Raw genomic sequence first — 72,089 nt, 5'->3', positions numbered from 1 at the left:
ACACACAACGTTAATATATGAAAATGATGCAAATATGCGAATATACAATATATGTTCTTTTGTGTTTATGAATTAGTCACAACTTTATAACTAGGCTCTGAAGAAGCATTTTTAATCTTAAATGCATTAGCCATATAGGGTTGAATTTTTTGTGTGCATCAGTACCTGCCTAAATGGTCAAGCTATATTTTTTTTAGCTTTGAGAAATAGAAATAAAATAAGCATTTAAGAAAATAAAGGATCTCAACATAACTACACTTGAATGAAAATGTATTGATTTACTCAACAAAATTGCTGTCCCAAAAGTGGGGAAAGGGTGTCCGGCCCACACCGAAGACTCCATAGTCTTGGTCTTTTCTTCTAGTTCACTTTTGTAGTGCCTTACACGGTGGCACTTGACAGTGGGCTGCACCCTACTAATGAACTTTTAATTGAAAATACAGACATATTGAACTATTACATATCGATACCAACAATAGCAGTGCACTCTCGCCCTCTTGTTGTGCCAATATTTTCACTTCCGTGCATATTGAGAGGAGCATGCGATTATGTCATATGAGGAAATTGGTAAATTATCAGAAACACGAGCAACAACATTAGGCTTTTCAGCAGAGGAGGCAACTGCAATCCTAGGTCTAATCAAAGAAACTAGTAGCTCCACAAAAGACATAGATCCAAACAAGAAGATCAAACAGTTGGAATACATCATCAGAAAAACAATTAACCGCAAACTTCACGCGGTAACTCTAAGTCGCTATTATAAGGCAGAAAGAATACCAAGTGGTCTATAAAAGTGACACAATCCACTGAAGGATTACATTTGCACCAGGCATAATTAACAGAGTGGATTCACAGATGTTATAACAAATGGGAATTATGATTTGCAATACCAAATGCACTGATGAGACTTTCTTGTTTATGTGTTTCTTATCTGTTGACTGTATGTATGTAACTGTGGGCGCCCTGTATATTTTGAATTGACTAAATGTGTCACACACAACGTTAATATATGAAAATGATGCAAATATGCGAATATACAATATTTGTTCTTTTGTGTTTATGAATTAGTCACAACTTCATAACCAGGCTCTGAAGAAGCATTTTTAATCCGTAATGCATTAGCCATATAGGGTTGAATTTTTTGTTTGCCTCAGTACCTGCCTAAATGTTCAAGCTATATTTTTTAGCTTTGAGAAATAGAAATAAAATAAGCATTTAAGAAAATAAAGGATCTTAACAAAACTACACTTGAATGAAAATGTATTGATTTACTCAACAAAATTGCTGTCCCAAAAGTGGGTTATGGGTGTGCGGCCCACACCGAAGACTCCATAGTTTTGGTCTTTTTTTCTAGTTCACTTTGTAGTGCCTTACACGGTGGCACTTGACAGTGGGCGGCACCCTACTAATGAACTTTTAATTGAAAATACAGACATATTGAACTATTACATATCGATACCAACAATAGCAGTGCACTCTCGACCTCTTTTTGTGCCAATATTTTCACTTACGTGCATATTGAGAGGAGCACGCGATTATGTCATACGAGGAAATTGAGAAATTAACAGAAACAAGAGAAACAACATTAGGCTTTTCAGCTGAGGAGGCAACTGCAATCCTAGGTCTAATCAAAGAAACTAGTAGCTCCACAAAAGACATAGATCCAAACAAGAAGATCAAACAGTTGGAATACATTGTCAGAAAAACAATTAACCGCAAACTTCATGCGGTAACTCTAAGTCGCTATTATAAGGCACAAAGAATACCACGTGGTCTATAAAAGTGACACAATCCACTGAAGGATTACATTTGCACCAGGCATAATTAACGGAGTGGATTCACAGATGTTATAACAAATGGGAATTACGATTTGCCATAACAAATGCACTGATGAGACTTTCTTGTTTATGTTTTTCTTATCTGTTGACTGTATGTATGTAACTGTGGGCGCCCTGTATATTTTGAATTGACTAAATGTGTCACACACAACGTTAATATATGAAAATGATGCAAATATGCGAATATACAATATATGTTCTTTTGTGTTTATGAATTAGTCACAACTTTATAACTAGGCTCTGAGGAAGCATTTTTAATCTGAAATGCATTAGCCATATAGGGTTGAATTTTTTGTTTGCATCAGTACCTGCCTAAATGGTCAAGCTATATTTTTTTTAGCTTTGAGAAATAGAAATAAAATAAGCATTTAAGAAAATAAAGGATCTTAACATAACTACACTTGAATGAAAATGTATTGATTTACTCAACAAAATTGCTGTCCCAAAAGTGGGGAAAGGGTGTCCGGCCCACACCGAAGACTCCATAGTCTTGGTCTTTTCTTCTAGTTCACTTTTGTAGTGCCTTACACGGTGGCACTTGACAGTGGGCTGCACCCTACTAATGAACTTTTAATTGAAAATACAGACATATTGAACTATTACATATCGATACCAACAATAGCAGTGCACTCTCGTCCTCTTGTTGTGCCAATATTTTCACTTCCGTGCATATTGAGAGGAGCACGCGATTATGTCATACGAGGAAATTGGTAAATTATCAGAAACACGAGCAACAACATTAGGCTTTTCAGCTGAGGAGGCAACTGCAATCCTAGGTCTAATCAAAGAAACTAGTAGCTCCACAAAAGACATAGATCCAAACAAGAAGATCAAACAGTTGGAATACATCATCAGAAAAACAATTAACCGCAAACTTCACGCGGTAACTCTAAGTCGCTATTATAAGGCACAAAGAATACCACGTGGTCTATAAAAGTGACACAATCCACTGAAGGATTACATTTGCACCAGGCATAATTAACAGAGTGGATTCACAGATGTTATAACAAATGGGAATTACGATTTGCCATAACAAATGCACTGATGAGACTTTCTTGTTTATGTTTTTCTTATCTGTTGACTGTATGTATGTAACTGTGGGCGCCCTGTATATTTTGAATTGACTAAATGTGTCACACACAACGTTAATATATGAAAATGATGCAAATATGCGAATATACAATATTTGTTCTTTTGTGTTTATGAATTAGTCACAACTTTATAACCAGGCTCTGAAGAAGCATTTTTAATCCGAAATGCATTAGCCATATAGGGTTGAATTTTTTGTTTGCCTCAGTACCTGCCTAAATGGTCAAGCTATATTTTTTTAGCTTTGAGAAATAGAAATAAAATAAGCATTTAAGAAAAGAAAGGATCTTAACATAACTACACTTGAATGAAAATGTATTGATTTACTCAACAAAATTGCTGTCCCAAAAGTGGGGAAAGGGTGTCCGGCCCACACCGAAGACTCCATAGCTTTGGTCTTTTCTTCTAGTTCACTTTTGTAGTGCCTTACACGGTGGCACTTGACAGTGGGCTGCACCTTACTAATTAACTTTTAATTGAAAATACAGACATATTGAACTATTACATATCGATACCAACAATAGCAGTACACTCTCGACCTCTTTTTGTGCCAATATTTTCACTTCCGTGCATATTGAGAGGAGCACGCGATTATGTCATACGAGGAAATTGAGAAATTAACAGAAACACGAGAAACAACATTAGGCTTTTCAGCTGAGGGGGCAACTGCAATCCTAGGTCTAATCAAAGAAACTAGTAGCTCCACAAAAGACATAGATCCAAACAAGAAGATCAAACAGTTGGAATACATCGTCAGCAAAACAATTAACCGCAAACTTCACGCGTAACTCTAAGTCGCTATTATAAGGCACAAAGAATACCACGTGGTCTATAAAAGTGACACAATCCACTGAAGGATTACATTTGCACCAGGCATAATTAACAGAGTGGATTCACAGATGTTATAACAAATGGGAATTACGATTCGCCATAACAAATGCACTGATGAGACTTTCTTGTTTATGTTTTTCTTATCTGTTGACTGTATGTATGTAACTGTGGGCGCCCTGTATATTTTGAATTGACTAAATGTGTCACACACAACGTTAATATATGAAAATGATGCAAATATGCGAATATACAATATTTGTTCTTTTGTGTTTATGAATTAGTCACAACTTTATAACTAGGCTCTGAAGAAGCATTTTTAATTTGAAATGCATTAGCCATATAGGGTTGAATTTATTGTTTGCCTCAGTACCTGCCTAAATGGTCAAGTTATATTTTTTTAGCTTTGAGAAATTGAAATAAAATAAGCATTTAAGAAAATAAAGGATCTTAACATAACTACACTTGAATGAAAATGTATTGATTTACTCAACAAAATTGCTGTCCCAAAAGTGGGGAAAGGGTGTCCGGCCCACACCGAAGACTCCATAGTCTTGGTCTTTTCTTCTAGTTCACTTTTGTAGTGCCTTACACGGTGGCACTTGACAGTGGGCTGCACCCTACTAATGAACTTTTAATTGAAAATACAGACATGTTGAACTATTACATATCGATACCAACAATAGCAGTGCACTCTCGTCCTCTTGTTGTGCCAATATTTTCACTTCCGTGCATATTGAGAGGAGCACGCGATTATGTCATACGAGGAAATTGGTAAATTATCAGAAACACGAGCAACAACATTAGGCTTTTCAGCTGAGGAGGCAACTGCAATCCTAGGTCTAATCAAAGAAACTAGTAGCTCCACAAAAGACATAGATCCAAACAAGAAGATCAAACAGTTGGAATACATCATCAGAAAAACAATTAACCGCAAACGTCACGCGGTAACTCTAAGTCGCTATTATAAGGCACAAAGAATACCACGTGGTCTATAAAAGTGACACAATCCACTGAAGGATTACATTTGCACCAGGCATAATTAACAGAGTGGATTCACAGATGTTATAACAAATGGGAATTACGATTTGCCATAACAAATGCACTGATGAGACTTTCTTGTTTATGTTTTTCTTATCTGTTGACTGTATGTATGTAACTGTGGGCGCCCTGTATATTTTGAATTGACTAAATGTGTCACACACAACGTTAATATATGAAAATGATGCAAATATGCGAATATACAATATTTGTTCTTTTGTGTTTATGAATTAGTCACAACTTTATAACCAGGCTCTGAAGAAGCATTTTTAATCCGAAATGCATTAGCCATATAGGGTTGAATTTTTTGTTTGCCTCAGTACCTGCCTAAATGGTCAAGCTATATTTTTTTAGCTTTGAGAAATAGAAATAAAATAAGCATTTAAGAAAAGAAAGGATCTTAACATAACTACACTTGAATGAAAATGTATTGATTTACTCAACAAAATTGCTGTCCCAAAAGTGGGGAAAGGGTGTCCGGCCCACACCGAAGACTCCATAGCTTTGGTCTTTTCTTCTAGTTCACTTTTGTAGTGCCTTACACGGTGGCACTTGACAGTGGGCTGCACCTTACTAATTAACTTTTAATTGAAAATACAGACATATTGAACTATTACATATCGATACCAACAATAGCAGTACACTCTCGACCTCTTTTTGTGCCAATATTTTCACTTCCGTGCATATTGAGAGGAGCACGCGATTATGTCATACGAGGAAATTGAGAAATTAACAGAAACACGAGAAACAACATTAGGCTTTTCAGCTGAGGGGGCAACTGCAATCCTAGGTCTAATCAAAGAAACTAGTAGCTCCACAAAAGACATAGATCCAAACAAGAAGATCAAACAGTTGGAATACATCGTCAGCAAAACAATTAACCGCAAACTTCACGCTGTAACTCTAAGTCGCTATTATAAGGCACAAAGAATACCACGTGGTCTATAAAAGTGACACAATCCACTGAAGGATTACATTTGCACCAGGCATAATTAACAGAGTGGATTCACAGATGTTATAACAAATGGGAATTACGATTCGCCATAACAAATGCACTGATGAGACTTTCTTGTTTATGTTTTTCTTATCTGTTGACTGTATGTATGTAACTGTGGGCGCCCTGTATATTTTGAATTGACTAAATGTGTCACACACAACGTTAATATATGAAAATGATGCAAATATGCGAATATACAATATTTGTTCTTTTGTGTTTATGAATTAGTCACAACTTTATAACTAGGCTCTGAAGAAGCATTTTTAATTTGAAATGCATTAGCCATATAGGGTTGAATTTATTGTTTGCCTCAGTACCTGCCTAAATGGTCAAGTTATATTTTTTTAGCTTTGAGAAATTGAAATAAAATAAGCATTTAAGAAAATAAAGGATCTTAACATAACTACACTTGAATGAAAATGTATTGATTTACTCAACAAAATTGCTGTCCCAAAATTGGGGAAAGGGTGTCCGGCCCACACCGAAGACTCCATAGTCTTGGTCTTTTCTTCTAGTTCACTTTTGTAGTGCCTTACACGGTGGCACTTGACAGTGGGCTGCACCCTACTAATTAACTTTTAATTGAAAATACAGACAGATTGAACTATAACATATCGATACCAACAATAGCAGTGCACTCTCGCCCTCTTGTTGTGCCAATATTTTCACTTCAGTGTATATTGAGAGGAGCACGCGATTATGTCATACGAGGAAATTGAGAAATTAACAGAAACACAAGCAACAACATTAGGCTTTTCAGTTGAGGAGGCAACTGCAATCCTAGGTCTAATCAAAGAAACTAGTAGCTCCACAAAAGACATAGGTCCAAACAAGAAGATCAAACCGTTGGAATACATCATCAGAAAAACAATTAACCGCAAACTTCATGCGGTAACACTAAGTCACTATTATAAGGCACAAAGAATACCACGTGGTCTATAAAAGTGACACAATCCACTGAAGGATTACAATTACACCAGGCATAATTAACGGAGCGGATTCACAGATGTTATGACAAATGGGAATTACGATTTGCCATACCAAATGCACTGATGAGACTTTCTTGTTTATGTTTTTCTTATCTGTTGACTGCATGTATGTAACTGTGGGCGCCCTGTATTTTTGAATTGACTAAATGTGTCACACACAACGTTAATATATGAAAATGATGCAAATATGCGAATATACAATATTTGTTCTTTTGTGTTTATGAATTAGTCACAACTTTATAACCAGGCTCTGAAGAAGCATTTTTAATCCGAAATGCATTAGCCATATAGGGTTGAATTTTTTGTTTGCCTCAGTACCTGCCTAAATGTTCAAGCTATATTTTTTTAACTTTGAGAAATTGAAATAAAATAAGCATTTAAGAAAATAAAGGATCTTAACATAACTACACTTGAATGAAAATGCATTGATTTACTCAACAAAATTGCTGTCCCAAAAGTGGGTAAAGGGTGTGCGGCCCACACCGAAGACTCCATAGTTTTGGTCTTTTTTTCTAGTTCACTTTGTAGTGCCTTACACGGTGGCACTTGACAGTGGGCTGCACCCTACTAATGAACTTTTAATTGAAAATACAGACATATTGAACTACTACATATCGATACCAACAATAGCAGTGCACTCTCGACCTCTTTTTGTGCCAATATTTTCACTTCCGTGCATATTGAGAGGAGCACGCGATTATGTCATACGAGGAAATTGAGAAATTAACAGAAACACGAGAAACAACATTAGGCTTTTCATCTGAGGAGGCAACTGCAATCCTAGGTCTAATCAAAGAAACTAGTAGCTCCACAAAAGACATAGATCCAAACAAGAAGATCAAACAGTTGGAATACATTGTCAGAAAAACAATTAACCGCAAACTTCATGCGGTAAATCTAAGTCGCTATTATAAGGCACAAAGAATACCACGTGGTCTATAAAAGTGACACAATCCACTGAAGGATTACATTTGCACCAGGCATAATTAACGGAGTGGATTCACAGATGTTATAACAAATGGGAATTACGATTTGCCATAACAAATGCACTGATGAGACTTTCTTGTTTATGTTTTTCTTATCTGTTGACTGTATGTATGTAACTGTGGGCGCCCTGCATATTTTTTAATTGACTAAATATGTCACACACAATGTTAATATATGAAAATGATGCAAATATGCGAATATACAATATATGTTCTTTTGTGTTTATGAATTAGTCACAACTTTATAACCAGGCTCTGAAGAAGCATTTTTAATCCGAAATGCAGTAGCCATATAGGGTTGAATTTTTTTGTTTGCCTCAGTACCTGCCTAAATGGTCAATCTATATTTTTTTAGCTTTGAGAAATTCAAATAAAATAAGCATTTAAGAAAATAAAGGATCTTAACATAACTACACTTGAATGAAAATATATTGATTTACTCAACAAAATTGCTGAACCCAAAAGTGGCCCACACCGAAGACTCCATAGTCTTGGTCTTTTCTTCAGGAGGCAGCACAGGTCACCGCGGAGGGGCCTGTGCATGTTGCTGTCCTTGACCCTGTGACTGCACCACCATGCACCAGCAGGGATGCCCCGTCCCAGGCCCGTCCGCAGGTAGGGGAGAGTGCCATGTCATCTGCCTCTCCACTAGCTGGGGACGAAGGGTCCCATGAACATATGGGCTCCATCCTGATTGTTGTCGCTTTGCGCACGCGTGTCATTCGTGATGACGTGCGTTCTTCCTGAGCGGAAAATGCACGCCATCACGAACAGCAGCGTCGTGACATGGCACTGTTGGGAGGGGCCCTGGTCGGTGTGACCTCTCATCCTCTGTGGAGACTATGCGCCAGTCCTTCTCCCTGCCGTCTTCTGGTCCAGATTACAGCAGGGCCCCCTGTGGACCTGGCCTGACCAACACAGCCAGCTTGGTGGAGATCCCATCCCTGCCACAGTCGGGAGTCGGCGGTCCAGCAGTGGTGGACACCACAACTCGAGACCAGCTGATGGAGGATGTGCAGGCATCATCGGACAGGGCACATGGACAACAGAAGCAGCAGCAGCAGCAGCATCAGGAGCAGGCTCTAGGTGGGAGCAATGATGGCTCTGGGCCATCGACATTAGGGGGGCAGGCATCGGCTAGAAGGCAGGAGGACCCTGCAATGGGTGGTTCTTCCATGTGGCTGCGGTTGGGCCAGCGTATAGGTGCGGAGCGGCGGCGGGCGGAAGTGGCACGGCTCACCATGGTCAGGGCGGAGTTCTCCATGCGTCGGGCGTTGAGGCGGGTCGAGTGCCTCGAGGAGACTCGTAGCGAGTTGGAACAGGCCATGAGTGCCTCCCTGCGAGACCTCGGGGCCAGGACCGAGGCCCGCCACCAGCAAATAGACATGGAGTTCGATGATGCCCTGGCCGAAAAACATCACTGAGTGAGCCGCAGGACTTGCCCGTTGCCATTGTAAATAGTTGATAGTGTTAGGTTTCCTTTTTTTTTTTTTTGGGGCTTTTGGACTATGCCCCACACTTTTGTATATCGTTTTTTTGTTAGGTAGGTTATTAGATAGGTTTCATTTGTTTAGTTGGGCTCATGGACCCTTGAAAATTGGATTGTACATAGTTGGACGTTGGATTTATTTGGACATTTTGATTTCATTTCACCATGGATCAATGGATTTACCTTTTTGTGTTTCATTTGGATTTGGTTTGGTGGACAGAGAGTTTTGACCATTTTTCTTTTGGATTACTTGGGGTTTTTTGAGGATTTTTTATTTTTATTTGGACATGCATTTCATTTCATGTTTGCCATTATTCTATGCTTTAAGTACTTTCAATTGGTTTTCATGTTAATAAATTTTGATCTTTTACTTCAATATGTGGGATTCACTCATTGGGTCATGCATGTTGACATGTGGGTTTACTCAATGGCAACCTGTGTGTGTGTGTGTGTGTGTGTGTGTGTGTGTGTGTGTGTGTGTGTGTGTGTGTGTGTGTGTGACGGACATGTGTTGATGTACATAGTTGACTTTTGGTTTGTGTCATGAGATGGGCATGTAAATGCTGGATGGGTGAGTGGGTGGGGGACATGAGTGGGGGCCTGCTGGCAGGTGCCCCTCACTGCTGGGGGTTGGGGATGCTGGGGGACATGAGTCGGATATGAGTGGGGGCCTGCTGGCAGGTGACCCTCACTGCTGGGGGGTGGGGGTGCTGGGGACATGAGTGGGACATGAGTGGGGGCCTGCTGGCAGGTGACCCTCACTGCTGGGGGTGGGGTGCTGGGGGACCTGAGTGGGGGCCTGCTGGCAGGTGACCCTCACTGCTGGGGTGTGGGGGTGCTGGGGGACATGAGTGGGACATGAGTGGGGGCCTGCTGGCAGGTGAACCTCACTGCTGGGGGTGGAGGTACTGGGGGACATGAGTGGGGGCCTGCTGGCAGGTGCCCCTCACTGCTGGGGGGTGGGGGTGCATGGGGACATGAGTGGGGGCCTGCTGGCAGGTGACCCTCACTGCTGGGGGTGGGGGTGCTGGGGGACATGAGTGGGGCCTGCTGGCAGGTGACCCTCACTGCTGGGGGGTGGGGGTGCTTGGGGACATGAGTGGGGGCCTGCTGGAAGGTGCCCCTCACTGCTGGGGGGTGGGGGTGCTGGGGGACATGAGTGGGGCATGAGTGGGGGCCTGCTGGCAGGTGACCCTCACTGCTGGGGGGTGGGGGTGCTGGGGGACCTGAGTGGGGGCCTGCTGGCAGGTGACCCTCACTGTTGGGGGGTGCGGGTGCTGGGGGACATGGTTGGGACTTGAGTGGGGGCCTGCTGGCAGGTGACCCTCACTGCTGGGGCGTGGGGGTGCTGGGGGACATGAGTGGGACTTGAGAGGGGGCCTGCTGGCAGGTGACCCTCATTGCTGGGGTGTGGGGGTGCTGGGGGACATGAGTGGGACTTGAGTGGGGGCCTGCTGGCAGGTGAACCTCACTGCTGGGGTTAGGGGTGCTGGGGGACATGAGTGGGAGCCTGCTGGCAGGTGACCCTCACTGCTGGGGGGTGGGGGTGCTGGGGGACATGAGAGGGACTTGCTGGCAGGTGACCCTCACTGCTGGGGGGTGGGGGTGCTTGGGGACATGAGTGGGACATGAGTGGGGGCCTGCTGGCAGGTGATCCTCACTGCTGGGGGATGGGGGTGCTGGGGGACATGAGTGGGGGCCTGCTGGCAGATGACCCTCACTGCTGGGGGGTGGGCATGCTGGGGGACATGAGTGGGGGCCTGCTGGCAGGTGCCCCTCACTGCTGGGGGGTGGGGGTGCTGGGGGACATGAGTGAGGGCCTGCTGGCAGGTGACCATCACTGCTGGGGGGTGGGGGTGCTGGGGGACATGAGTGGGGGCCTGCTGGCAGGTGACCCTCACTGCTGGGGGGTGGGGGTTCTGGGGGACATGAGTGGGGGCCTGCTGGCAGGTGACTATCACTGCTGGAGGTGGGGTGCTGGGGGACATGAGTGGGGGCCTGCTGGCAGGTGACCCTCACTGCTGGGGTGTGGGGGTGGGGGTGCTGGGGGACATGAGTGGGGGCCTGCTGGCAGGTGACTCTCACTGCTGGGGGTTGGGGGTGCTGGGGGACATGAGTGGGGGCCTGCTGGCAGGTGACTCTCACTGTTGTGGGGTGGGGTGCTGGGGGACATGAGTGGGACATGAGTGGGGGCCTGCTGGCAGGTGACCCTCACTGCTGGGGTGTGGAGGTGGGGGTTCTGGGGGACATGAGTGGGGGCCTGCTGGCAGGTGACCCTCACTGCTGGGGGTGGGGGTGCTGGGGCATATGAGTGGAGGCCTGCTGGCAGGTGACCCTCACTGCTGGGGGGTGGGGGTGCTGGGGGACATGAGTGGGGGCCTGCTGGCAGGTGACCATCACTGCTTGTGGGTGGGGTGCTGGGGGACATGAGTGTGACATGATTTGGGGGCCTGCTGGCATGTGCCCTTCACTGCTGGGGGGCGGTGGTGCTGGGGGACATGAGTTGGTGATCACTAGTGCAAGGTGACATGTGGCCTGGCTGGGGGCATGCCCATGGTGGATGGACTACCTGCGGGACATGACCAGGGGTGCTGGGTAGTCCCCTCTAGTGTGGTTTGCCTGCAGGGTCCGTGGAGGGGGTAGAGGGCACCCCTGTGAGAACCCACACTGCCAATTGTTGTGTGGGACTCCCCGCTACCCCCCTGATAACATGTACCCCGCTCTCACAGCGAAAGCACAGGGTCAATCGCGTGTGTAACTTCCCCCGTACAACGTTATACACGTACGCCACTCGCAAAGGGCCAATCGCGTGTGCAACTTCCCGCGCACCCCAGTAATCCACGTAGCCTGCACGCACAGGGCCATTCGCGTGTGAAACTTCCAGCGCAACCCAGTAATCGACGTACCCCGCTCACACAGGCCCAATCGCGTGTGAAACTTCCCACGCACCCCAGTAATCCACGTAGCCCGCACGCACAGGGCCTGCCGCATGTGAAACTTCCCGCGCACCTCCCAAAACCATGTACCCCGCACGCACAGGGCCAATCACGTGTGAAACTTCCCGCACACCCCAGTAATCCACGTACCCCGCTCGCACAGGCCCAATCGCATGTGAAACTTCCCGCGCACCCCAGTAATCCATGTACCCCGCACGCACAGGGCCAATCGCATGTGAAACTTCCCGCGCACCCCAGTAATCCGCATAGCCCGCCCACACAGGGCCAAACGCGTGTGAAACTTCCCACACACCCCAGTAATCCATGTATCCCGCTCGCACAGGCCCAATCGCATGTGAAACTTCCCGCGCACCCCAGTAATCCATGTACCCCACACGCACAGGGCCAATCGCATGTGAAACTTCCCGCGCAACCCCCAAATCCATGTACCCCGCACACACATGGCCAATCGTTTGTGAAACTTCCCGCGCACCCCAGTAATCCATGTACCCCGCACGCACAGGGCCAATCGCATGTGAAACTTCCCGCGCACCCCAGTAATCCACGTACCCCGCACGCACAGGGCCAATCACGTGTGAAACTTCCCGCACACCCCAGTAATCCACGTACCCGCTCGCACAGGCCCAATCGCATGTGAAACTTCCCGCGCACCCCAGTAATCCATGTACCCCGCACGCACAGGGCCAATCGCATGTGAAACTTCCCGCGCAACCCCCAAATCCATGTACCCCGCACACACATGGCCAATCACTTGTGAAACTTCCCGCGCACCCCAGTAATCCACGTACCCCGCACGCACAGGGCCAATCGCATGTGAAACTTCCCACGCACCCCAATAATCCATGTACCCCGCACGCACAGGGCCAATCGCGTGTGAAACTTCCTGCGCACCCCAGTAATCCACGTACCCCTCACGCACAGTGCCAATCACGTGTGAAACTTCCCACGCACCCCAGTAATCCACATAGCCCACAAGCACAGGGCCAACCCTGTTTGAAACTTATGGCGCACCCCAGTAATCCACGTATCCCGCTCGCACAGGCCCAATCGCATGTGAAACTTCCCGCGCACCCCAGTAATCCATGTACCCCACACGCACAGGGCCAATCGCATGTGAAACTTCCCGCGCAACCCCCAAATCCATGTACCCCGCACACACATGGCCAATCGTTTGTGAAACTTCCCGTGCACCCCAGTAATCCATGTACCCTGCACGCACAGGGCCAATCGCATGTGAAACTTCCCGCGCACCCCAGTAATCCACCTACCCCGCACGCACAAGGCCAATCACATGTGAAACTTCCCGCACACCCCAGTAATCCACGTACCCGCTCGCACAGGCCCAATCGCATGTGAAACTTCCCGCGCACCCCAGTAATCCATGTACCCCGCACTCACAGGCCAATCGAATGTGAAACTTCCCACGCAACCCCCAAATCCATGTACCCCGCACACACATGGCCAATCACTTGTGAAACTTCCCGCGCACCCCAGTAATCTACGTACCCCGCACGCACAGGGCCAATCGCATGTGAAACTTCCCACGCACCCCAATAATCCATGTACCCCGCACGCACAGGGCCAATCGCGTGTGAAACTTCCTGCGCACCCCAGTAATCCACGTACCCCTCACGCACAGGGCCAATCACGTGTGAAACTTCCCACGCACCCCAGTAATCCACATAGCCCACAAGCACAGGGCCAACCTTGTTTGAAACTTCTGGCGCACCCCAGTAATCCACGTACCCCGCTCGCACAGGCCAAATCGCGTGTGAGACTACCCGCGCAGCAGTGTACGTGTATTCAGAGGGGTGCGTGGGGAGTTTTACAGGCATTTTCGTGGTTGTGAGCCTGTGCGCCATGTATGGGATTTGTGCGCTGTACATGGCGCACAGGGAGGGGTTGGGGGCGTAACTGGCGCTGATGCAGGGTCGCTGCGCCACTCTGCGCCACGGCTGGTTTTGGATGTTAAAATCCATGAATACGCTGTGTGGTGGAAATGGATTTTAGCACACGCGGCTGGCGCAGAAAGTTGCACTCGCACACTGTGCGCCAGCCGCGTGCGCCACTTGTGCGCTGAATTCTATGAATTACCCCCTTTGTCTTTTGAAGGTACACCATTTACTAAGACAATTAAAGATTGCTCTATTTGGACGTTGCACTCCCAGAGTGTGCACATTTTCTTTTAGATCTAATGGTAAATACACTACTTTGCCACAAATGCCTTTCACCAATTCAGAGGGAGGTAATGTTGCTGTTTTCGGTTGAAGGCGTATTATTGCTTGAAATGGGTGCACTGTTTGAATTATGATGCTCTCATATAAATTGAGTTGTTGCAGGGTATTTGGTAGTGGGAATAATTCCAAATTGTTTGTGATAGCACATGAAGGAGTTTGATTGTGGTCAATTTTTGTAGCGCAGTAACTCCAAAGTATTAAGGGTTCAGTTATTTTGTATGTGTTTTCTGCTATAAGGTAGAGAGCTAATTCAAACCATTTGGAATCTTCATTGTCGTCTATTTTGTATGTTACATCTATAGTTTTTGTGTTACTTTTATAAAAAGTTCTGCAGCAACACACACACACATGGTTTGGTACTTCAGCAGATTTACTTTTGAATTTTAGTATTTCTTTTTTGTATGTGTGTAGTAGAAGGTTGCCATGTGCAGAATTGTTGCTAGTCTGTTGTAAAGCTATTGAATTTTGTAAGTGGCTTTCACTTCCAAAATATTTTCTCTGTATATGGTTGATTTATTCAAGTAGTTCTTTGGCTGTACCATGTAGAACATTGTTATTTAAATTGGGTAGTGCTAAAGCAGGATTTTTAGTATAGTACAGTTTATAGACTTAGATTTCTTATAGTTGAATGATGTGTTGATATCATATTGATATGAAGGAAGGTGCTTTTGCCAATGAATGTCCTTGCAGTCCTGTGTATTAGCGCACTGGACAGGTAGCCATATTTTGAAGCAGTTTTATTTTGATTTTGTCTTTGACTTTCACTTATTGATTGAGGAACTGGTGTAAAGATTTAAAAGATTTTTTGGCAATGTTACACATTGACGTGCATGGCCATTTGTATACTGGACGTTCTGGTTCAGTCGAATGGAGAATTGATACTGAGTTTTCTGGGGATTTTTTTGTAAGCAGTATTTCTTGTTGCATTATGGTATTATTACGTTTTTCATAACCTTGTCCACTGCTATGTATGGCAATTGTGTTTGTTTGATTTTGTTTGTATGCTTCTTCATTAAAATATCGTTCTGTGCTTGTGGTGTGACAACATTCACCTCCACAGTTATTTAAGAAGGTATTTTTGTTGACATTCCGTTTCTTGAGAAGTCTTTTTTGTAATTTAGTACTTATTTCTGTTAGTGGTTTCATTCTGTTTAACACTAAAATAAATACATTTCTTTTGAGAAGGATTGCACTGTCTAACAAAGCTTCTAAGATTAATTTTCTACGGTAGTTTTTAAGGGTTGTGCATGATTTGTCTCCTGTTTTTATTAAATTCTGAAGGACTCTGTGGCGGAACATTTTTGCTAATATACTTTTTTTGGTATGGTTACTTCCTACTATAACAAGATATATGAGAGCAGTTTTAGCAGTAGTGGTAGCTGCATTCTTGTTAATCATTTTCTATTTTCTTTTACATTGTGATAGAGGAGGCAAAGTTTCTGTACTAAAAGACTGTTTTGTTTTTCTAAATGACTGTTAGCTGTTTTGTTTGAATTTTTTGTACAAACTCTGCTAGAGATGGATGCTTATTTTGGACATTTTTATTTTCATTTCCTCTGTTTCTGTGTTGCCTTCTACGGATTTGCTTTCTGGTAGGCATTCTGTGGGGTCTGTTGAAACAAAAAAACAAAGGTATGGGTTGGACTGTTGTGCAATGTATGTGTGCTGTATTCATGAGTGTGTGAGTATGATGGTAAAGCTGTATCTGGTGGTGTGTGATTGTGCATTGGCCATCTACAATTAGTTGAGAAGGCTATTCTTCTATTTGTGTGTTACTATACTGCGGTTCAGAAGACAGTAGAAAGTGAGCTAGTGGTGAGGATAAGCACCAGTAGTAAATCAAATGGTATAAAATTAAAACAATTCTTTGTTTTGTAATACTAACATTCTAGGGGCTGAGTAATGTTATTTGTGCTCCGAAAAACAGGGATTTGTGTGCCATTCTGAGTGCTAATCCCTGTTTAATAAATGGTGATTTGTGGGCAGAATGGTGCACAAATCTTTGTTTTTTTGGTGCACAAATTACATGAATCACCCGCACAGTGTGTTTGAGTAACAGTAAGAATATTTGTATTTGTATTTGTATTTATTTAGATTATAAAGTGCTTTACACCAAAGTGCTGCACATTTTAACAACAACAGGATACATATAAGAATTAACATTATAACAGTAACAGAAGAAGCATTTACAATTGAGAATCAGTCCAACAAAACAGTAAGTAGAGCAATTAAACTGTAGGGGAGAAGGAGAGTAGTGCAGTAGAAGTGAGAGAGAGAAGGAGGGGTGGGGAAGAGGAGCAGGAGGGAAACGGATGGGCTGAAGGGTGAGCATAAGGGTGAGGGGGGAGGGGAGGGAGATGATTAAGGAGGTAAGACAAGGGAGGAGGGGGCAAGAAGGGGGGAGGAGTTTCATGGTGGGGCATGGAGAAGGAGAGATTTGAGGAAAGTGCGAAATGAGGAAAAGGTAGAAATAGAGCAGAGTGAGAGAGGTAAAGAGTTCCAGTCCAGGGGGGCTAGGAGATGGAAGGAGCGGAAATGGGATGTGGCACAAGGGGAAAGAGGAACAGTGAGAAGAAAGTGGCCAGCAGAGCCCTCCAAAGTGGTGCCATTCTGTCTGGGTACCAAAGGGGGTGTGGGAGGGGGTTTAGGCACCCTGGACTGAGTTGCCTTGCCAACTCAAGTCGCACTCTGGTGTGATTGCCCCAAGTGGTGAGCCACCCCGCTCACCACTTAGCGTGTTTTGATTGACAGCTCGGTTGAATGAATGGGGGTTTTCTGCATAAAAGTAGGGCTTTTGGGATTGGATCTTCAGAAGTTGCCACAGGACCTAAGAATCCGACGAGGGTAAAGCTGAGCTGACCTGCAACGACGACAGCCCTGCTGAACCGACTCACCACTTCCCAATGACAGAGGAGATCTCCCTGCTGGAGAATCTTCTTCCCCTGACTGGTGGGAACAACCAGTCCCCTTTGCTTTTTCTTCACTTCCAGGGTGTAGTGTTCGAATTGCCAGTGCTGAGCACCCCTGCAAATGGATAGCCACTAGCACATACCGCGACCAAAAGGTGGTGCCTTGTGACGGAGCACTCCGCGGCTGGTCTCTTCCCTGGTGGTGCAACGATCTTCAACTTTCCTTCGACAACAAGATCATCTCTTCTCTTGGCAAAGCCCCGACTTGCATCCACCACCAGGAACAACTGCCCCCGCCGGAGCTGTCTCTCCACATACAAGGTACCGTGTCCGCTTGGCTTCCATTGTGACGGTTAGTGTGAGGTATCTTAATCCTTACCTCTCCATTGGGTCGCCTCCAAGCCTTCTTAACTTTCTGTTCTGAACTGGTCCAATCTTTCTGTGACAATTTGTGACAAAGACTCGAAGTGCATTTCCACTGTGATACTTTTTGGGACATAGCGCCTTGCCTCTCTCCTAGTGGGCCTGGCTTCTGAACTTTGTGATCTACAGTGGACCCTGCCTCACTTGCCTTGCATTGGTTCGTAAAAGTGTTGGTACCGAGTTGGTTTCATACCCTGCTTTTTCTCTCCTGTCCTAATGAATATTAGAGTGCCATCTAGGTTAAAGCATTCACCTCTGTCTGCAAATAAGTGGTGCCGGTGACCCTAGACTTGTCGGAATATTGTTAGGGGCTATATATACTTATAGTAATTGCGATTGAATTTGTTTGCCGTATTAGTGCCAGTGTGTTTTTCTTAGATGTGTTTTTACAATAAATAATTATATATCTTTACACCGAAGCTCTGTTCTGTGTTTGCTTGTTCTACCGTGTAAATTGCCCTATGTTGTATACTCCACATACTGCCTAACTTTTCTTGAGAGAAGTCTGACTGCTCAGCCACAGCTACCAAGTGAATCTGTGTGGTACAGACTGCTACCAAGTGGGTTTACTGCCAAACACCTGTAGTCCTAAATCTTTTGCAGTGGTCCCAGAGGGAACTGCACAGGTTTCCGCCTAACACTGGTGTACAGCAGTGGGATTTGTATCGAGTATACAGTTTAGAGTGCTTTTCAACACTTTAGAATAACTAACCACAAAGCTTAGCACTAAAAAGCAACTTTCAAAAACATGTCTACTATGGAAGTTTACAGCCAAGAGTCCTTGTCAGGTGAAAATACTGGGAGTTTGAGAGCTTTCTGTAGACAAGAGAATCTTTCTGTAAGAGGCAAGAAAGTAGAACTGATAGCGAGATTTCTAGAAAACCAAAGTCTAGGTACTGGTTCAGAGGAACCAACTTCTCCAGCAAATGTAGAAAACAGTGATGGTATTGATCTGAATCAAAGTCTTGATAATGAGTCAGATGGGGAAAGTGAACCTAATGAAGTTAGCCACTCTGAGCCTCTTTCTGCCTTACCTACTGTACCTACGGGGCCCATACCAGGTCCCACATGTAACCTTGCTTATTTTGAACTTGAAAAAATGAAGCTCAAGTTAGAGTACAACGATTTTTAGCCCAATCTGAAAGAAACCAAGAGCTAGAGTTCAGACGGATGAATGCCCAGGCTGAGCAAAAGCAAGCTGAGTTAAGGCTCAGAGAAATAGAACTTAATCATGAGTTAGAGATGAAAAAGTTGTCTGTAGAAAATGCTTCTCTCTCCTCTGGTTCCTCTAGAAGTTCCAGTCCCAAAAACCCCGGATGCCTAAGGAATTAGTGGGTATGTATGAACCGGGATTGGATGTGTTGGATTGGTTAAAACTGTTTGAATATAATCATGGGCTCCAGGACATCACCAGGAATGAGTTACTTCCCTGGTTGTTCTCTAGGCTTCCCCCTGTTGCGACTGATGTGGTAATGGAGTTGGGGGAGGTGGATAAGAAGGATTACGAAAGTGTGAAACTAGCTTTGATAGCTAGGTTCGGGGAGACACCTTCCCAATATCTTAAGAGGTTTAGAACCCTCAAAAAGCATGATGGTACCCCTTGGTCTACCTGGGTGAGTGAAGGGTTGAAAAACTTAGAGGGATGGATTAAGGGTTACAAGGTGAACACTTATGAGGGTATGAAGAATCTTTTTATGTTGGAGTCTATTTATGATGCCTGTTCTCCTGAGCTCAGACAGCACTTGGCTGATTCGAAGGAATTGGATTCCAGGAAGCTAGCTAAGGCTGCTGGCTTGTGGGTTGCCAACAGGGCTACTCATAAGGATTCTGGGGCAGCTCATAAAAAGGATGAGGGAAAACAGCCTAAAAAAGACTCAAAAGAGAATTCTAATAACTCAAATTCCAAAGAGGGCCCCAACCAAAACCATAAGGGTAAGCCACAAGGAAAACCGCAGCAGAATAGTGTACCTTCTGGTGCCAGACCGGAGGGAGGCCAGAACAAGCCACCATTCATGAAAGCATTCGGTAAATGCTTTGTTTGTGGCTCGACTGACCACGTGAAAGGAGATCCCAGATGTAATGGTAAACCTTCAGGGGTTCAGCTTGTCTCCTTAGCCTTCGCTCCAGAGGCGGAAGTCCAAATGGCAAGTGGAAACTTTCTACTGCTGGCTGATGAACCCATTGGAGTCTCAGCCAGTGTTTCTTTAGTGTCTCTGGGTTTGTGGGAACAAAAGAATTTAGATATCTATAATTCTATCCCAGATAATACTAAAGAGTATTATAAGGACAGTGTCCAAGTGAATGGACAGAATACTCCTGCCATTAGGGACACTGGGGCCAGCATAACTGTGGTGGATAAATCTTTTTTTCAGGCTGAGGATGTTGCTAAGGCACCCAAACGCCTCACCAAGTTAGCTGGAGGGCCTGTGCAGATGCTTCCCCAATTACCAGTTCTCATCCAGTGTAACAACATGACTGTGAATATACCTGTCAGCATACAGAGTGAGGTACCAGGACGCGTTCTGTTGGGTAACGATTTGAAAACTCTCGGAGTTGTGTCGCATACCCCCAGACCTCCTAGTAAACGGTTACAGGAGCTAACCAGACCTGCAAGGGAGAGAACCATGAGAGGTACTCTCCAGGAGATGATGAAGAAAGATATCACTCCTGCTCCACTGGAATTGTCAGCTGCTGTCTCAAAGAAATCAGAAGCGAAAGGGAAACCTAAGACTTCTATACAAACCAGCAGCCAGCACTTCAGTGCAGCCAACAAGGACTTCCCCTCGGTTGTCCAAAGTTACACCCGTAACTCCCCCTCCAGCTGAGGCTGAGAGGGAGGTAAAACCCTGTGTGGTAGAATTAGACTCTGAAGAAGAGCTAATGGAAGGCAAGGAACTGATTGGATATCTGGATCCTGTTGACCATCCTGAGCTGCAGTCGTTACTGGCAGAAGGTGGACCCAACCGGGCAGACTTCAGTAAGGGACAGAGAGAATGTCCAACTCTGGAAGGTCTTCGCCACCAGGCAGAAGCTCAGGCTGAAGGGCAAGAGCCTGGGAAATATAGGTTGCACTGGGAAGATGGCCTCTTCTACAGTGAACCAACCGAGTCTGCACCTGGAGACTACATACGACTTGTAGTACCCCAAGAGAACAGACAACAGTTCTTGCAGTTAGCCCATGAGTTTCCTTTGGCTGGTCACTTGAGTTTCAAGAAGACTAAGGAAAGGCTCTCTCTCTACTTTTATTGGCCAAAGATGGGGGCCGAAGTACAAAAACAATGCAGGAGCTGCCAAACCTGCCAGACCTCTGGTAAGGTTGGCTACAAGAATGTGGCACCTTTAGTGCCTCTCCCAGTTGTCGGAGTCCCATTTGAGAGAGTAGGGATTGACATTGTTGGTCCCCTTGATCCTCCAACCTCCTCAGGCAACAGGTTTATACTTGTTGTAGTAGATCATGCTACTAGGTATCCTGAGGCAATTCCTATGAGGACTGTTACAGCTCCAGCTGTGGCTAAGGCCCTCCTTGGTATTTTTACCAGGGTCGAGTTTCCTAAGGAAGTAATCTCTGACAGGGGGTCAAACTTTATGTCCCACTACATGAAAGCCATGTGGAAAACCTGTGGAGTTACTTACAAGTTCTCGACAGCTTACCACCCACAAACCAATGGGTTGGTAGAACGGTTCAACCAAACCATGAAGAGCATGATAGGTGCTTTAGAAGAACCCCTTAAATGAAAGTGGGACCTTCTTTGCTTATAGAGAAGTTCCTCAGGAGGGAGTAGGTTATTCTCCCTTTGAGCTTCTCTATGGTCATCCCGTCAGAGGTCCATCGGCCCTGATTAAGGAGGGGTTGGAGAGTGCTCCTTCCCCCAAGCCAGTCAGAGTGAATGACTACGTGATAGGTCTCCGGAGGAGAATGTCGCACATGATGACAGAAGCAAGCGATAACTTGAAAGCTGGACAAGCATTGGTCAAGCACTGGCATGATCAAAAGGCTAACATGGTTGAGTTCACTCAAGACCAGCTAGTTCTCGTTATGATCCCAACAAGGCAGAGGGCCTTGCAAGACAAATGGATGGGACCCTTCAGAGTTGTGGGTAAACTCGGAGAGGTCAACTATCTGGTGGACTTGGGCAATCCCAAGGAGGTTCCGACAGTCTTCCACACCAACCGACTCAAAGCGTATGTCTCGAGACCTGATGTAGGAGCGTTGCTTCTAGCATCATCAGAGGAAGAAGAAGAGAGTGAAGCTCTTCCGGATCTCCTCAGAGGCTTACCTTTAGACGAAAAAATTGAAGGAGTAAATCTCTCTTCAAATCTGACACCTGAGCAACAAGAAGAGTGCAAATCTATGTTAAATCAGTTTGCCTCTCTGTTCTCACTTTCACCCGGCTTGACCCTTTGGGGCCAGCATGACATACTCACTGGTGACTGTCTGCCAGTCAAAATCAGATGATATCGAATGTCAGAAAACGTACAAACCCACATCAAAGGTGAGGTCAGCAAGATGCTTGATCTCGGGGTAATAGAGCCCTCTAGTAGTCCATGGTCTAGCCCAGTTGTGTTAGCACCAAAGGCCGGATCTAAAGAACTTAGATTCTTTGTGGATTAAAGAGCTCCTAATGCAGTCACCATGACTGATGCCCACCCTTTGCCAAGAACAGATGAGTTGGTGGATAAGCTTGGTTCCGCCAAGTTCCTCAGCACATTTGACTTGACATCAGGCTATTGGCAAATAGCCCTGACAGACCATGCCAAGGAGAAAACTGCATTTTCTACCCCCGTTGGCTTATACCAGTTTAAGGTAATGCCTTTCGGATTGAAAAATGCACCTGCTACATTTCAACGGATGGTAAACCAGGTTCTGAATGGGATGGAGGACTTCTGCATGGCATACTTGGATGAGATAGCAGTGTTAGGCAATTCCTGGGAAGAACATGTAACCCACCTAAGAGATGTTTTGCAGGCTCTTTGACGAGCCAATCTGACCATAAAGGCGAGTAAATGCCAAATTGGTCAGAGTAAGGTAGTCTATCTTGGACATGAGGTAGGATGTGGAGAAATAAGGCCTTTGCTCAGTAAGATTGAAGCTGTGCAAAATTGGACAACACCTACTACTCAGACCTAGGCGAGAGCCTTCTTAAGCCTCAGTGTATATTACAGGAATTTCATTGAGAACTATGGGACCATAGCTTCTCCTCTGAATGTCATCTCCTCTCCCAAATTTCCTAAAAAGGTTAGATGGAACGAGGAGTGCAATCAGGCTTTTGAAAAACTGAAAAAGGCTCTTTGCCAAGCCCCAGTAAGGCAAGTGAGGCAGGGTCTACTGTAGATCACAAAGCTCAGAGGCCAGGCCCACTCGGAGAGAGGCAAGGCGCTATGTCCCAAAAAGTATCACAGTGGAAATGCACTTCGAGTCTTTGTCGCAAATTGTCACAGAAAGATTGGACCAGTTCAGAACAGAAAGTTAAGAAGGCTTGGAGGCGACCCAATGGAGAGGTAAGGATTAAGACACCTCACGCTAACCGTCACAAGGGAAGCCAGGCGGACACGGTACCTTGTATGTGGAGAGACAGCTCCGGCGGGGGCAGTTGTTCCTGGTGGTGGATGCAAGTCGGGGCTTTGCCAAGAGAAGAGATGATCTCGTCGTCGAAGGAAAGTTGAAGATCGTTGCACCACCAGGGAAGAGACCAGCCGCGGAGTGCTCCGTCACAAGGCACCACCTTTTGGTCGCGGTATGGGCTAGTGGCTATCCGGTTGCCGGGGTGCTCAGCACGGGCAATTCAACCACTACGCCCTGCTGAACCGACTCACCACTTCCCAACAACAGAGGAGATCTCCCTGCTGGAGAGTCTTCTTCCCCTGACTGGTGGGAACAACCAGTCCCCTTTGCTTTTTCTTTGCTTCTAGGGCGTAGTGGTCGAATTGCCCGTGCTGAGCACCCCGGCAACCGGATAGCCACTAGCCCATACCGCGACCAAAAGGTGGTGCCTTGTGACAGAGCACTCCGCGGCTGGTCTTTTCCCTGGTGGTGCAACGATCTTCAACTTTCCTTCGACGACGAGATCATCTCTTCTCTTGGCAAAGCCCCGACTTGCATCCACCACCAGGAACAACACCCCCCGCCGGAGCTGTCTCTCCACATACAAGGTACCGTGCCCACCTGGCTTCCCTTGTGATGGTTAGCGTGAGGTGTCTTAATCCTTACCTCTCCATTGGGTCGCCTCCAAGCCTTCTTAACTTTCTGTTCTGAACTGGTCCAATCTTTCTATGACAATTTGCGACAAAGACTCGAAGTGCATTTCCACTGTGATACTTTTTGGGACATAGCGCCTTGCCTCTCTCCGAGTGGGCCTGGCCTCTGAACTTTGTGATCTACAGTAGACCCTGCCTCACTTGCCTTGCATTGTTTCGTAAAAGTGTTGGTACCGAGTTGGTTTCATACCCTGCCTTTTCTCTCCCGTCCTATCGAATATGAGAGTGCCATCTAGGTTAAAGCATTCACCTCTGTCTGCAAATAAGTGGTGCCGGTGAACCTAGACTTGTCGAAATATTGTTAGGGGATTGATATACTTATAGTAATTGCGATTGAAGTTGTTTGCCGTATTAGTGCCAGTGTGTTTTTCTTAGATGTGTTTTTACAATAAATAATTATATATCTTTACACCGAAGCTCTGTTCCGTGTTTGCTTGTTCTACCGTGTAAATTGCCCTATGTTGTATACTCCACATACTGCCTAACTTTTCTTGAGAGAAGTCTGACTGCTCAGCTTCAGCTACCAAGTGAATCTGTGTGGTACAGACTGCTACCAAGTGGGTTTACTGCCAAACACCTGTAGTCCTAAATCTTTTGCAGTGGTCCCAGAGGGAACTGTACAGGTTTCTGCCTAACAGGAGTGTAGAAAGAGAGGAGAGATAAGGGGGAGCAAGATCGTGGAGAGATTTAAAGACTAGGCAGAGAAACTAAGGTAATATTGTACTTACTCTTTTTTTGCGGAATGAGCAGGTTTCTTTGGAGTTGGTGATTGTAGTTCAGATGTTGCTGTTTTCCAGGAGAGTGGTCTTCACTGCAATTGTAAAAGAAAGAAGTTAGTAATTGTGTGTGTTTATAGCACTGATTTTAATTGAGATGTTCATTTTTATGTCTTTGTAGTAGTATTCTTGTTTGATTTCTGAACATTATGTATGCATCAGTTTCATTTAACGATGTGCAGCCTTTATATTTTATTTACATTATGTTAGTTCAACATGCTTTGCAAATGAGTAGAATATTAAGTGTATGAAATTCATTTGTTTTTTTAAAGCTGTGTTATAGAATGTTAGGAGAAAGAAGAAATAATTATATATTTATTTTGCAATTTTGATAAGGCAGAAACTGTATAGAAAAGCATGCAATATATGCATTTTTGAAGGTGTGGGGTGTGGGTAATAAAGCAGAAGGATGTGATTTACAGGTAGTGGTGTTATTGCAGCTGGGAGGTTTTCAATTATAGTGTCTATGTGTGTGAGTGTGTGAAGATGCATGACCTTTTTTACTGGCTGTGTGTAATTCTATGATACACTACTAAGTGTTTTTACACAATTATATTGTTATTTCTTCCATGTGTGTGTAAAAAACAAAATTAGATAGCAGACAGGTTTGGAAGTGACAGTTGTTATAGCAGATGGAAAAAATAACAGTAAGTTCATTTTATAGGCTATACAGGTTAAGTGGCAGTTACTCTGTTTATATGCATTTATAAGAGTTGTACATGTACTGTGCAAAAAAATATGCATACCTGTAGTGTGTATTCATGCGTGTGGATATGCATGCAGCTGTAAGTAGACATTGTGGAGAGTTGAAGAGTAGTTTTTGTAGTAGGTGATATGAAACTTGCACTCAGAGTGATCCACAGTACATTTGAAGTGCTGAACTCTGATGATGGAGTTAGATGTAGAGGTCTTGGATGTGATTGGTGGATGGTTGTATAACTGCTTAGATGTATCCATTGAGGGAATGGCACAGAGAGTGAAGTGGAAATGGTAGAAGGGCTGTCCAAGTTACGATATGTCCGCGGACATGGCAGTTGTCGGCGGACACCGCGTATTACATACAGGGATTTTAGGGTGGAGAGGCATGCAAATGAGAAGGAGCAGAGCAGGGAATTGGTCAGTAAAGTTTATTTGGTGTGTTGTATAAGGAGAGAGTTTGTCAGAAAGTCTTTTTCCTGAGAGAAGAACAGTTAGCTATGGCTGTGTGTTTCAGAAAACAGATTATCTGGATTTTGGGAGACTCATGGATACATTGGTTGGATGTGCATGCAGAACGCTGTGGAGTAGCTGCAGATCTTGGATTCCCTCATATAGAAGTGCACTGGCATGGAGTGCGTGGAATGAAGTGGTTGGACTTGGTACCTCTCTGTGCTAGTTTGGAGACAGAACTTCATCCAGACATAATTATAATTAATTGCGGAGGGAACAGTTTAGGACATGTGTCAGGAATTTCTTTGCAATTTGCGATGAAAGAAGGACTTGAGAAGGTCATGGACATGTTTCCGAATTCCCAAGTAATTTTTTCTCGTATTGCGCAGAGACAAATGTGGCTGCGTTCTTCTTTATTTGGTCCACAAATTGAGAAAGCGAGGGGGAATGTTAATAAGGCTGTTTGTGCCTTTCTAAGAGATGCTGGCATTTCCTCTTTCCACAGTGAAAATATTATGTTTCGTAGCACATACATTTTTCACAGAGATGGAGTCCATCTTACTTATGCTGGTAATCAGACATAATCAGATTTTTCTGAGAAATGTACAAAATGCATTGCAACCTTTTGGGGAATGACAGCCATCCATTTTGCAGTAGGTGTTGACTATTTCAAGTTTTTCAAACACAAAAAAACACCACCAAAAGGCTCTTTTCAGAGCCAACACTTCCTCCCAGAGAAAAGTGCAATGGTTTTGATAGGGAGGCACCCCAAAATGTAAGATGTCCACGAACTGTCCACAGATTTCTAAAAATGCACAGGGCCCTGCTCCATTTATTTGTCACTTCTATTTTTATACTGTGAAAGGAGGCTCTGAAAAGAGCCTTTTATTGTATTTTTGTTGTTTTATATTTTTTTATGTTTTTTTACACACGACACACTAGGAGAGGAGGGGAAAGGAGGGTAAGGGGGGACACCAGCCATGGGGATAAGAAAGGGCAGGTGGAGAGAGGAAGATGTAGGGTGGGCCTTACTTAGGTAGGTAGCAGGTCTTCTCGTGCTCCTTGACCACAGTCTCAAAAGCACTTCGAAGTCTCTCTCCCCCTGCAGAGTAATGCGTTGCAGTACATACACAAAACTGTTACCATCGAAAGGAAAGTGTCATCAGCATCGTGAAAGGCCTGTGAGGCAGCTGGAGGGATGCACTCTCCCACAGGAGTGTCTCTTGTAGGTGAGAGGAGCGGAAACAGAGGATGTTGAAGAGGAACTCAACCTACTATGTTGAACACAAGTTACAACCTTGCGAATGGCCCCAGCGTGGAACGACCTTAGGTGTCGCTTCATAGATGTTGTACCAAAGCTGCATGAACCAGGCCTCCCATGACTCAGCACCATTTTGCACTGGTTGCAGGTGACCTTGTTCGCACGTGCTTTGGTTACATCACCATGAATGGTAAATAACCGCTGGACCCAAGACTCACGGCGAGTGCTGGTAGTAGGGACTTCCACTACCTCATACTCTTCATCCTCTTCATCCTCCTCTACATCCTCACGCCTGTTCCCCTCCTCAGGCCCTTGGGGAGGTGGTGGTGATGGAGGGGGTGGGGGTGGTGCTGATCCAGATGTAGCACCAGGTGGAAGAACAGCAGCCATGGATGCCATCAGGTTTCAGCAAAGGCAGCAAAATCTGGAAGATTGCAAGGCAAAGTAGATAATGCTCTGTGAGATAGCCAGAAGCACAATGAAGGTACGCTCTGGCGTGTGGCCTTTTATAGGGGTGCTGGTGCGCGCTTTGCGGACACCTGCGCTGTCTGCAGACAGATCAAACACCCCAAAAAGGCTGAAAAGGTCCCAAAAAATATGTAGAAAGTCAGGGTCATTGTCAGGGACATGTGCTATGGTGACTTTATACTATAAAATACTTCGAATTGCCTGAAAAGGTACTTTAAAAATGTTTAGGGACTCAGACAGTGTCCGCAATTCAGGACACACACTCAGCATGGGTGTGGTCACATGACTACGTCATGAACACATCCACGAAGGGAACGGGTGTCCGCAGGACACCAAATGTACAGGAACAGTTGTGCGCATGTGCGTGGGTGTTCTACAGACAGTGTTCGGGTCCTGAAACTAATTAAAAGTGCAACACAAGTGAGACAAACAGTTACGGATAGGCGCAATGTTCGTAGGACTTATGGGTGTGGTGAGCATGTGCGTAGATGTTCTACAGGCAATATGGACAGGAATAGTGTCCCTAGGACACCTTCATTTTGGTTAATTGCGGACAACCCGGACACCGCGCGTGTTCTAAGAACAGTTCCATTTTGCTTGCGTACAGTACGTACAGGCATAGTGTCCTTAGGATACCTCAATTTTGGTTATTGCGGACATTGAGGACACCAAGTGTGTTCTTAGAACAGTTTCAACTTGCCTGTGGACATTAAGGACAGGCATAGTGTCCTTAGGCGCCTCCATTTTGGTTAATTGCGGACAACCCGGACACTGCGCGTGTTCTTAGAACAGTTCCATCTTGGTTGTGGACAGTACGGACGGGTGTAGTGTCCTTAGGGCACCCTCATTTTGGTTAATTATGAACATTCTGGACACCTGCACTGTCCGCGGACATCTTAACTGCCTTTTTAAAAAAAAATAAGACATAAAGGACTGAATTAAAACACATCTACTATTTTTTTAATTATATACAGATATACAATTTATGAAAGAGAGGGAGAAGCAGAAACTGACACAAACACAGGGGAATTGGGGGTTTGAATAGGATGGATGAGAGGAAATTAAGGGATGGAAGTCTCATCGTAACGTTTTTCTTGGTGGGGAAGGTTTGGGGATAGTTAACTGGGACATGTAGAGGGGGAACAGGTACATGTGGGACAATGATATTTAATTTTTTCTTTTATGCGGTCCTCCACAAAATGTTTCAAAAGATTGAAATTTTCCATTAGCATGTCCATTTTTTCTTCAATGCGGTGCAGAGTATGTTCTAAGGTGTCTTCAGGTGTATCATTCTCAATGTGTGTATCGTCTGTGAAGAAAAATAAAAATATTAAGTACACATAACGTTATGATTATTAATTTGGCTACATAGAGATGTGTCTACCATTAATATCATTATCTTCAGTCATTTCCTCATGTGGAAAATGTTCCTCAAGCCAATCCCAAAGGACTTGCCATTTCTGTGTAAAATGTATTTTTATATATATATTACTTTTAGTGTACCTAATACAGAACGTTTAGAAATATATAAGAAAAATGAAGTTTGCTTAGTAGCTTCTGGTAAGTTGTGTTCTTACTGTTGTGTTGGTCTGTTGTTGCTCCTAGCATTATGTTGGAGGCATACAGAACGTTTAGAAATATATAAGAAAAATGAAGTTTGCTTAGTAGCTTCTGGTAAGTTTTGTTCTTACTGTTGTGTTGGTCTGTTGTTGCTCCTAGCATTATGTTGGAGGCATATCTTTTTTGTTGTGGTATATTCCATTTTAGTACATGTGGTATTTAAATGGATGGTTGATGTGTTACATATATAGGTTCCACTTCTTATTTATTATTACTTATAATGTGTTTATATGCTGCTTTTTGAACTTGTGCTGTGTTTATATCACTTGATAGAACAATTTAAGATACCCCCTGAGTTTTTGGGTAGTGTTGTTGTCCGCGTCTGGTCTGCAGACATATGCACAGTCTGGGGACATCAAAATCACTAGCTGGGGGTTCAGTATGTTCTATGTTACATATATATAAAGTCAGGGAAGTTATGGTTAAGTTGCGCTACTATAAACCTATGAAATTCAGTAAAAATACTTTGTTAAAGGGATGTTATGGTTAAGTTGCGCTACTAAAGACCTATGAAATTCAGTAAAAAAACTTTGTTAAAGGGATGTTATGGTTCCAAGTAAACCCGAAAAAACCCTGAAATTTACCAGTTATGGTAAGCTAAGCAACCGTAACTCGCGCCACCACCGTGCATTGTTAAGACTAACACCCAGGACATCAAATATGACATCACAAATGTCATTGATGACATCACTGATGACATCACATGTCTGACTTGCACTTTTTTCCTTTAATGATAAATCTTGACCAGTAAAAGTTAAGAACAAAAAAATCAAAAGTACTATATTTATAGACTTATACTTCAAATATGTTCTTACAAGTATTCACTTAGGGTCCACTCACAGCATATGAAACATATACATAGGAAAAATGCACAATTAAAAGATTGGAATGCTTTATGTCTATGAAGACAATCAGTAAGGTTATCAACACTTTCTTTTGTTCTGCTGTTTTTTTATTACTTCTCTGGATGTGCTCATATTTGTATTTGCATTACTGTATTTAGGGTGCAGTCACATCATGTGATATTTGTGCATAGGGAAGTAGTAGGTTTGAAGCAGAGTAATCCTTTCTGTGCATAAAGATAATCAGTTAGGTTGTGAACACTTTCTGCTTCTACTGCTGCTTTTTTGCATACTTCACTTTCTCTATATATACTCATATTTGTATGTGTTGTGTCTTTGTGTTTTGTATGTAATAATGAAATTATGTAGTAAGTAGTTTTATTAACTATATATTACATGTTGCATAGTACACAAAATTCTAATAAGAAAGCATTTATCATTTCACTATTAAACATGGGAAGATTATGAATATTGCACCTCCATCATGTATGCTGCACACAATGCTTATGTTTATACATGAGTAGCTTACTATACTGTAAAGAACTTCATAATGGAATGCAATTTATATCAATGCATTGCTTAATGCACTACATAGCTCATGATATTTATTCCAATGATCCTTGACACTTTTTTCAACATTATAATAAGAATCCCTTGTACAGACTTTTCATGAAATGTAAATGCACATCTGATGTCATCAGTGATGTCATCAATGACATTTGTGATGTCATCTTTGATGTCCTCTGTGTTAGTCTTAGCAATGCACGATGGTGGTGCGAGTTATGATTGCTTAGCTTACCATAACTGGTGAATTTCAGGGGGTTTCGGTTTTACTTGGAACCATAACATCCCTTTAACAAAGTTTTTTTTTACTGAATTTCATAGGTTTTTAGTAGCGCAACTTAACCATAACGTCCCTTTAACAAAGTTGTTTTACTTAATTTTATTCATGAGTACAGTTTATAAAACATTAGTCTCTCAAAGAAAAATTTCAAAATATATTTGAAGGGATCTGAGTAGAAAAGATCTAATTGGGAGAGTGTCTGGCCTGTTCAGATGTCATGCGTATAACATCCATTAACAGCCTGCTGGTCGTTTTGATGAACATCTTAAAAATGTTCAAATGACCACTTAAAATGCCACACTAGCATGGTAGCATGCTATATGCATCATTTTCATGCGTTTCGGTGTGGCATAGTCATTTCAAATAAACCAAATGTCTGCATGAAAAGTATGTATCAAATAGGAAGAGCGAAGGGACATCATTTAACAAAAATGTCAGGGGTTGCGGAAGTGACGTCACATGACCCTTGACTGCTGATGACATCACAAGAAGTGATATCATTTGACCCTTCCCCAACGCAACATCACAGTAAGTGATGGCACACAACCTTTCACCCCGTGACAAACCACAAAACGGCATCACATAGCTTTGTTCCTCAGTTAACTAAGAAAAATACAGTTAGGATACCACTTTCATATAATATACATTTCATACAAGAATGGATCACCATATGTAGCGTTAATATCAGTGTGTATAGGCCCATATTACCAACTTACTGTGAATGTAAGTATACGTCCAAGGCCAAATGATGCCATGCAATGGAAATAAAATACATGTGGCTGTAGAATGAAATGAAAGAAGGTGTGTCAACAAATTCAACCCTTACAAACTGAGACAGAACCAAGCAAATTGACAGCCATCCATTCTCTTGGGTTTGTAATAAAAAACAAAACGTAGATTTCAGCAGGTTGTATATATTTTGCTATTCTGCCAACATCACATTACATTCTGGTAGTTGTCGTTTTCAGGTCTAACATCAAAAGCTCGGAACTACAAGTGTTCAAAAGGGAAGGCTGATTACACACCGGAACAGGACATGTGGCCGCTTTTCAGCCATGCAGGCTGCCATATTGGGAATGGTGACTAGGAAACTAGATGCCCACATTGGCTGCCTGTGCCACATGGCAGGCACATCTTGTGCATAGGCTGGTGTGTTCTGCCAACTGGAAGAGCCCCTCTGCGACATCAGACTTGCCTTGGGGGGGGGGGGGTGGAGGGAACATGCATCTTCTTTGCTAGATTACAGCAAGGTCCTTGTGGGGGATGATGGACGAGGTGCAGGCTTTCCATTTTGAAGGATTGCCTTCTTCCCTGCCTGGAAAGTGCTGATTCTCTTATCACCTTTGATTGGACAGCAAAACCTTAGCCAGGAACGCCATTTAACGTACTGCACTTCAATTCTCTAATGCCGGCTGCTGCATCTTGCTATTATACAACACATGTTTTAACAGGAATTACCTGGATACCTCCTTGCTGGCAGTTTCATTAATGTCCAGGCAACTACTCTACTAATGGCAACAACTTAGTGTTGAAACAAGGGGTTCAATGACATGTGCTCTAGCAACTAACGTGTTGACTGTGGAAGCAACCAGTCCCAAAACACTACAAACGAGTGTCCCTGCCTCTGCCAGCAGGTGGTTCAGGAACAGCGCCCACATAACTTTGTTTCCTCCTGACATTGGGGGTCATTCCGAGGTGGGCAGTAAGGGGTTACGGACACCGGTAAGGATGCCGGTGCCGGTAACCCCTTACCGCCCTATTCCGAGGTTCCCTAGCGGGACCCACTGAAAACGTCTGGTCAGACCAGATGTCCTTAGCAGGTCCCGTTAGGGGACCAGGGAGCAAATAACAGGGCCGCTATTTGCGGGCCCGTTATTAGCGCCTTCCCCATTCCCATTGAGCTCTATCGGGGCTCAGATGGGAATGGGGAATGGTTTTCGAAATGTGGTCTTACTGGGTCCGCATAGGTTGGAATGTCCCAGTAAGTCCACATTCCCTCTACCAGGACCCGAACCCGGGTTTGGAGGCAGCCATGATGCTAATAGCACCATGGCTGCCTCCAAACTCGGAATGACCCCCATTGTCATGAGCACTGCCTGGGTCTGCTTCAGCTGCTGGACATCAGCGTTGGCCTTCCCCGAGCCCAATTCAATGCCAGGGTGGAAACAAGTGGCGGAGCAAACTCACCCTCCTCCCTAACCTGTGTACCATAACCCGTCCCCTCCAGTCTGTCCTTCCCAAGCTGGTGCCCCCCAGCCCCTCCCCTCACCCTGCCACCTGTTCCTTTCAGCCTCATCAGTCGTTCTGATATTTATACATCTTGAATTTGTGAGGCAATTCGCTCCCTCGCACCAGACGCATACATCACAGAAGGTTCGCAGATTTTGAAAAGGTGTACCCAGGTGCTTAAATTGCCCTCGATCCAGGGCCGTGCACGATCTGCCGCTGTTTACTGTAACATGGCCGGTTGTGAGGCAGAGGGCAAGGGCCTGCAGTCTCTCCACAGTGGATATTGTGTCTGGATGAAGACCGCTCAGAGGGGAGGGGGTTCCTGAATACATGGGCAGGTTGAATAGGATATAGTGCTATGCAACAGTGGCATTTACTACACATCACATCATTCATTTACATTGGAGTGAAATCATTTTATTAAGAAAAATCTTTACTTACTTGAGGCTGCCATCAGGAGCCTGTAGCTGGGAGCATGCTGCTTTTGGGGGCGCTGGGCGCAGATGCTGCTTCTGCGCGATTCATCTGTCCTGGGAGAATCTGTGGAGGTGGATTTTGCCTGGCGGTCTGCACTGACAGTGGGGTACAGGGACGAGCAACCATGAGCTCGAACAATCCAGCACCCTCTTTGTTAGCCGTATATGGAAATAAGGCACCATAACCATATACCCAATGACACGTCAGTCGTGAAGTTCGATTTCCAAATAAGTCTGGTTTTATTCAAAGTATTTCAGTCGGCCGACTGGGTCTCAAAGTCTCATGACGTGTGTTCCCAGACACCGTGAGATGCGAGAGAGAGCGGGCAGCGCTCAAGCAGTCATATAAATACATAATACATCATTATCTGCACATGCGGTACGTCCTGCCCTTATACATGTCATTCAGGCCAGGGTTCGGTAATTGAAAGTTCATGACACATCTACATTTAGTCTAAACATTAGTTATTCTAGAAAAGGAGGCAGAGACACTTTTCTGTTATGAGGAAAATGGAGCACTGGCACAGAAAGGACATCTTGTTATTAGCAGAGAAACATTCCATACAACGTTATCTGTTTGCCACGGCTCATGAGCTAAGAGTCAGACAGCACTGTGGCAGAAATACCATTCTTCGTGAAGGAGCACCGTTAGTTGCATATAATTCATGTTTAACTGCCTCTTACAACAGTGCTTGCAAGACAAACCAGCACCTGGACAACTGATTAGGAGCGGCTTCTGCATAGCCTCAAGGCCTCAGTGAGAGGGAAAACAATGCATTTCTACATGGCTCTACATTCCTGCCTAAATTAGTATTTCAGAGGTCAAGCTGTGGCCTTGCACCGTGTGTGACTCTAAAGCATATAATATACTTTGCACAGCATTTTACTGAAAAGAAAAAACAAAATTGCTCACCGGGTGGGAACCTTTTTTTTCGCAAGCAAAAAGGAACAGAATGTGGACTGTGATTAATAGTATAGGAGGGAGGCAAGGCATCCTTGTTTCCAACCCTAGCCATTTTGAAAGTAATCAGGGACTGGTAAGGCCTAGATAGTCTATCTATTGGACTAGTCGATGCAGTGTTCATTTTGCTTTGGTTTGTGAACACAGAACAACCTAGCGGGGTTAATACCAATCTTTAGAATGTATTTATATTTGTTCCATCAAAGTTTCCCGTTACACTATAGTCCCTTTTTCCAAAAAAGAAAGCTCTTAATGATGCATAACAGGCAGTATTAAGCGGTAAGGGATGTATAGAACAACCCATTCCTCTTTCCCCGTGCTGGGGTAAATGAGAGCCAACCCAGCAATTGGATCTATTGAAAATAGCATGGGTCATATTCATAATCGCAATAAAGTGTTATTGTCATATCCTTTTCGGTGTAAGAAAGCACATGAGCATCGGGTAAACGTAGTGGGAGCATTTACAGTTGTCAATAGAGTCTTCAAGGGATGCATAGTTTCCAAGCACCAAAACATCGGGGTCAATGTAACTACTACAAAAACAGGTATGGTAATCAGGAGCAGGTTATTCTTTGTAGACCAAGTCGTTCTTAATTGAGGCGTAATGACAATGGGCCTCATTACAAGAGTGACGGAATGGGTTAACGGGTGCCGCAAAAGGATGAAGACCCGTTAACACCATTCCGCCACATTACGAGGTCCCCTCCCGGGACCCGCTCTGCACGCCTGGTTTCAGCACACGTGCAGAGCGGGTCCCACGAGGGGAAGAGGGAGCTAACAATGGGCCGGTCATAATGAGCCCGTTGTTAGCTCCCTCCCCCATTCCCATCCAACCTTATGGGGGCTGAAATGGGAATCGGGAAGGTCCGGACCCAGGTTCCTGGAGGGAGGAATTACTGGGCCCTCCGAACTCGGAATGGCCTGGTAATTCACCATTCTGGGAACCCGGACCCGGTTTTGGCGGCAACCATGCCGCCAATAGCGGCATGGCTACTGCCAAAATCGTAATGAGGCCCAATGTCTATATGTCTATCAATGGCAGCATCAGTTGTTATGCCCCGCACCTGGAAGGTATGGCATTGATGGGTTTCTGCAAATCGCAGGTTGTGATTGCCCTTTGGAAGCATCAGGCGCAGTCCAGCCTTCCACCAAGATGGCTGCCGCTCCACAGCGTTGCTATAACAACACGTAGAAGCCTACGTCCTGTGCATTGTATTGCTCCATGGTACCCGCGGGCGTTCTGGTTCCCTAACCGCTCACCATTCTTCTGGTATCGAGTCTTCGCCTACCTTTCCCACGGCAGCCTCGGTCGCCGCTCCTGTCATTCTCTGCCTCGCTCTGCTTTAGAGATCTGCCGCCCCTTTTTTTCGGCGCTTCTCTTTCTGCTGCTCTCTCCTTCTCTTCTGTTACCGGCTTTTTGGATCTTTCGCTCCTCTGCTTTCCAATCTCTCTCACGGCTCGCATCCTGGTTCACCGTGTCCTTCCTCCTCAGCCTGTGCTCCTGCACGTTCTGAAGCCATCCTGGCATTCCAACTCCAGCAACCTTCTTACTCACTTATTGTTACTTTCATCTACCTCATTTCCACTTACCTTTCTCATACTTACGGTTGAATCCATCTGGGCCCTTCAACATCATTGAGGCTTGCTGTGGAACACCTCTGCCTGCCTTTTGGAACATCTGGGGTTTTTGGTGCCGAAGAAGCTTTTCCCCTGAATCTGAGGTGGGCTTTCTGGGGGTTCCTTTTGGTTAGGAACTTGTTTCCTGCAAAGGTGGCCTCCACCGGAGCCCGTCCTTATCTGCACGATAAGAGGGTAAAGGTCAAGAAGAAGACCAAGAAGTTGACTTCCCGAAGGAGAGGGACCTCAGAGACAAGGAAGACTTCTTTGGAAGAGACAGGTGAGTAGGGGTCACTGGAGAGATCCTTAGACATTGCCAGCCACGACATCAGTACAGGTGGCAACAGGAGTGAATACAGACATAATTGAAAGAAAAAAAAAATTCTCAGTGTCCGTCGGAAAAAGTTCTCCACAGCAATACACGTTTGCAGAAAAGTTCAAACGAGTTCGGTTGAGCCTGCTTATGATGGCAGCAAGCTGGTGTTTACCTCGACAGCTCCAAAAATACAGGAGCAAGTATCAATCTTATGGTGTCGGTACCATTTGCCCCCACTGGTCCACGCAAGGTTGCAAAGGCCTTAACTTTCAATGATAGCACTGGGAAACTGCATGTCAGAGCTCTCATCCGATACAGCTCATACGCTCCCTTTCCATAGGCCTCCGTTCCTAGCTCTATCCATGAGCTAGAAACAAAGGCGAAACAAAAGCCGCTGATTACTTCCGATTTTGTTAACGCAGATTGTACCTTACAGCTCCAGGTACGGTATGATCACTGAATAATTCACTGTTGGTGTTTGCAGCAGATGCAAAGACAGAGCCAGTTGGTGATCTAATTTGTGAATATGAGGCAGCAATCGAACAATGTTGAGTTAATACTGATGTTTCAGTTTTCGTTGTAATCTCCCTAGGCCCTTTCTTGGGCTTGGGAAGGACTTCTGGCTGAAATTCGGCGATGTCTTTGTGATCGATCACGTCTGTCTTACTTTCGACGTCAGGATTATCAATCTCTTTTTCATCTCGATCGTCTCTGGACACGATCACGCCGTTCATTTGAGGAAAACATTTGTTCCCTCAACGGTGCATTGAATGCCCCAAAGATATCTATACCCACGATGGATTATCTTTCTTACCCTTGCACTGGATAAGTCTTTGATAGAGACCCCGGGACTACCATCCATTCCATCTCACGTCCTGATTAAGGCCTGCTCATAAAGCTGCACTATACAGCTCTTCTAGGCCGAAACACCTTTGTTTCGATGATATCACCATTTAAACAGTGCACATCTGCAGCATTGTTAATGTGCTTTTTGTATATATGCCCATTTATGTGGGTTTATGTTTATTCCTGTGACTTCACAATTGAAATGATCAACCAATAGTAGCAGTTTTCCGTTGTTGTTATTGCATTGAGATCCAGCCTGTCTTACTGGATCATATCTATATGTATTATTTTTTCTAAATATCTCTGGGTGCTCTATCCCCACCAACATTATCCAGATGTCATTACAATACATTTTGTGAAAAGAAATGCATTAAGAAATGACTGTTATATTTGTTATGATGTTGGAATTTTGTGACCTCTCACCCTGAAGTTTTGGTTTTGTTTATTCAAGTATACCCACCTGGGTTTTTCAGGGCTCTGCCAGGTGCCCTACTGATCAATCTCACTATCAAAGTGCCATGTTGAATCTTAGTTCCATGTGAAGTCAGGAAACCCTTTCAGCCCATAGTCGGCCAAAATTGTACTGAGCATCCCGAAAGCATACTGGCTGTCAGTACAAATGTTTACACTACGGTTTGCAGAAATTTCACAGGCTCTAGCTATTATTTCTGCAGCCTGTGCTGAGGTATAAGGGATTAATTTATTCTCTACAATAGTTTTCAGTGTAGTAATGGCATAGTTGATGTGCCATTCAGTAATTTAAAACAAGAACCGTCACAAAACATTTCTCCATCTGACTCTTTCAAGGGGATATCAGTTAAATCAATTCTTCCTTTTGTCACTTGCTCAGTAGTGATTAAGCAATCATGTGATACTCGCTTCTCACTCCCTTTTTCATTGGGAGCGGGCAATAACTCGGCTGGATTTAAAGCACAACATCTCTTAATTTGAGTATGTGGTACAAATAGGACAATTTTACATCTCGTTAGTCGAGCGGATGTGAGATGTTGCGTTTGCATTCTATTTAAAAGAATGTCTACTGAATGGGGTACCATCAGGGTTAAAGCGTGACCTAAAACCATCCCCTCGGTTTGTTTTACTGATGCTGCAACTGCATCAACAGATCGCAAGCAACATGGCAAAGCACATGCAACAAGATTGAGTGCGGAAGAGAAATAACTGCATGGTCTATTTCTGCCCCGTGTTCCTGAGTCAAAACAGCCAAAGCACATCCATCCTTTTCATGCAAAAATAACATAAAACCCTTCTCATAATTCGGCGTGCTCAAGACTGGAGCTGAACATAATGCAGCTCTGAACAGGTCAAAAGCTTCTTGACACTCCATGTTCCATGGCAAAGGTAAGGTAACATCCTTCCTTGTCAATGCCACTATGGGTTTCAAAATCATTGAGAAATTAGCAATCTAATGCCTACAATATGAAGCCATGCCAATTAAAGCCCTGACTTCCTTCTGCGTGTTTGGAATAAGCATATCAGAGATGCTTTCTACTCGTTCTGGTGTCAATCTTTTTCACTCCTTCAATAGGAGGTAGCCGAGATAGGCCACCTCCTCTCTACAATACTGACATTTCTTCAATGATGCCTTGTGATCGTGTGCCGCCAAATGTGTCAATAGTGTGACAGTTCCTTTTTTACAAATGTCTTCTGAGTCTGCTGCTATAAGCAGGTCATCAATATATTGTAACAATATAGATCCTGTTGGTAACTCAAGCATGTTGAGTTGTTCTTTTAATACTCTACTTTAAATACTCAGACTTTCAGTGTAACCTTGTGGAATGCGTGTAAATGTAAATGAGTGCCCCCCCTAATGTAAAAGCAAACAAATATCTACTGTCTGGATGTATGGGAATACCGAAGAACATGTTCTTCAAATCAATCACACTGAAGTGCAATGCAGAAGCAGGAATCATAGTCAAAATCATGGTTACATCAGGGACTAGCAGGAGTTGGGGATCAACTACTTTGTTAACGGCACATAAATCAATTATAAAACAGTAAGGAATATCATTACCTCCTTTCTTATAAACTGGAAGAATTGGGCTATTAAAAACACTACCAGAAATGTCTTCAATTACATTTGCAGCAATTAAATCAGACGCAATATATTTCCAAGCTTTTTCACCTTCACTCCAAATTTTGTATTTTGGAATACACAGTAATGTAATTCCTTCATTCAAAACCATTTTTACTGGTTCTACTTTCAAACATCCAACATCATTATCGTTCACTGCCCATATACAAGCTGGTACATCACACAATTCAGTCGGCAACGGCAATGATACAATTTGCGATACAGGAGTTTTTTGTGGCAAAATCATCACATACAATCCATCAGGAGAACAATGAATTACTGCATTCAACTTTTTCAATAGATTCTATCCCAACACATTTTTGCCCCAATTTGTCGTCACGAGAAACAGGCATGATTCAGTAAATTGACCTAGTGTAATTGGCACTGGTTGTGAAACTGGACTAATTAATGGTGTACCTGAGAACCCTACAGAGACATTCTTATGCCCTGACAGCGGTATGTTTGGAACCCGCTGATGATCAATCGAACATTTTTGTGCACCTGTGTCTACAAAAAAAATGTGCTCCCTATTCCCAACCTTCATTTCTGCGTAGGGCCCTTTCTGGACAATGGGAATAGGCACTGGTTCCAACCCCTGTTTTGGGCTGTCCTAATGGAACAGTACAGCATCCGATGTAGTCTCCAGAGTAGTATGCATTGGAGGGATTATCAAAAACATTTCCATCATTCATGGTGTTCCATTGTTGATTTTGATTAACCTGATTATCCTGCAATTGTGGCTTCAACTGATTTCTATTCAGACCTGCTATTCCTTGCCTACCTCTAAATGGTCGTGGCGAAATAGTCCCATTTCTATTCTGCAAGTGTGGGCATTGTGCTCGGCAATAGCCTTCTTGTCTACAATAGGCACATTGATTTATACCTATTGCACCCCCTTGCATGTTGGATGTTAAGGCAAATGGAACTCTAGATGGTGCGTTTCCACCACCTCTATTATTGTTTGCTACCTGTTGCAATAACACTCTGGTTTTCAAATCTCCATTTTCCCTTATTTCCTTATCCTTCTCTGAATGTACTCGATTCTCATAATATTGGGCGGTATGTAATACTTTGCTTTGTGATTTTGCTTGCCATGCACTTTCAGATGTCATTATTAATGTTTGAATTTTCGGTAACAGTCCTTGCACAAACTTATCAACACAATATTTTGCCAGGTTCAGTACTTAGATCTCGACCACTAAAATCTGCAAATACATCTTCAAATCGGTTAAAATAATGTGTCGCTCTTTCTGATTTGCCTTGTAAGCAAGCAGTCAATGTATCCCAAACTATTCTCTTCTCAGGCACTAAAGTTTTCATTTTCTCTACTATCTGTAAAGGCAAAGTAAAAATGTCTTGCAGAGGCTTCACCCCCGCCTTTCTTTCGCTATCAATCCTAATCAGGTTCTCCCATGTATAGTGTAAGACTGGCGCATCATTTATACTTCTAATCTGTTGCCATATGTCTGCAGGAAGAATCACCGGGAACAATAAATCAATGTCACTTAGCCTATAAACAGACTCATTTAAAACTGATTCAATTTCTTTATAAAATTCTGCCAGATTTTTCCTAAAGTTAGGGACGGTCTGCTTTATCGTATTCACTTCTTGCCTAGAAAAGGGAACATGTACAAACTGTGCGTTATATAATGGGCTTCTATCGTTCGCGCTGGAATTGCTCCATCAGCGGCAACTTCTAATGTCGGGACAAACGAGGGAGGCACCTCCCTCATGGGTAATTGCAGAGTAGGGGATTCTACCTCTGTTTGCCTATTAAGCAGCAAAGCCAAATCAAGAGAAAATGCAGTTGTTCTGGTGTCAGGTGAAAATACTCTTTTGTCATTAAATCAGCAGGACAACACACCTTTTTCGTGATACATTCATCCTGCAAATACTGCAACATAACTTTTATGGCCAAATCGAAATGCTGAAAGAAATGCTACAAATTACTTTGGATTCTAATATATTCATTTTCGATAACTGTTTATTTCAGCAGCAAAAAGGAGTAGCAATGGGAACAAAATATGCCCCTTCATTAGCTAACATCTTTATGGGGATGGTGGAGGACGACATTGTATATTCGGAGATAACATTCGAAGATCATGTTAAATTGTGGACTTGTTACATAGATGATATTTTCCTAATATGGGATGGATCTATAACCACACTAAATGAATTTACAACAAAACTGAACCGCAACCAGTTTGAGATCAAATTTACAGGGGAATCCAATGCTCAATCTATCAATTTTTTGGATCTCAACATCTATGTTAAGGGAGATCATTTGGAAACTAGAACATTTCGTAAGCCAACGGAAGTAAACTCCATATTACACGCACAAAGCTGCCACCAATGCGCAACCATCCAGAATATCCCCGCAGGGAAAGATATAAGGGCCAGACTAACTGTAAATATGACATGCTCACACAAGAAAGTCAACTCCTGAGGAGCCGTTTCAAACAAAGAGGTTATCCCAACAAATGTCTACAAAAAGCTTTCGAAGAAACAAGAAATTTGCGACAAGAGGACACATTGGTCAGAAGAAAGCATTCAGAGAATAAACGAGAGACAATCATGTTTGTAACTAAATTCAACCAGGATCATCGAAGATTAGAAAAACTTTGCAAAAATACTGGTGCAATTAGATGAGCACCTGAACAAATTTGTCGATAATAGCCCAACTATTATTTTCAAGAGAGCCAATACTCTCAAATCAATGATTTGCCCATCCCTACTACCTGAATCACCAAACCCGACAACATGGCTCACCAAAATGGAGTCTGGATTTAGAAAATGTGGATATTGTACCATGTGCAAATTTGCTGGAGATAAGACTACAAGCGTGGAGGGACATAAGGAAAAAAATTTATAATCAAACATGCAATTAATTGTAGATCAAAATATGTGGTCTATGCGATTAGATGTACTTGTAAAAAAATGTATATAGGGAGCACTAAAAGGGAATTGCGAATTAGAATCCGGGAACATCAGGCGAAAATTGGGAGCCAAGATACTGCCCTACCCCTGGCAGCACACTGGCAAAAGAACCACGAGCTAGTTGATAAAACCAATATACAGTTTATTGGCTTAAAGCAGGTCAATATGAATAAGAGGGGAGGTGATAGAGTTAGGGCATTACGCCAAACGGAAGCCAGAATTATTTGTTTTTTTAACTCAACTATACTTGGCTTAAATTTCGATACGGAAATGCCTTCTTTCTTATGATTGGTGTTGGTACCTTACCTATAGCAACCATATTGTTGGTCATATATATGTAGATAACTTAGAGGGGTTTGTTAATAACAATAGTCAGGAATCTTCTGATCAGGATAAACTACTTGTTTCTCTGTTTCAGAAATACACAGATATCACGGTGATATAGCGTCATATCTAACATCCCTGAGTATATCCCTTCAAGGCATTTCGCCTTTGAATGGAATTTCACACATCCAAATAGCGCTAAATAGCGCTAAATATCGTCTAGCTTAGAGCTATATTTATTCAGCCAAACAAGCCATGTTTTATATTCGTGAGTATATCTCTTTAAGGCGTCTCGCCTCCTAATGTAATATCTCATTTCTAAATAGCACTAAACAGCATTTATTCTAGAGCTATATTCAATAAGCCAAACAGGCCTGGCGCATATGTTACCAAGAAACAGGACGTAGGATCCTGTACGACTTTTTAGTTACATGACCCTCAATACAATTGGGGATTAGGCATCGGAGCCTCGAGCTCCGACACACTCCGTGCTTGTTACTTAGCAACAAACTAAGGCGCCGAGCACAGTGTCGGGTAGCCATGGGAACCGTTAAAAGAGTCCCAAGATGGCGACGACGAGGAATAGTGAAGCCGACGCGTGTGATTTTTGTTACTTACCGGGTAAGTGATGTTTTGCAGCCTACAGCACGAGTTTTCTAATCTATTACAGAGACTTCCTGTGAATATAGATTGTTTCCTTTTGTTAGTACAGGATGGATTTAGATTTGATTGAAACACCATACCGCACATATGCTTAAATGCACGCCACGAGTAACGGGTAAAATAATGGAACTTAAGGTAGATACGAAGCTTTGTAATCGTTCATCAAGGGATTTTCTTCCCTATGTCAGATATAATGGAAATCAGTAGATTACAAGTCTATTGACGCATCTAATGGGGGAACATGCCACGGACATACTGGATTACGTGGTATCATATCAATATATAACAAGTTTATATACATGGATATGTATAATCTATCACCGCATTTAGCTTACATAGTGATAATTGATTGCATCAATCTAGGGATTGGATAGAGGCATTGCATAATCGTAGCCAGGAACAGAAATGAAACGTGTTATGCGTACATGTGGGTAATTATATATAGGGAATCTGGAACGGAATTTCAAATAAGTCTGCAGTATTAAGAATCCAATTATGATGGAACCTAAAGACAACGCTATACTTTTCTTGTTTCTTTGATGTATAACAGATAGCTACGGGATCTAACCCACTATATTTGTCTTGAAAAAGAAGACAATGAGCCTCACTGTGGGTAAGTTTTGGCATGCAACCGCCGTGGTCTATACATTACTCACAGTAACAAGGTATTTACCGGTACTAATGCAACATTTGTCTTTTCTCTCTTGCTTTGTTTGTGTGTCCTCCATCCACACCATTCATTGGGTAATTATGTGTTTTAATTTATCTTTCAACTTGAACATGTATGATGTAATACATTATTATACATATGATTTCTCAGTGTAATATATGAGCCCTAATTTGAAAAAGGCCTACAGTGGCCGAAACACGTGTAATTAGATAAGGGCACTTGTTATTGGATAAACTTTCACATGAGAATAAACACAAACCTTAATTGAAATAAGGCGCAATGTCCTGGACCTTTTTTCATGCGTTGGCATGCTTTTCTCTTCATAACTTGTAACGCCTTTCTCTGCATCTCAGGTGTATACTGACTAAACGTATCATGCACTTCAATCGGGGAAATGGCGGCATCCGTAATCCATCTAAACGCGTCTCATGTAACAATTGTCATCTCTTCAATGATCGGTTTCAATGGCGGGAGAAACCGTTGCTGAACATATGACATATGCGGTTCACTTTTACTCATTATCTCTTTATTCAATCGATCAAGTTCTCACTTGAACAAAAATATTCACCCTACATGTTCTCGTACTTTCGCCACATTATCTTGTACATTGGAAATGACAATCAAATCATGCAGCTGTTCCACTACCACTCTATTAGTCAAATCACTCCATATTTTAACAAGATAATTGCCATGCATTCTAGCAATACCTGTTGTTTGCCAAGGCCTCTATGATCACATATGGAACTTTGCACCACCATTTCATCACTATTATCAATATAGGTCTCAGCCCAATGTTCAGTTCGTCTTTCCGTTCCTTGCTAATCATATTTCAAGTCAGTCTTACACTTCCTTTTCCAGGCCCCATTGATGGAGAACTACCAGCTAAAGTGTATAACTCATGCTCTGAAGGAGGTGGAGGAAATGATGTCACAGGTGCATATGGGACGGCTACTGCGGGTGCAGATGGGATTGTTGGAATAGCAATAGCGATAGCAAACAGGAAGGGATACATAAGGAGGTGGTGCTACTGGGTCAGTGCTTAAATGTTCTTTCCTTCATTCATTAAATATCTTATTTATCAGTTCATCTGATGTATGCAAATCTTGTGAAGGATATATTTTCTGTACGTCAAATTGGAAGGCCCTATCTGTGTTCCTAATAGCTTCTATATGCTTCTGCTGATTATGCTCTAGCGCTTTTTCTGTGTTTGATTTATGTCGATGTGCATGTTTTTCTCTTCTTTTCAAGCACAGCTTCACTTCCATCCTCCAGTCTCTTACAACGTCGAACAGTGCAGGTCTGGCCTTTTTCCAAAGCAAAACAGATTCTAAATGTTCTATCCACGCTAATTCAAAACTCCCATTATTCGGCCACTGGAGGTCTGATACATGTCTGGTCTGCCTATGAAAAACTGCATTAAACACTGTTGCCCCTATTCCGTATATTATGTACATATCATGTGCCGGCGACCCCTCGGGAGGCGCGACCTGGGCAGTTTCCAAAGATTGTCTACCGCAGTGAAAAAAACTCACTAGACAGGAACAAAATTTCCGAGGCATGGTTTACATTTACCCTTTTCTTACCCTGGCCGTTTGTATTTGCAAGTGCAACTCTCAACCAATATTAGGACGTGTAAGAATCGGGGCACGACTCACCTGATCAATCAATTCGTCTCTCAGGACCCAATTTGCCTATATACAGGCACAACCAAGAATCATCAAGACCGCGTATCTAGCTCAATTTGCCTCATTTCCAGGACTCTTGCCTCGATGCTCTCTAGCCGCCGTTTGTCGATCAGGGATCGGCTGTGTACAGATCTGTGGAGGAGTCTCTAATCGCTTCTGCAGGGGCACCCCAAACTCCTTCCTATCCCGGTCTGACAGCTTTGTCCTCGACCTCGTCACTGCCTTCAACCTATACGATGGAGCCTCACAGAGAGGTTCCCATTCGGGCGCTATCTTTGTTAGCCCATATATGGAAATAAGGCACCATAACCATATACCCGATGACACGTCATTTGTGAAGTTCCATTTCCAAACAAATCTGGTTTTGTTCAAAGTATTCCAGTCAGCCGACTGGGTCTCAACATCTCACGACGTGTGTTCCCAGACACTGTGAGATGCGCGAGAGAGTGGGCAGCACTCAAGCAGTCATATATATACATAATACATCATTATCTGTACATGCGGTACGTCCCGCCCTTATACATGTCATTCAGGCTGGGGTTCGGTAATTGACAGTTCATGACATCTCTACATTTAGTCTAAACATTAGTTATTCAGCAAAGGCTGCAGAGACACTTTTCTTTTATGAGGAACATGGAGCGCTGGCCCAGAAAGGATATCTTCTTCTTAGCAGAGAAACATTGCATACAACGTTATCTGTTTGTTACGGCTCATGAGCTAAGGGTCAGACAGTTCTGAGGCAGAAATACCATTCTTCACGAAGGAGCACCATTAGTTGCACATAATTCATGTTTAACTGCCTCTTACAACAGTGCTTGCAAGACAAACCGGCACCTGGACAAATGATAAGGCACCGCTTCTGCACAGCCTCAAGGCCTCAGTGAGAGGGAAAACAATGTATTTCTGCATGGCTCTACTTTCCTGCCCACGTTAGTATTTCAGAGTTCAAGCTGTGGCCTCGCACCGTGTGTGAGTCTAAAGCATATAATATACTTTGCAAAGCATTTTATTGAAAAGAAAAACAAAATGGCTGACATACAAAAAATTGACTCCCTGTGGACCCATTCAGGTTTCTTGGTTTGCGAAGTTTATCACATGATGTGATTTGCTTATGGCCAACATACTACTCATATCATTCGGGCTATGTGATTACTTTTATGGTATAACAACTTCTGAGGAAGGCATCATGGTGATTATGATTTGTTTTAAATAGTTTGTTATTTTCTACAGGTGTCCGGGTCCCCTGTTAAAAACAACAAACTATTTTAAAAAAATGCAATGCATGCTCTGCTGCAGTACTCAGGGTCATAGATGAGATGCCAGGGTTAGCAACTGCAATCAGGGGGTCGCTCTTGCTACCCTTGGTGTCCCCCAAATGATGTCCCAGGAAAAGTGCACAAACATTAAGGACATAACTTCACAAATAATATCACTCTTGTGCGTTACCATATCTGGTCATATGCAAAGCATAACAAAAAGACTGAGAGTATGATATCACTCTCTGCTACAGCAAGGGGCAACATAAGCCGAAATACAGGCCAAAACAGCTCCCAGAGCCTCCAATTCCTGCCAGAGGCAACAGCATCAGTGCCCCATGCTCCACTTATTTTTCCTTTTTCGTTTTACTAAATAACCTAATTCAGGCCCTACCAAGACATGCCCCTGACTGCTGTGCAGTCCCGACCTGACTTCTGGGTTCAACCCTAATGAGTACTTTGCCCCATTCTTTAACTGGCAACCAAGGGACTTCTCCCGCTCCTCATCCCTTCCCAGAAGAAAAAGAACAGTCAAGCACCATGCTCCTGCAAAAATATCCTGTGGCCTTCCCCTTCCTGTGATCTTCCCCCTTCCTGGCCTTTGAAGGCACCTACTCCCTAACACGTCATACAAAAAGGACCAAATAAAGGATGCACCCCGCTAGGCGATGAGATCAGGAGATGGATTGCAAGGGAAACAGGTTTATATAAGATAAATTGTGCCCACAGAGAACTCTGCTGCCTGGACTGTGCTCTGCCAAACATTACACGGGCAGCACATTATAAGTCAAAATCGCTTCACTACTGTCTTGATATTGGGCAAAATCTTCCTCGGGGCCAGCCCTTTGAGAGCAAAAATACCCAATTCAGCCCAAAATACAGGTTCTATTGTGCTGAGCAGTGATCTCATGCAAGTGACAAATGACACCCTCAAAGTGTTATTAGCATATTTATTCTAAGCAGTGAATTTCATATACATTTGGGATTCAAGTTACAGAATATTAGAAAGCATAACACTTAGAGCAATGCAAAATATAGTGAAACATGGAACTTAGATAAACATAGAGAAACATAGAGAAATATAGAGAAACATAGAGAAACACAGTCTTACGTCCCTTTAATCAGCACTGGGGAGACCTTGGGCCCTCATAAGCTAGCTGTAAACAAGCCCCGCTCAGAGGACAATGCTGAAGGACACCGTATGAGCCAATGCCGGGCACCTGTTTCTGCACGAATCAAGTCCACAGGCGATCTCCCCCTGATCCATGTGTGCATGGATATTTTATAACTTCTTGCTGTCAGTCACCATGACGCACAGTTCCAGAACTTTCCCTGTGCAACTGGCTCATGGAAAAAACCCAGCTCTCTCTGAGATGCTCCCTGCTCGCTCCTACCCCCTCCCTTGTTCCCATCTGCGCTGGCTGAGGAATGTCTTATCAGTACCTTCCCAGAGAAAAGGAAGATTAGCTTGGAGCCAGGGCCAACGTTAGTGAGGCTGAATATTCTAAGGGAAGCAGGGATGTATTAACCCCATCTGCAAGCTCTAAAAGGCATGCACTCATAGCTTAGTGTTTATAGCGCTTAAGACTGGCTATCTAAGCGCTATATAGGTGCCATGATGTTCCAAACACTCCAAAAACCTATTAGCTACATAGCTGGGGGCCCTCCCTGCCTGTCATATTCCTTGTAGCTCACTACTGCATAATGGAAGTGCTACAACAGACCACTGTCAGCATTTTTAGCACATACTTTGAATACACTATTGGCTTTCAGCGGCTAATGCTGTCATCTAAAGCCCTGATTGGCAAGGTTGCAATTTCGTGTATCACTACATTCCACCCCTATTCAACGTGTGTGCAACAAAATGCTGACTAATACCTATCAACATAGTATTTAGTGCAGTGATAAAGACCTAGGGGCTTTGCAAGAGGTTTAAGCAAACTATCTTCTAGCGGTTAGTTAGCGTGGCATGCAAGGTAAAACACTACCTAAACAAAAATGTACACAAAGTGAACAGTGACATATACCCTTGCCAGAACCTGGCCTACACAAAAATACCTACGCCAAGTGAACATGGACATTTACTCTAGCCAAAACCTGGCCTACACAAAAATACCTAAATCAATTTTGTATAACTGATTGTCAGTTAAAAAGCAGCATGCAGTTAAAATGTCAAGGCAATCCAGTGTAGTCTAATCTACAATGCACTATTGCATTTATGTATGGTTACCAATTCTAAAACCTGGCAGCCTTTCACCCTAAGGGCCTACCCTCCCCCTGATCCCAGGGCATTCAAGCGTGACTATGGGCTGTGTGACTAGACACTTCCCCCAGGTAGGTGGAACCCAACCAGAAACCATCTAATTTCTTGAACAAGGTGAACCCATGGGCACCAGGTTGTCTAAATAAAAACAATTCTACTAATTTACATCAAAGCATGGCATGTGTTATTCATGCAATCAAAAGCAAGCAATTCAATCCATATGTATGCTGGTAACTGTAGCTCTGCGTGCCAGTGTGTGGAGGATGGTCGCCCCCACCCAATAAAAAGCCAACACCTGCTGATTTAACAATGTTTGCCATACAATGCATTGTGTGTATTTAGCAGTCTTGTTGACCTGCCCTATGGCAGACAAAAATGTACTGTTATCTTCAATTGGCTGTCAATACTTGTAGCAGTGCTGGGCATATCAATGGGCCCCACTAGGCCAGAAGTTCTATAGCAGAGCTGGCATCAGAACCCATAGTGGCTAGCTTATTGTGCACAGTTTCTATGTCACAAGCATATAAAGCTCCTGCAATTAATGAATCTAGCTCCCTAGCTACGCGCACTCTAGTGATGGGCCATAGAAATGGACTCCATTTGTAGCAGCTTGGTAGTACTAAGGAAACATTGCCTCATGATAAATCTATGTCTAAGTGTAGCACTGTAATAATGAAGGTGTGCATTACCAGTCTACAATTTACATGTTGTCTTACTACTGGAAAATCTAACAGGTTTACAGTGTCTACCTTCTGTGACTTGGAGAATACCCTTCTTCAAGTGGGATATCTACCATATACAATATTAACTTTAGCCACAAACACCATACTACTATCCGGCAGTGGCTGTTTCATCACACCATGGAAAAAATTCATTTAGTCAAGTTATAGTTCATTAAATCTTGGCGAGAACACTCGCTGCAGTTCTTGGTCAGAAAAACATCACATTAGACAAATTAAACAAATGGTATCCATTCAGTGACAAAAGATGCCTGACAATGTGCCAGGCCAGTACTCTAGCAATTCCATGTGGATACTCATTTGCAGCGCTTTTCCAAAGAATTATTCCAAATGTTTACAATCAAAAGGTGACTCTTTGCATTAGTGTGCTGGAGACAGCTGTCCCCACAAAAACATGAAACTGGTTGGTTTAACAAAAAACCGTGTCACACTCTGTGTCATAAAATCAAACATCAAGTCAGTCATGGTTTCATTTACCTGCCTTAAGCTGGCTGTAAAAGTATCCAGTGTTTCAAAGATTACCATTTCAAATTATAGCTCATACACTTGGCAGCATTACTTCAATTAAGAATCTTAACCTACGCACAGGTGACTTTGATGTGCGCACCCATCTTATCTCAAAATAAATTACGCTCCTGCTTGCATAATTCTGCTGCCCCAACAGTTCATAAATCATTCTCCTGCCTACGTGCAATGTAGAATATTTTTTTTTTCAAAAAACAAAACATCTCTGGTTAAAGCCATTCAGTTGGAAGAGTAAAACCATTTGGTTTTTTCAGATTCATCTCAACAGTGCATTTAGAAACCATTTTTCAATGTGTTAGCATTCAATTGCTGTGTCACACAGCTGTATGTGGTGCCTGATGTTACAGTCCACAATTCATTGTCCATAGTCCTTTAAACAAGAAAGGGCAAAACATGTCATTTAAATGTGTAGCATCAAATACTTGATAATTAGCCAAGTCTGCATCGTGCCAGTTCAGCAAAGTTATTACTCTGTTGGACACTATTCGCAGGTTACAGCATTGAGTGCGGTGCAGGGCACGTTAAAGTTGAAATAGCATGTCGCAGTGGCTCGCTTTCTCTGAGAATGCGTCTGACCCTTCTTTGATCAGTGTCACCCACAAACTGCACATTATCTTCCTATATTATGAAATGTCTTGTCGTGCTTTGCCTAGGCAAAATACAAACAGAAATGTTAGGATGTCATCAAAACTTCAATATCAGCGTTATCCACCCCTTCCCATAATACCACCCCCATCTTCAAAAAGTCTCATCAGGTAACTACACACTTTGTCATTGCTACTGCAATTATTTATCACCTTTCTGCATGTTTCTGGGGGCTTATTTACACTCAACCATACGGGGTGTAACTGCCTAATCACAAACTCATTTGTGCAATGCAATCATAGCTGGTCAATGGTACCTCAGACTGATCTGTGCTTTTACAAAGCCATATAGTAAGTACCCAGGTCGCACAATGCTTTTCTTTTTTCACCAAAGCGATCACCAATGCCAGGCGCCAACTTGCTTCCAGTGTCCCATGATCTTGGTTTAGGTTGCCCTGCTGGCATCACTCCATTTTTCAAAGGTAAAGTCTTTCAGTATTTATCTTTCTTCTCTTAGCAGTGTCTTTTCAAGCCTCTGGTTTTTTCACTTGTCATCATTTTTTTTTCAAAGGGCGTTTGCTGTTTTTGAACCACTCCTTTGAGTGCGATAGTCTGAGTCAGTTTCTTTTGTTGCTTCAACAAATCATTCATTCTTGCACTAAGCCGTGTGGCTTCTGGATCATGGCTAATGTGCAGTGTTCATGTTTTACTTCAAAGCCCCGCTCTGCATGTTGTCTCTTGCAAAACGGCTAAGCACTTTTGTCAGTTTTGCTTCCATCTGGAAGGCCATAATGTCTTTGTCAGTTACTCCATCCCCTGGCAATGTAGCTTGCAGTTTGCCAGATGTGTATTTTCTCTTCTCAAAGCGCCTAGAGGTTTCTTCTCCAGTGCACAGCGCTTTACTTCAGTTCACATCACATGGAGCATTGGAATGCAGCTTGCACAGCAATAGCGCTTTACTTCACTTCACATCACATCACATGGGAATGCGGTTTGCACAGTAATATCTGTTGGAATGGGCAGCTGTCTTTTCTTGGCCCATTCACAGATGCATAGGTAAATGTTCAGATGTGATGTGCCCGTCTGCCATCCTGCATGAAGCCTTTGCTCCGTACCACAGTTTACTAGGCAAATTCTTTACTTTTTGAACAGCTCTCTGTTTTTGCTCCCCCTTCCTCAGGAATGCAGGCATGTTTATCTTTCGTGTGCACCTGGCAGCGCCATTAGCACGCAGCTTATCTCTTTTGCCTATAACTCTTATACTGTGGCGGCTTCACTCGTTTCAGACAATTCATCCAGATTAACTCTTTCTTGTACTGTTTCTGCTTTTGTTTGCCTTCACGCACCTCGCCCAAGACAGCTTCAAGGCACAAGCTCTGCACACACAGCAAGACTCTTGTTTTCAAAAGCGGCACTTTTCTTGTCCTTTTCTACTCCATGTAATTTTGCAAAATGTCAAAGCGTCTTTTTTTTCCTTGTAATGTGCGATCTTTCAAGAGAACTCACAACCCATTAAATCTTTGTGCTATCTTATCACACACAGATGTTTCATTCTGTTGTACCATTGCCAAACTATAACCACTCAGTTCAGTGCATTTAAAAAATAAAAATGCCATATTTAGTGCAGCTCCCTGCACGTTTTTTTTCTGCAAGAACAACCCACACTCTATTGCTTGTGGGCTGTTTAATGTGTCAACAACATTTTTCCCCATGTATCACAGTCAACAGGTCACTATTTTCAAAGCATACATCACTTTTGAGGCAACAGCACAAATCCATGGCATAGCATGGGGACAGTCAAAAATACTCCAGGGGCAATTTAGAAAAATATAAATTGTTTTTCCCCCCAACCATTGCAAGCTGGTTCTGCAATTTCAAATCAGTACACAAAAATCGAAAATCCAAATAACATTCACTCACTTTCCTTTTAAGTGAGTCTCTCACCCAATAAAAGCATGGCACAGCCTAAAATGCAATATAACCATTTTAGTGTGTTTCTTTTAAACAGAATTTGCCACCATTAGCACATGGAATTTTACAGTTGCCAAAAGAAAGAAAAAAAACTCTTTAGGCTCTCAGCACAGATGTTACTCATTCTCCTAAGCATGGCTCATTCCCCTTCCTCATTATTCAGGAATGCCAACCCTTCAAAAGCATACATCAAAAAAGACGAACCTTCGCCTCCGAACATTACAGCCCCCACTCGCTAGCACACTGGGGCTGAGTCAATGGTTAAATCACTATTCACAATTTGCATGTCAAATCCCTGCAATTATTTTTTTTTTCCTGCCCTCATGACAGAATAGAGATGAGAACTCCGTCTCATTATGCATTCCAAATTACAACTTTAAACCGGGAAACCACATGGTAAAATTCTTTTTCTAATTGAGCATACATCTTTCTTAACCATTCATCGGAGTGCTTTAAACAAAGCCATTTCCCGCTCGTTTATTGCCTGGTACTCCCTGGCACCAATCCCATGAAGGGAGTCTTAACCACACAAGCTATCGGCCACGGCAAGCCGACACAACATTGCTGCCTTTTGAAGTCTCAGAGCTGCAGTGAGACCATCAAGGAAATGCGACAGCCTGCTCCCCACTCTACACTGTGTTCTCTCACACCATTTGTCATGTCAGCATGGCACTGCTCTTCACAATCCCACAAAGCTGCCACCAAATGTCTTGATATTGGGCAAAATCTTCCTCGGGGCCAGCCCTTTGAGAGCAAAAATACCCAATTCAGCCCAAAATACAGGTTCTATTGTGCTGAGCAGTGATCTCATGCAAGTGACAAATGACACCCTCAAAGTGTTATTAGCATATTTATTCTAAGCAGTGAATTTCATATACATTTGGGATTCAAGTTACAGAATATTAGAAAGCATAACACTTAGAGCAATGCAAAATATAGTGAAACATGGAACTTAGATAAACATAGAGAAACATAGAGAAATATAGAGAAACATAGAGAAACACAGTCTTACGTCCCTTTAATCAGCACTGGGGAGACCTTGGGCCCTCATAAGCTAGCTGTAAACAAGCCCCGCTCAGAGGACAATGCTGAAGGACACCGTATGAGCCAATGCCGGGCACCTGTTTCTGCACGAATCAAGTCCACAGGCGATCTCCCCCTGATCCATGTGTGCATGGATATTTTATAACTTCTTGCTGTCAGTCACCATGACGCACAGTTCCAGAACTTTCCCTGTGCAACTGGCTCATGGAAAAAACCCAGCTCTCTCTGAGATGCTCCCTGCTCGCTCCTACCCCCTCCCTTGTTCCCATCTGCGCTGGCTGAGGAATGTCTTATCAGTACCTTCCCAGAGAAAAGGAAGATTAGCTTGGAGCCAGGGCCAACGTTAGTGAGGCTGAATATTCTAAGGGAAGCAGGGATGTATTAACCCCATCTGCAAGCTCTAAAAGGCATGCACTCATAGCTTAGTGTTTATAGCGCTTAAGACTGGCTATCTAAGCGCTATATAGGTGCCATGATGTTCCAAACACTCCAAAAACCTATTAGCTACATAGCTGGGGGCCCTCCCTGCCTGTCATATTCCTTGTAGCTCACTACTGCATAATGGAAGTGCTACAACAGACCACTGTCAGCATTTTTAGCACATACTTTGAATACACTATTGGCTTTCAGCGGCTAATGCTGTCATCTAAAGCCCTGATTGGCAAGGTTGCAATTTCGTGTATCACTACAACTACCTAAGCCACACTATAGGTACACAACTCTGCAATACAATTGGTGAGACTCAATGGTAGACTATGTATCCATAAGTGGTGACCACATTGGTTTGGCTGTTGTTTGGGTGTCGATCCCGCAGCACGTGGGTCAGCTGGGCTCGTCTCCGTGGAGTGAAGGTCGTGTTGGCAAAGTTCTACATTCCTAACTGTCTAATCTACAATAACAGGATGTGAGGCCTTAAGACAAATGGCAAGCATAAAAGTTTGACATGAATGTTTTTTTTTTCAGAGTTCATTGACAGGCTATATGGTCATTCTAGCCTCTGCACCCAGGCACCCATAAACACAGTGCCCCAGACCCAGGTGCCAGTCATGGGGGTTTTGATCTACCTGATGCCTCATGATACGAAGAGACATGTGTTGTTTCTATGGAGTATATACTGGTGCATGGGATTAGAGCTGCTAGGAAGAATTCTCCAGAATGGCTCATTTTCCTTACGTACTGAGTCCCTCAGCAGCTTTGCTGGATTTCTAGGATTTATGTTTTTCACCTCGTAAGAGTGTGAGCCTTTTTCCCACACTTACATGTGTTTTGCTGTGTGTGTTTAACATTTTTGTGTTCATAGGCTGTGGAGCTTCACCTACTCCATAGGCATCATCGTTTTAATGTGTGTTCACAACACCTTTGGTGCAGTGACACAGAGTTGCCTTTTTCAGACTTCCCACTTTAAACTCCATTTTCTGGGACTGACTAATGTCTCCCAGAACATGTAAAGTTTCCATTGACTTTATTAGTCTTTTTAAATTCACAGACCCATACAAACTATCTTACATAGAGTTCTGGAAAGGGTTAATAGTTATCCCTTTTTGTCTGTCTCTCGTGGAACATTATTTCATTCCCCTTGTTTTAGAATTTGGCTGTTGGCAGTGGTATCTACCCTATTTTTCCTACCACGGTCTATTTAAATAGCCTTGGTACCGTTTTTGGCTAAGTTAGTAGCCTTGAACTTAATTCTGCTGGACCCCATTTACTTTGATTTGGTTCCGGCTGGGTTTATTTGCCATTTCTTTTTGTAAAGGACTTTCTCGTGTTTTACTCAGTGCACCAAAGCAGGTTTGGTTCCTTTGTTCGCTGTCCTTTGGCGGCTTTCTGCACAGAAGCTCTCCTTAGGAGCCTGAATGTCTGAGAGGGACAGGATGTGAGGGGGTAGTTTGAGACTCCCTGCACAGGGTGTCCTTGGAGACACATGTCACACTCTGTATGATTTGCTGTGGTGACTGTACCACCAGGACAGCCACCCTGCTGTGTGATTGACAGCCAGGCTGTGTGAATGGGCGAAAACTACATAAAAAGCAGGTCTTTGGGACTGAGAAGGTAGAGTTGCCACTGGATCGAGAGAACCCGAAGAAAAGCTGACAGAAGAGGACCTCTACCATGACTGAACCACCCTATGAAGCCCTGTTGCGGGTCCGAATCTCCAAACCTCGACAACAGGGAAGATCTGCAAGGAATCTTCTCCCCTTCAGCTGGTGGGACCAACCAGTTTACCAAACTTCAACCAGGCCTCCTTTCTTTGGTCGAATTTGCTGTGCACAGCTACAGTGACCGGATAGTCAGGAGGACCGGACCCTGCTTGGCTTTTAAGGAGCGCACCTTTTACTTGTTGCTTTGCTCTGCTGCTGGTTCTTCCCTGGGCAGTGAAGGACACTCCAGTCTTTCTACTTCGTGTCAGTCCAACAGTCACTTCAGGAACCGTGAGCCTGCAGGACCTGCCAGGAACTTCTGCCTCAGCTACAGTTCTTCATTTAAGGTACTGTTCTAACCCGGTTGTTTGTTCTGTCCTACCGCGGTGAAAGTGTTTGAAATCTTTCACCAATCCGAGGGTGTGTCCTTCTCTATTCTTTAAAGTAACTTTTCTTCCAACCAACTTCGTTCCGAGCACTTGGCAAAGAACTACTCTGAACTGCGTGATCCTCTGCAAGGACTCTGGTCCATTGACTTTGGCTCAGGACTCTTGATTTGATTTCCTCACAGTATTAGCCTTTTCTAGATTGCCCTGCTTACTTACTTGTTGGTGCTGCTTAATTTTTGTCTAACCTTGTCTTTCCCTCACTTTTAAATTACTGGAGTGCCATTTTGTTCACACTTCATTTTGAGCTTAACTTGTCCAGAATCTGGGTGGTGTGTAGTACATGAAGAGTGTGATTTTTCTACTGCTTTACTTTAGTGAATTATTTTACAACTGATGTGTAAATAAATGTATATTCATTTACTCAGAAAACTTGAGTCAGTGTTTGTTTGAACCACAGTAATTGCTGTCCTTTGTGTAACTATTGATACTGCTTACTTTACTCTTGAGATAAGTTGGTACCACTTTACTGTGTAGTACAGGCTTGTACTAAAGGTGTATTTGTACTGTCACTTGTAGTCTTAATTGTGTGTGGTGTTCCCAAACGGTACTGAATAGGATTCTGCCTAACAAGAGCTATGATGAGGGTCCTCATCTGGTCACTGCGAGGGGTCATATGTGTATCTGTAGCAAAGAGTAGAGAGGCATGGGCCCAGTGGACTGTAGCTAGGAAGGGTGGGGGCCGAGGGAGCACTAGCAGGTAGTGGAGATGGATGTGTTCCTGGGCTGAGGCCTTCTCTGGTCTCACACAGGGCAGTGAGCTCATCTTCCCCGGCGATGCTAAATGTTGCAACAATGAATGGCTGGGCTTCTGTGATAACAGGACTTGTGCAGAGCTGGCAGGAGGCGTGGGTGGCCTGGGCTGTTTTTGCAAGGCACTGGGCAGGGCAGAAACAGGTTTCTAGAGATAATTTTCAGGCCTGGTAAAAGATGTCATCTGGTGTGTCACAAGATGGAGTCTTTGGGCTGCAATAAGGCATGGTTATGTGTTAGTCTTTGTTAGTGGTTAGAGGGTGATTAGTACAAATTACGCACAGGAGAGAGGGGGAATCTTCCCCTTAAGTATACATGGGATTTATCCAGTGCAAGGGGGCGGAAAAGACCACCTCTCCCCCAACACCTTCTTACCTCCAACTTTATCCCACACCACAAGGAAGGCACTAGGACAATGTCAACCGGGTGAAGACACAAATTCTCTGACTGTGAGCTGCTCAATATCCTGATGGATAGATGCATTTATTTATTTATTTATTTATAGCATTAATGTTAATGCCCAGACCCTTAGGTAAAACGATGTTTGTACAGAGGATAGAGTAAAACATCAAGTAGCATCTAAGACATGGATACATTAATCATATTTGTCAAGCAGCCAAGTTTTCACAAGTCTCTTGATGGCCAGGTAGAAGGGTTCGTTTCTGATGCAAGGAGGTAGGGAGTTCCAGAGGGTGGGGACTGTGACACTGAAGCTACCCCCTCCTGCTATCGCATGTTTGAATTGGGTAGTGACCAGTGAGATGTTGTTGGATGATCACAGCACATGTGCCTGCTGTTTATTGGTAATGCTATTGTACATGTAGAGCAGGGCTTAATTGTAAAAGCAGCAGTGAGCGATAGTCAGGGTTTAAAGTCAATACAGGCTTTGATGGGTAGACGGTGGGCATCACAACGTGTTGCTGTTAGGAGGTCAGAGTGTTAAAGCCCCAGCGCTGCATGTAAAGTTGTATTTTGGGGAAGTTCAAGCTTTGCAAGTTTAGTTGCTGACATGCTCTTAAGAAGGGTATTGCAATAGTCTAGTTTGCTGAGTATAATGGCTCTTTCGAGCGTTCGGCACTTGCTTGGTGAAAGGAATTGGCTATTCAGGGAGTTAAGTTTGAACAAATATGTTGTTGATGATGCAAGGGCATTGATGTGCTTGGTCATAGTTAGTTCTGGAGTGAGCCTACAATGAGTAGCACTGTTTTATCATCATTGAGTTATAGGTTATAGGTGGCCATCCGATTTTGAATGGAACTGTAAAAGCTATTTTTGGTAGCAGTGTTTTATGGGTGATTTCTTGTGATGGGGATAATGATTTCAGTGTCATCTGCTAAGTTGGTATAGGTGATGCCCAGCAAGTCAGGTATTCCAAAGAGGGGTTTGGTGTAGGTGTTATAGAGGGCGGGTGACAGGCTCAAGCTTTGGGGGATGCCAAAAGGAATGGGATGGGGTCAGCTGCTCAGTTTACAATGGAGACTCTTGATTTTCATTCTCTAAGGAATTATTTGACCCAGGTGACAGCTTCTATGGAGAAGTGGAAGTGAGAGCTTAGGTGCTGGCATAGAGTGTCCTGGTTCACAAGGTCAAACGCTGCTGAGAGGTCACAGAGGAGGGGGTGGCTAGGTTGCCTGAGTCACAAAAAATATCAAACTGCATTTCAAGATCAAGAAGGGTTGTTTCAGTGCTATGTTTGGGACAGAAGACATATTGTCTTGCTCCTAAGCGTTGTTGGTGTTCAAGGAATTGTTGCACTTGGGTATAGGTAACGCAGCCTAAGATTTTAAGCAGGAATGGGACTTTGGTTATGGGATTATAGTTAGTTGGAAGTGAGGGATCCAGTTATTGTTTTTTTAGGAGTGGAGTGATGCAAGCTTTATTTATATTGACTGGAATGCCATTGGTCCTAAAGGAGACGTTGACAAAATCAGCAATGATGGGGGTCCCGATGGGGACACAGAGTTTGACAATCTGTGCCGGGCAGGAATCACCCTTGCAGTTGGAGGGCTTTAAAGTTTGAATGGTATCCAAAAATGATGCATTAGAAAGTTGGGAGAAGGAAAATGCAGAAGGCCAGGCAGAAGTAGGGGGCCCCAGGGTGGCTGAAGGTGGAGATTTAGTGGCAAGTTGTGTTTTCTTGGCATTGATTTTGTTGCAAAGTAGATTCATTTTGTTGGCAAGGGCATCTTGGATTGTGGTGCACCATACTTTGTCAGACCTAATCAGGGTTTCGGATGAGACTGAATATTCCACTTCTCTCATGATGGAAAATAGTTCTTTAATATTGGAGATAGCATTTGATATTCTGGTGTTAATGGAATTTGCTTTGTGGGAGATGAACATTTTCTTGTATAGCCTGTAGATTTGGAGAGGTGTATGCTAGATCGGGGTAGGGTGCTTCCTGTAGAGATGTTCAGTGACACAAGCTCGGCTAAGAACCAGATACTGGAGGGCTTGTGAGGTTTGGGCATTTTAGATTTGAAAGGGGCATGAAGGTCTATGATGTAGTGGAGCCTTTGGTCGAAGTTATCTGCCATGCATTTGGGTCTTGGATTCCTGTCGAAGTGGAGGTGAGCATTGTGAGGAGGGTAGGCCTGATAATCCCATGCATGGGTTTCTTGGTATTTCTTATCAGAATAAGGTTGAGCAGAGGTACTGGACTCGGGGGGGGGGGTGTTTGACATGAAGATGGTCAAATTCAATTAAGTAATGATCTGACGAAGGTACTGAGTTGATGGAGGAGATGTTGATGGTGGTATAAGTAGTAAGGATCCAATCAAGGCTGCGTTTTTTGGTGTGGGTTGGGGAGGAGACAAGTGGGAGAAGTTCATGTCCTGGATTGTGTGAGTTAGCAGAGCTACTTTAGTATCAGAAGGATCATTGAAGCCCAAGTAAAAATCCCGTAGTTTCATGCATTTCGTTGCTGGTTTAATGAAAGGCGTGATCAAGAGAGGGATGTCAGATTCTGTTGAGCCAGGGGTCTTGGGTTGGCGATAGAGTAGGAGGATATTGCAGGTCATCTGAGAATTGATCGAGAGCTTGAGGAGTGGAAGTTCATACCCTGGAATGGATGGGGTAGGTGTGCTACTGATGAGAAGCGAGGATTTAACAATGAGGGTGACACTCCCTCCTGAGGAACTGGTGTGTTCAGCTCTGAAAATTGTATAGTTGGGAGGAATGGGAAGCGAGAGCAGTGGGCCAAAGGTGCTGTGGAGCAAAGATTCTGTGGTGGCAAGGAGGTCAAGTTTGTAGTCTATGATGAGGCTATAAATTTCGATGGCATGTGTTCCGAGGGAATGTACATTGATTAGAGAGCACTTAAGTGATGCGTCCTGGTCGACTGGTGGGAGGGTCATCTTGTTGGTTGTAGGAGGGACGATCAAGATCGTGTTCTATACAAAACTTGATCTGCCATTAAAACCATAAAAGCATAACATAGAAAACAGATGCACATTTATAAGGCAACATTCTTAAAAGAAAGCAAAAGAATTGAAAATGTTATCTTGCAATAAAACCAGAATAAGGTAACACAAAAACAAATATATAGAAAGTTCATAATAAAATTACAATAATCAGGCTGCAAGGAATTTCGTTCTTCGTAGCCATGCCCGATACACACATTTCAAAACAAAATAAACCAGATTAAGATCATCAGTGTTAATACAAAGATCCACAGCAGCACCAGTCAATCTGACATTTTTCAATTTTAAAAGCGGGATTAGATAATGGGTTCTGAGATCGATATACCTTGGGCAAAATAGTAAAACATTAACAATTGTCCCCTTAGCAGTACTACAAGCCAGGCATAATGCCACATTGTCTTATTTCCATTTGGAGGTAAATGAGGCTAACCTTAGAGTATGAGTGTGCAACTGTATAAAAAATGCACAAGCATGAAACAGACAGCACATGCCTAAATCCTAATAGGCCTTCCTCATCCCAATGATGCTCGCCTCATTACAGGCCCTTTCTACCAGCGCCTTAGCTCCCTGTACCAATCCTACAGGATTTTGCCATATATCCTCGATGCCCAAATCAATAAGCCAGGATCAGACACACTTGAACCAAGGGAGAGAGCCAGAGCCAGACAAATTCAGCAGGCTACTCAGAGCTTCCCTGTATTTAACCAACTCCCGAGCACTCCAAATCCTGAGCCAATACATCAGAGGTTTATTTGCTAAAACCTCAGAAATGGAGGCTAGCCATCGGGGCTCCACAGGGCTGAATCAATAAGTCTTTTAAAAATGTGTTCTCAATTGTAGTTAGAGAAGGAGCCTTACGATGGCCCCATAGCTCTGCACCATACATGGCTGCAGACAAACTCTGGATCTATAGCTGTAGGGCTGCAGAGATTGCTCTTCTAACATGACTGTAATAAAAATGGGAGATACCCTCACTATTTGTTTCACGTGTCACTACAGCCTTAAACTGTTGGGTCATCCAGGACAAATGCTTAGACAATTTGACACCTAAATATTCATAAGAGCTGACTTGTTCTAAGCGCCTCCCTTCAATTGAAATCTTCAACTTGTTTTTTCCTGCCGGCTCTATGTCCAAACACCATCACCTTGGTCTTTTGAGTGCTTAGGACCATATGAAGCTCCTTACAGTTGTCATTAAAGATTGACAGATTATGCCTCAGGCTCATTGGGCTGCTCGACAGGATACCTGTGTCATCAGTACAGAACATCACTGGGAACCTGTCGCCACCAAATTTGGGAGAGTCCAGACAGCGCACCATTAGATCCTCAACAATCACATTGATGTATTTACAGAATAAGAGGGGGGCCAGCACACAGCCCTGCCGAACACCTTTTCAACTTCAAAGCGCGCTGTGGTTACCCCCACAGTCACCAGCTAACCGAAGTCTTGATGGAAATATTCAGTGCTTGAATACAGGCTAGAAGATTCCACAGTACAGCTTTACTTTTCAAAATAGCCAATAGTTTAACTCTAGAGACACAGTAAAAAGGCTGTCCGTAAATCAACAAATGTTGCATTGACATTAGTGTGCATTAAAGAAGTATACTTAGCCAAGTTCAGTCCCAGCTGAAAACACCGGTCAACCTTGCTCACCCCACGCTAAAAACCAGCTTGAAGGTGATTGATTTCGGAACCCTCACATGCCCACTGCTGCAAACGGGATGTCAAGACTTTAGCATACACTTTGCCTATGGCATTCAACAGAGAAATAGGTCTATAATTGCCTGGTACTTTTTTGTTCCAATTCTTAAAAATAGGAAGTATAACTGCCTCATGCCATGATGTTGGTACATTTCTCGTTCTAACAACAGCACCAAACACCCAAAACAAAAATAAACCAATTTCATCCTTCACTAAACAATTAGTATGAGCCTGGACCTCAGGGTTTCCCACCACCGAGAGAGAGAACTGCATCCTCAACTTCCTTGATAGCAAATGGGGGAGGTTTCTCCACTTGGTGATTCAAATCAACACCCATGTCCAGTTCTGAGCCAACATTCCCAAAGGTTTTGTACAGGCCACTTAAGTGAAGGAACCATGAGTCTGCCATAATATGAAAACATGATGACTACACAGGGTTTAAATATTTCCCAGTAATCAATTTAGAAACGTTCACCTGATCCCCCTTCAAACAGCAATTTACCAGATCATCCCACTTGTTCTTAGTATATTCTACTTTCTTGATTGTTAGAATTGTCTTATATCTAGCCCTCAAAGTCCTTATAACAACGTTGTTAGTTTCAATTGGGCTCCTCAGATAGATTAACAGCTCAGATTTAGCAGACTGACAGTCCTCATCAATCCAACTCCTGTTTCTTAGAGCAGCATTTCTAATATTCGGGACTTGTTTGGTAAAGAAAGGATACAAAACCCTCATCATATCATTAAATAGCTCCAGGATATGGGGATGAAAGACAGAATCCATACAGAATCACAACATATATTGCACAGTACTTGTATAAATGTTTGGTTTTAAAACACACAAATCAATGGAGGACCATTTCACAGTTTTTCTTGCATGACCCTTAATAACCACATGGGTAACCATCACTGCTCCTGGGTCACTATGCAGTTCCCTCAACTGGTAGCACAGAGCACCAATTAGAGGGTTGTAATCACTATCATTTTGCTTAAGTACCTCCAGGGTAATCACACTATCCTAGACTTACTGGTCATAACATAATCAATCCTCAAGCTCCCATGTTGGCCAGCAAACGTGTACACTGCCATCTTATCAGGGGAACCTCTATCATTACAAGCCTTAAGAACATCCTCATACAGCAGTCTTGTGGCCTTGGTGGTGTACTGGTAAAGCCTTAGAGTCTATTCCGATTCCAAAGGGGAAAATCATCAACAAGTTCAAACTGGAGATTAAGATCTCGCATTGTCAATATTAGGAGAGTGGTTTCGTTCTTACTTCCACATGTTTTGATTATGTCAACCATTTTCTTGATGCTTTCCATTGGGACAGGGCCACTAGGTCTATTACAAATATTAATGATCAAAAAGGGCCTCCTGTTCAAGGAAACAGCTTCCAAACACTGGAGATCATCGGATTTCATTGAGATCATTCTAAAATCCATATAAAGAGTTGGACTCACCAGGGCTACCAACCCACCCTTTGGTCTACCTCATACCCACTTTTTTGCAAGAGTGGAAAAAGAATAAAAACCCTTTAGTTCAATATCAGTCACAACCCAGGTTTTCCTGCAAACACACAACATCAAAGGAGTGGACACATTTTACCCACATCATATCTGACAGGTGCCCCGGCAAACTTGCCATGGTCCAAGATAACAACGTAAGCACTGCAGGCTCAATAATAGCCACCGGGAGTGGCAGTGCAGGGATGGTGAAGATAGGGCCGGTGAGTGATATTTCCTGGTCACCTAGGTAAGGTGGTCAGGGTCCCTGAAGCTGAGATGACCAGGTGCAGGGTGATGGGGAGGGGGATGTGCTGGTGTGGGAGGTGATCCTTAACCTCCGGGACTCACCCACAATACAGCAGGTAAGGATTGTCAGCATTGTTTCTACTGTGCATGTTCGAGCCTGTAGTTTCAGAAGTCTTTGGTTTCTGAGTTGGGGATAGGAGGGGCTTGAAGTGTCATTGATTTGAGGGGAAATGGCTGTGAGGGTGGTGGCAATGTGCCTAGGCGCATGGAGGGGGAAGGTAGGCACTCTCTTAGCAGCTCACATCTGTTTGCTCAATATAAAGGTCCTGTTACGTTTAGGAAGGAAGGCGGTAGGCCTGGGTAGTACATGGGAAATGGTATGTGGAAAAGGTGGTGAAATGCCACTCAAAGGGGGTCCAGAGTTGTGCCACTGGGCATTTAATGCTGTTGGGGTGGAATGAGCTGGTACCAGGAACAGAGTAGGGTTGGGTAAAGGGAGGTGGTGGTGTACCAACTGCAGAGAGGGAGGAGTGCACACGCACATTACTGCAAGTTGTGCCTTATACCCGGGCTGATTCGAGCAACAGCCCAACTGAGCAGAGACAGTTGACTCTGGTAGTGGACCGATAGGAGGCAGGAATGGCTTGGGTGGAGGGAAAGGGCTGTAGGGGGTCTCCACAGTGGTAGGAATCACAACCTGGGAGGGTTTGTAGGTAGGTCCTTGAGGATGGTTAGCCCAAAGTGAATCTAGCGGCCTCAGTGGGAGGTACCACATAGGGGAGTACTCAAGGTAAGAATTGGGATTGGCATTGCTCCTTCAGTGAGACAGAACTTCATGAGAGGTGTGGAATATCTTAGTGTCTGAGGTGCAGCGGGGGGGCTCCCTGGGAGCATTGGCACACAATGCTTCTGCCAGCATTGTTGAGTGGTCATTTCAGTGAGATGATCGGATTGGGGAGCAAAGACTCTGTGATCAGGATGGCTGAGCATGTCGCGAAGGTATCGATGGGTGCCATGCCACATTATTCCAGAATATGCCAAGATCAGCAAGCACTAGCACATCAAAATCTGGCATGGAATTATGGGGAATGGCAGTTCCATAGCAAATACCACAGTCAGGATGACCCACATCCTTAAGCGCTGGCATTGACTGACGAGGCCTGGGTGGAAGTTGGCCACTGATCTTTCCAGCAAGAGCCTTGCCACAGGAAGTGGCCTACCACACCCATCTCTGAACCTGCATCCAGGGGGGAAGCAGGCCATGATGCTCAGTGTCCTGAGTCTCATAGACTGAATTGGAGGTGAAACGAGGTGAAAGGTGAGTGCACAAATTGCGTGAAAGCTAACAAATCATGATGTGAATTGGCACATGTTTGAGTGAACAAGACCACTACATGTATTGAATGTATTGCTCGCACACATCTGCCAACAGGAATGGAAATGTGAAGTCATCCTTTTCTACTCCTCTGGTAGCGCAACTTGCCCTGCACATCTTTTGAAATGATGAAGCCATGTCTTCAACTATTTCAATAGGGATGCCAAACCCAAATACTTTGGCCTTTTTGCATGATGGTATTTTTTAGTGTTAAACAGAAACACTGAAAGCAACTAACATAAAGGGCCCTGACCATTGCACAGATTCCACAGTGGCATGGAGTCATCACTTAACCTTACTCCTAACTGTGTAATTGCCACTCTGACTCCACTAACAGAGCATAGCGGCTGCAATTACCATTTATCACTTGGGTGGACAGCTGCATGAAAGGATCATGTGTACTCACCAGAGGTGTGGTGTGGTGTGCTGTCATGGCTGGACCCTCACTAACCAACATTTGTTTGTACATGTACATTTGGTTGCAGGATTTCTGCGTTGCATTATCATAACAGCAAATACCTAAAAACACATACCATCATTGCCTGTATTACTGCTATTGTATCTCGACCATACATCCTCAGTCTGGTGTCAGCCACATAACATGAATGTTGATTGCCCTGCACACCCCACTGAACACTGTGGTCTCAACCAACTGTACTGTAAGGTTGAATTCTGAGAGCTTACGGTGGTTAGGGAAGGGTTAAGGTTGTACATCATGTGATCTCTACCAGGCCTGTTGAGACATGGGAGGGGTGACAAGTAGACATTTGAGTCCACACCGCTGTAGTATTATGGCAATCATGTTAGGAATTGATTATTCACTCTGTGAACTGGTCAGAAATGGTTCAGCAGCAGCCATGGTACTTCCCAAATGTCAGACCATGTTGACTTTGGCTTGCAATATGAAGTTGCTCCAATAGTGTAACGCTCACCTGACTCCCACGGAGGCGCTGGCCTGGTTCGCGCTGCTGTGACCTCTTCTAAGGTGATGCGCAGGGTTCGGAAGATGGACTGGACCGGGCCCCCAAATCTGGCTTGTCTGGCTCGCAGAAATATCCTTCTCTAGGCGAAAATAGGGGATTAACTGCCTGCGGCGTAATGCAATCGGCCTCCCACTTTCCCCTCTCACCCTCCTCGAAACCCTTCTGTGATTCCTCGTAGCGTCTCACCTTAGGGTCTGGAAGGACGAGCTCTCCATCCTGCTTCTGATGCAGGGGCGCGTTGGTATCCAGTTACTTCACTAGATTTTCGGATTGGTGAGAACCAAACTTGCTTGGCTTCCAGGTAAGTTTTTTTGATAAGAGGTTCCCCTTGTGTCCATGCATTAATGTACTAACGCTAGTGTCTTTTTCCCCATAGGGGCTGGGGTACGGAATGCCGGGGAACAGGCACCGACCCGAGATGAGCGGTGAAATCCTTGTAGAAATCAGGTAAGTCTTTAATGAGCATTTTTTGGTAATGTCTTTTCATTCGCTCATTAACGCTGATGTCTTTTTTTCCCCTTAGGGGCCGGGGTCCAGAAATGCCAGGATGCGGCGCAGACCCGAAATGAAGAGGGAAGGAATCAACAGGTAAGTCTTAACATTGAGATTTAGCTTTCCTTATTCCCTTCTCTCTCTTACCTTTTGATCTGGTTTTTTTGTCCCTAGGCGCTGGGGCGTGACTGCGAATCCGGATGATCGCTGCTGAACATGGAGACGCCCTGTAAAGGTGAGTGGAATGCGGCGCTGCAGCGATCGACGCGATGAGCTTTTAAATGAAAGTTTTCCTTTTCAGGATTGTCGACGAGATGTCTCCAGGATGCGGATTTAGCAGGTAAGGACTTTTCCTTCTTCTGTTCTCTTCTTCTCTTCCTTTGCAGGTGATCCAGGATGCTGGCAGGCGTGGCAGAAGTCAGGATGCAGGAGCAGACACAGTGAGCGTTCAGCTGCTAGATGCAGAACAACGCAAAGCACGTGTGGCTGTTCGGGTGGGGTTTAAATAGCCTTGGAAGAAGTTCCTGGTATGTATCCTTCCTCCAATCAGGTATGTATCCTTCCCGGACCATGCCCGGATGGTAAATTAGTCCCACAGGTAAAGTAGTTCCTTTCAGGCCTCAAGGAGGCCGGGATCCTGCAGCATGGTCTGCATCAGGTAAGTGCACCCAAGCACTCCCATAATGAGCATGGCGCCTATGGCGCCAGGACTGATGTCTTTTATGAGCCTGGCTCCATAGGCGCCAGGACACTGTCCAAAGGGCGCCTATATGGGGTTGCTGGGTCCTTCCTTGGGGACTGGATGTCCACTTTTGGGGACGCAGGGCTTGAACCGGCTCCCCGGGAGTGGGCATCATGACAGCACTCCCCCCCAAGGCCCCTCCCAGGGTTGTTCTCTCCGGGGGTTTTGGTTTGTCTGGGAAGAGTCGGTGGAATTTCCTGACTAATCGAGGTGCATGCACATGATCGCTGGGTTTCCACGACCTCTCCTGAGGTCTGTACCCCTTCCAATTAATTAGGTAGAACAGTTTTGACCCAAACATTTTTGAATCTAAAATGTTCTTCACTTCGAATTCGGGCTCCCCATCTATTAGAATAGGTTCTGGAGGTTTGAGTAGTCGGGTTCCGGGTACCACTGGTTTCAGAAGTGACACATGAAAAACAGGGTGAATTCGCATACTAGCTGGTAAATCAAGTTTAACAGCCACTGGGTTAATTATTGCCGTAATAGAATAAGGTCCCAGATATTTTGGGTTAAAAGTTTGAGGCCCTTTGAGTGGTAAATGTCTGGTAGCTAACCACACTTGATCCCCAATCTGATATGGAGGTGCTTTACTCCGATGTAGATCAGCATTCTCCTTGTATTTTCTCTTGGCTTGTTGTAAATGCGTAGTTGCCTCTTTGAAGGCTTGGGTAATTGTAGAATGCAGATGTTCTACTGCAGGCATTCCGAGGTTCTGAGGTGAGTCAAGGTTTGAGGTTCGAGGGTGATGCCCAAACAAAGTATAAAAAGGACTGTGGCCAGTTTCTAGAGTGTACCGAATTATTATATGTGTATTCGGCTATCCAAAGAATGTCTTTCCAGTTGCTTTCAGATTGCTTTAACATACACCGTAAGTACTGCTCAAGGGTCTGTTTTGTCCTCTCGGTCTGACCATCGGTCTAAGGGTGGTGACTGGTCGATAATCTTACGTCGATCTGCGCCATTTGACAACATTTGCGCCAGAAGTGGGAAATGAATTGGCTTCCCCGGTCATAGATTAGTATAGATGGGAATCCATGTAGCCGAACAATATTTTCGAGGAATTCTTTGGCTAGGACAGCAGCTGAAGGTAAACCTTTCAAAGGAATAAAGTGGGCCATTTTGGAAAACAAATCCACAATTACCAGAATAGTATTTTACCCCGAACAAGGAGGCAGGTCCGTAATAAAATCCATCGATAGGGTGTGCCAGGGTGCTGGCGGTATGTCTAGAGGTTGAAGGAGACCGGCTGGTCTTTTCTTTTGACTTTTATTTTGGGCGCAAACACCACAGGACGTCACAAAAGATTTAACATCTTTTCGCCAAGAGGGCCACCAAAATTGTCGTTTCACCTTTTCCTCTGTCTTGGCAATACCGGGGTGTTCCTCTATTAATGTATCATGATAACCGGAAATAACTAGTTTGTGTAATTCCTTATGTGGCAGGAATAAGCGTCCTTGGAAATAAGGTAAACCATTATCTATGGTAAAGTCTGATCCCTTTTGTATCCATTCCTGTAAGGTTGTAGGGTCCAGGAGTTGTTTCACTCTGGCTTGAATGTCTTCAAGCGTCCGTAACGAAGTCATGCCTAGAATCCTCTGTTCGGGAATTATTGGTATTGGTTCTGAGTTTGTATCAGATTCTCCCATTCCAATTCGGGATAAGACGTCTGCTTTGCCATTCTTGCAGCCAGGTCGATAGGTAATTACGAAATCAAATTCAGCGAAAAACAAAGCCCATCGGAGCTGCCGTGATGACTGAGCCTTGGCGGTTTTCAAATACTGTAAATTCCGGTGATCAGTGATCACTGTGATGGTATGTCGAGCGCCAAGCAGATAATGCCGCCAGGCTTTAAAAGCGGACTTAATGGCTAACAGTTCTTTGTCCGTGATTGCACAATTAACCTCAGGTGCTGAGAATTTTCTGGACCAAAATGCTACAGGATGCAGTTGGTTGGTTTCGGGATCTCTTTGGGACAGGATTGCTCCCATGGCTAGGCTGGATGCGTCAGCCTCAACGACATAAGGGAGATCTGGACGCGGGTGTTTCAATATAGGTGCAGAGGTAAACTTAGCTTTTAAATCCTGAAAAGCCTGCTCGGCTTCTTCAGACCATTCAAAACGTTTATTTTTCCTCAAGAGTGCAGTAATGGGTTGTACCACGCGTGAAAATTCCAGGATAAACCTGCGATAGAAATTGGCAAAGCCGAGCATGCTTTGAACCCCTTTTACAGAGCTAGGTGATGGCCATTTGAGGATGGCATCCTCTTTTCTTGAGTCCATTCGGACTCCTTTAGATGTCAGGATGAAACCTAGAAACTCGACTTCTGTGGTATGGAAAACACATTTCTCCAATTTAGCAAATAGTTTGTGTTGGCGCAGTTTTTCAAGTACTGCCCTGACGTGTTTTCTGTGATCAGATTCCGAAGAGGAGTACACCAGAATGTCATCGATATATACGACAACACAAACATCGATGAGTTCCCGAAGGACATCATTCATTGGAAGGCAGCCGGCGCGCTACACAACCCGAAAGGCATCACCTGGTACTCGAATAATCCGTATTTAGTACGGAAGGCAGTTTTCCATTCGTCGCCTTCTTTAACTGGCACCAGATGATAATCCCCCCGGAGATCTAACTTGGTGCATATACAAGCGTCCTTCACCTGGTCAAGGAGTTCAGGGATCAGAGGCAGAGGATAACGGTTTTTAACCGTTAACTGGTTCAATGCGCGGTAATCGATACAAGTTCTAAGGTCGCCTTCTTTTTTGGGCACGAAGAACAAAGCCGAGGATGCCGGGGACTTTGACGGGCGAATAAAACCATTAGCTAGGTATTGATCCAAATATTGTCTCAAATGCAGATTTTCAGGTTCGGAAGGGCATAAATCCTGCTACAAGGAGGTTGTGCACCGGGCACCAGATCGATTTGGCAATCGTACGATCTGTGAGGAGGTATCGTGTTGGCCTGTTCCTTTTGGAAGACGTCCGGAAAGTTTTGGTATTCCGGAGGTAGTTGCATGGAGGCAGAGGTTACAGATGCTAGATTAATCTTCAGGTTTTCTGGGTAGCAGGTTTGTGTACAATCCGGGAAGGTTATTCAGTCCTGTGTCGAGCAAATAACCTTTCCATGCTTGCTTGAAACCTTTGAAAATCACAGAGAATCGGGTCATCTTGAGATACCAGTGGAACTGACCAATCGGCAGCGCAGCCGCTGAGATATGACAATACAAAGGCTACCTTGGTCTGATCATTAGGGAAGGCCCCAGGACTGTATATGAAGTGCAAACGACACTGATTCATGAATACGGCGAATCATTTGGGGTCCCCAGCAAAGCGTTCGGGTGGGGCCAGTGGCATGTTTCCAGGTAGATTAATCTGCACAGGGTTACTGGAAACCACAGGAGCGGGGTTCCCTCTGGAACCGGGTAGAGGAGTTTGCCCAACTTGACCTTGCAAAAGCTGTCTGGCCAGGTCATCAGTTCTTTCCTTTGATATTATTAATTCCCTCCTGAGGGCATTAGTCTCTTGACGAGCGGTATGTACTTCGGCCCGTAATTCCCCCAGTAATTGGGCCAACTGATCAGTCTCAGAATTTTGCATAGCGCCTGGGTGGGAATTTGTAGGAAGGCTTTGCGTTCTGTAACGCTCACCTGACTCCCACGGAGGCGCTGGCCTGGTTCGAGCTGCTGTGACCTCTTCTAAGGTGATGCGCAGGGTTCGGAAGACGGACTGGACCGGGCCCCCAAATCTGGCTTGTCTGGCTCGCAGAAGTATCCTTCTGTAGGCGAAAATAGGGGATTAACTGTCTGCGGGGTAATGCAATCGGCCTCCCACTTTCCCCTCTCACCCTCCTCGAAACCCTTCTGTGATTCCTCGTAGCGTCTCACCTTAGGGTCTCCATCCTGCTTCTGATGCAGGGGCGCGTTGGTATCCAGTTACTTCACTGGATTTTCGGATTGGTGAGAACCAAAACATGCTTGGCTTCCAGGTAAGTTTTTTTGATAAGAGGTTCCCCTTGTGTCCATGCATTAATGTACTAACGCTAGTGTCTTTTTCCCCATAGGGGCCGGGGTACGGAATGCCGGG

The sequence above is a fragment of the Ambystoma mexicanum genome, chromosome 10 (assembly GCF_040938575.1).
Source record: "Ambystoma mexicanum isolate Mex_15411 chromosome 10, UKY_AmexF1_1, whole genome shotgun sequence".
Lineage (NCBI taxonomy): Eukaryota > Metazoa > Chordata > Amphibia > Caudata > Ambystomatidae > Ambystoma > Ambystoma mexicanum.
The sequence above is the reverse complement of the archived record's forward strand: the minus strand, read 5'-3'. Positions refer to the sequence as shown.